Source organism: Lipophrys pholis (genome assembly GCF_963383615.2).
Source record: "Lipophrys pholis genome assembly, chromosome: 16".
Lineage (NCBI taxonomy): Eukaryota > Metazoa > Chordata > Actinopteri > Blenniiformes > Blenniidae > Lipophrys > Lipophrys pholis.
The window spans coordinates 2,652,760-2,724,848 of record NC_137634.1 but is presented as its reverse complement, the minus strand read 5'-3'; the positions used below and the strand labels follow the sequence as shown (position 1 = coordinate 2,724,848).

Here is a 72,089-nt window from a genome sequence, read left to right as displayed (position 1 = left end):
GCTTATCAGTCAATTTAAAATAGAATTAATTGCCGTTTTAATTATCGTTTCACAGGAAAATAGTTTGTTTTGATGAAATCCTAACAAACAATATATTAATTCTTAATTAATGAGTTTTATTAAGTACTAGTAATAATAGATATAAGCCAAATAACATAAACTAATAATATATTGTGGTGCTTACTGCAGCTCAGGGTCACATAAAGCCAGATTTCATTGAGAGTAGAGCTGCATGATATAAAGAATTTAAACGAGAAATAAAAACTGCATTATAATCTGTAAATAACCACTCGGAAAAATTTGTTTTTACAAATCTTGAAAATGTACGAAGCAGAAGGAGTCAAATATCAACAATATGTCTTATTAATTAAATACAGACTCACAGAAAAAGTTTCTCTTATGTAGCTGCTTGTTATATTAACTCATAGTTGATTATACTTCAAAACAGATATTCCTGTGTACATCGTAGTGAAGTGAGTAAATTGTTGGTCCTTTCCGTTTGCTTGTGTTTTGACTTTGGCAAAGCTGCAGGAGACAGAAAAGATTGTAAGACTTAAGAAGAAATGTCTTTATAATAAAACAAAGTCTGCCAATTAGACGCAGTTAAAATGTTTTCACGTGAAAACAGAAAACTTTTCTTGCATTTTGGGGTTTTTACTTGACGAAATCTGAAAAGCGTCTCCGTGGAAATTAAAATGCAACTTTTGTAAAACGCTGCTGCGGCCGTACTCACGAGTTCTTCTGACAATAACAACAATGTTTGCCTGTTGTAACTCCCAGTCCATATCCTCCTGGGACTTTTATTTTGACAGTCACCATAATAACAATCCAACTTCTGTCCACCAGAATGTCACTAGAACCTCCCATTGTGCGTGTGCGTGTGCGTGTGCGTGTGTGTGTGCGTGTGCGCGCGTGCGTGTGTGGTTTCATTACAAAAACAAACAACAGCACCCACTCCTGGCCCAACATGTGAACTGCATCATTTCCAGCGTTTTGGTCGTTTCGGACAACGTAAACACAAATGTTTCCTGAAACGAAAACGTAAAAATGAGGTTTTGTGCGTGTCAGCAATATTTGTGTAACTCCGAACTTTCATGGTTGTTTGGTTAATCAATGAGCTTTAAGAGACTTTAAGAGACTTTAAGAGACTTTCTCCCAGACTAAAGAGTTTTTTACTGTTTCTCAGGTCCGATCAGCTCTGGTCACGTCTGCATGTTTAAAAAAAAGAAAGAAAGAAGTGAAGCGGCGTGTCTTTGAGTCGTCTTATTTCTGGAAACCTGCAGCAGCGCCACATGTTTGCCGTCGTGCCGCCGCCCCGCTGCTCTCATCCCCCCCCCCCCCCCCCCCCCCCCCCCGTCTGATGTTTGCTTGACTTTCTGGAACTTCCTTTGACGTCCTGCTTCGTCTGTTGGACTGAAATCCAAAGCCGTGTGTTGTAACCTCGGCGTAACGCCGGCCGCCGCCGCTTTACTCTGGCCGCCACCCCCACCCCCACGTCGAAACACGAAGGAATGTGGAAGTTATAAGAGGAAATTATGGGCCGATCAGCATCCTTTATTCTATCAGCACATGAATAATTCAGACCCGAGTGTTTCTAAGTCTGTCCCAGTGAAACATTTCATGTTATCTAGGACACCTGGTTTTTTTTTTTTTCTGAAAAAGCAGCTTGTTCTGGGTTTTTCTTTGTGTACGACGCTCCGGCACGGCTTCGCCCACGGGGCCGCGCTGGCAAGTCTTCTCTTACAATCTCCTGTGGAATGGATGCGGGTCACCCGATCGTAATAATTGGCTAAAATTAGTTTGGCCCAGTGTTTTTGCCTGAAAGGGAGTCACATGAGGACGGTAACCCGAGCCGGAGTAGCTGAGGTTTGCGCGTACAAAGGTTACAATCGGGTCTCCAGGTCTGCAGGACGACACGAGGTCCTCCAGGGTGACGAGGCGACGCAGTCAAACCTCCAGACCTGAGCCTTTTTATTAAAGCTCCAGTCAGCAGCGGTTAATCAGTTGCGTCCTACTAGATTAAAATGTCTAATCCTGCTTTGATTCGTCTTGATGTTTCTCAGGTGAACGAAGTGTTGTCATGTGACCTCATCATGGCGATACGAGTAGACCTTCAACGTGTCCAGTCAGCATTCTGCTAATATTCAGACGAGTGTTTCCCAGTGTTTGGGTCAGAAACGAGCCGAAGCTTTTGAGATTTTTTATTTTTAAAACAGACCAGAGAAACTCCACAACGCATGCTGATATAATAATAACTTTAATAATAACTTCATTTATATAGCGCTTTTCTAAAACATGGTTACAGAGTGCTTTGGAAACGGGCGTCGTTTCCAAAATGTTGCCTTGTAAAGACGAAGCGTTTCTTAAAGGACAAAACCAAAAGGATTGTGCTGCGTTAAGCATGTAATGTTGAGTATGGCGATAACTTTCTGATTCATGACAAACACTTTAGTCTGTGTGGAGTCTTTGTGCTTTAGTAGCGTTCTCCTCCACGGCGGTGACTTTGACTTGTTTTCTGTGGTTTCCTGCAGGTTTCCTTGATTCTTGAGTGTTAATCCTTGAACATATTATGAAATCAAGGCAACCTGATGATCGCAGTCGGTCTTACACCAGGTGTATATTACACATGTTGATATTGATCTAATCTTCAGCCCCAGTTTCTTTCTATTTCCACGGTGGCGGACGTCGTGGGGACGTGCAAAATTAGAAAAAACAACTATTAATGCAAGAATCCAACTTTTTGTTAGAGACAGATGTGACGAGGAGTTCATGGCTTCATTTCGAGGCGAGCGGAGGGGGAACCAGAGACGAACCGCCTGTGTTCTGGATTGTAGGACTGAGTCCTAGTGCGGCCTGGACGCCGTGCGAGCGCCGGGTCAGGTACCGGGGCTCAGGTACCGGGGCTCAGGTACCGGGGCTCAGGTACCGGGAATCAGGTGCCGGGGCTCCGGAACCGGGAATCAGGTGCCGGGGCTCAGGAACCGATGCTCAGGAACCGGGGATCAGGTCCCGGGGCTCAGGTGTAGGCCTAATCCTGTTGAAGTCTGCTGTTGGCTGGCCCTGTGCCGGGCCCGGCCCTGCCAGCTGGATCGGAGCTGCTCTAGAGGGCTTTTTTTTTCTCGGAAAAGGTTACGCGTAATTGTTTTACGCTTTATTGGGTTAAACGTGTCCAACTGATTTAGAAGATTCCTTTAATTGTGCGAGCCGGCATCTCTGCAGCGGTAGAAGAGAATAAAAGGAAGAGCAGGAATTGTGTTTTTTTTTTTTTTCTTTTTTTGATGATACTAATGGAATGTGCCTTCACAAGCCATTTTACGCTGTAATATCATTCTCCGAGCTCACTCAGAGCAAGCATTAGGATGATTTAAAAACTAGAAAGTAGGTCAATGGGAGCATTATGAAAGGCAAAATGATAGCAGAGATATGTCCTCCTCTTTTTCTGTCACTTAGACCTCTGTCACATACTATAATACTCCAAACCATCGCAAATTACTCACAGTGGGGGAAAAAAGGAAATAAAAGAGCAGCACTCTTCTTTTTTTTTTTAACCCAATAACGGCGGACATCTTTGCTGACTCACAGCAATAGCCGTCTTAGGGCCGATGCCAAGGATATTATGGAAATGATTCATTAAAGGCCAGGGGTTTTTCAGCTGGTTTTATCCAGCTTTCAGGGCAGCCTGACAGTGGGACATTTGATCTCAACTGCAAAGTGGCCCATTTCCCTCAGACATCACCACCGCGGTCTGTTTCAAGGGCCCGGCTCTGCCTGTCGGCGCGCCGGCTGCGGGGCAATCAGCTGTTCCTATTTCCAGCACCGAGTGTTTACAAATGGAAAATGTGTGTCGTTTCGGGAGGGGAAATGAGCACCATTTTGGACGGGCGCTGTAAGCAGAAGATTACCTCTGAGCCCAATAGAAATGAATCAGGTATAGATTGATGGCAGCCACGGCTCATTAAGGAGGAATGTGTGTTTGTGTGTGTGTTTGTGTGTGTGTGTTTTAATTGATGCACTAATTCTCAGCCACTCAGGAAATGGCCCTTGGGTGGGTCTTCCAAATGGCACACAAATATTTACTGTGGACACAAACATTTTTGCAAGAACGTCAGTTGTGATTCGGGAGAGATGAGCGATTTAAGGATCTTATAGAAAAGCTCCCGGTGGCTTTTATTGAACCAGATTTATTATTCATGATTTTCATTATAGAAATTAAACTAAAATAGGATTTCAAACAATAGTATGGAAGTACTTTCACCAAGATGACTGGACCGATCATACAGCGTTCGCAGAAAATATTTCAAAAATATTCAATACTTTGACGCACCTCTAGTGTGTGTACGTGTACTTTTAAAAAGAAAAGTTGTGCAGCTTAAACAAAAAGTTTTGTCTGAAAACATCAAATACTTTCAAATGGTGTAACTGAATGCGAAATATCAAAAACAACGTCTTTCACCTCGAAAGTTAATTCGATTATTTTGAAATATTTTTGCTATATTTTACAAAATAGCACCTGAAAAAGAAAGTTAACTACAAATATTCAGAAAGTACACATGATTATACTCAAATCTGTTATAGTGACATTTCAAGGGTTTTTTTTTTTACTGCAAGTTCAATCAGATAAAATGAGACAAAAAGGATATTACATGAACGTTGAGTGGAATGAAAGCTTTTGTAAGTCAAAGTCGGTATGAAAGTGCATCGTTTCTACGTTTTCATTTCAGTAAAAGTCCACGTGCAGAAGGACTGTTTACTGGGGACGATGCGTTTCCAGTCGCTCCGAGCAGCGGTGCCGCGAAGTCGGCCGAAGTATGCTTGTTTATTTAAAAAGGAAAGTTTCAGTTTTTTCAAAAAGTGTCACGTTTTATTTGTTTACGTTATTTCACAATAAGAAGCTGTAACCACAAACCAGAAATATCTGATAGTACATTTAATATATTCTGGTCTGTTGTGGGGAGTTTTGCTCGGTTTTAAACCATATATATATATATATATATATATTCAAGTCATAAGCATTAATATTCTTCACCAGAAAAAACTTTAAACACCTACAAATGTGAAATGACAGAACAAACCTGCTGATGTCAGATTGTATAACCATAAAATCTTATTATTAATGCATTTACTCATGTCATTGCACACTTTATCTACAAAGTATGACTGAAAACGGTAATATAACCACTAAGTAATATCAGCTGCTTAATAATAAATGAACCTGGAATACATTCGAGTTAACTCGGGTGTTTACGGATTACATTTCTGCAGCTTTTTACCTGAAAACAAGTCAGAACGTTGAGTTATGTCAGTGCATGGTGCATCACTGAAAACACACGCTTGTGAGGCGACACTTGCAGTTTTCACCAAACGCCTCTAAAGTAACGCAGCCCCACGAGAATATGAAATATTAGATTTTTATTTGATAAATAAGTTTTAAACTTTTAAAGATTGTCAAACCAAATGAACACAAAAGAGCCGGGTCATGTTGAGATATTAAAAAAAAAAAAAAGGTTCAAGTCTGTGATGCAGTGATACCTTCATCATCAGCATCATCATCATCAGCATCATCATCATCATCATCATGACGGCGGATAGTTTGTCCGGGTTCTCCGCCACTCAGCTGTGCTCCAAACACTTCCATGACTCATCAGTGTGCTCGCTCTCTCTCTCTCTCTCTCTCTCTCTCTCTCTTCTCCCCCCCCCCCCCCCCCCCCAGAACTCTTTGTACTGATGAGTACAGACCAAGTTAAAATCCGCCCCCGCCTCCTCATCTCAGGCCAGATGCAGGCAGAGAACTTCAGCACTCCGGCCTCTTTTTGTTTTTGTTTTTTTGTTTTTGTTTTTTTTCCTGAACCGTTAGCATCCAGTCATCACACACACACACACACACACACACACACAACACACACACACACACACACACACACACACACACACACTGCTCCTCACATACGAGCGTTGCACTGAGGAGGATGGAGTCGATTCCCGGTGGATCCTCTGTGCTGCTTAACACGAGAGGTCTGACTTTTACATTGCGTGCGTGCGTGCGTGCGTGCGTGCGTGCGTGCGTGCGTGCGTGCGTGTGTGTCGCGTTTCCTTTCTGTGGGTTACATCCACGGGTTTGGCTGCGTGCACACGGGGGCGTGTGGCGCTGTGCATGACTTGTTTGGTCAATGCATCCTAAGAAGTGGGTCAGAGTGCCCTAGTTCTCATTGTGTGGGCGTGCATGTTTTACCCTGTATTGCATTTCAGTGTTATTTTGTCCTGATTGACTTATCTGCAAAAAAAAACCCAACAACAACAACAACAAAAAAGTATTTTCTTGCCGGGGCTCTCCCGCTGCTCGCTAGCATGTGATTCCCTTGTTTACCTTTAGTCAAGGTGAAAAAGAGCTTTTTAATTCAACTTTCCAACCGGCGCGCTCACTCACTTGTGGGAACAACTGCGTTTGGTCAGGTAGCTTATGTTTTGTCTTATTTAATCATGTCAGGCCATATTGAATTTACAAATAGCGGTCACGCCGCATGTGTAAGCGAGCTCTACCCCGTTGAGTATGTGCAGCAGGGCCGGGGCTGCAGATTACATGATATAATAGTGTTTAGGCATCGCCTCTCCTTTTTAAATTCCTTTAACCTTGACTCCCCTTAAATGCAGGGAGAACACATCTGCCGGCTGGTGTCAGACATTAGTAATACACACCGCTCAGGCTGCATTGTCACTTTTTATTAACGCCCAGAGCTTTGCATGGACACCAGCTGTTGCATCAAGTGGAGGGGGGGGGGGGGGGGAAATGCCTTGGCGGCATGAGTGACCTTGACTTTAACTACCGCTCCTTTTTGCTCTATCCCCCTTTTAATTCTTTTGTTTGGTCTCATACATTTTAAATGGCTTAAATGGATTACCATTCCTGACAATGAAGGTCGTTCAGAAACTCACTTTTTTTTTTTTTTTTTGTCCTTTAAGATAATGGTAGAAAAAGGTGTGATCTGGGGGTCAGCGAGGAGGAGAAGAAAGAAGCTCACGTTTTTTTTATTTTTTCTGATCTAATCCGTGACATCTACATCGGCACGTCTCCGGAAGAGGATCTGACCTTTCCTGTTCCGACGGCGTCTTTTAAGTACCGGAGGAGAGAAAACGGAGAGTCGAGCAGCAGCCGGGGAGGGGGGGATGGGATGGGGGGGGGGGGGGGGGGGGGGGGGGGGGTGATGAAGCCTCCCTCTCACATGTGTGGGGTAAAAATCACTTTAGAACGGTGCCTGCTCTGTCATTGGCCGACATTGTCAAGGATAATGGATAATCACCACAGAAACCGTCGAGCGGCTCGTCGGTGCCGTGGTGTCCCGCACTGGGGGGGGGCGGAGGTCGGGCTTTTTGGGTGCCACCACCAATGAGACGACATGTTAACAGATGTGTAAGGTCATTTTCAATGTATACACGGGGGGGGGGGGGGTAATGTAATAGTAATGCACACATCACACGTTGTGCAGGCGGCGGCTGAGGGATGTGTGCTTTAGGGGCTCGGGATGGAGGACAGCTTTCCTATATTAAGGTCATTTATTTGTTAACAGAGCTCTGTCACTGAGGAGAACATATTTTTTTTTCTTGCCCTTGCTGTTGCGGGGGCTTTTTGACACCGGCTCTGTCATTACACGTCTCTGAAGAGCCCGAAGGTCCTCACTTTGTTTAAAGAGTAATTCGTACTTTGTGTGAGACGGGGGTGGGGGGAGTGTGGCGGCGGCGGCGGTTCTCTTGTATATAAACTAACATAGTGCAGTGTCATAGTGTCCCCGCGCTGCCTCGTCTGCTCGGTATAGAAGTGCCTTTGGGCAAAAACATAGACAAGGTCAACTGTAATTCCAAAGGTTCACTGCCAGCAGCGCAGAGATTAACAGCATTTCCCATGCTGAAACTGTGTCAGGGTTTCTTTCCCATTTGAATTTTCTCTCTCCCTCACAGTAACTGGAGGGTCTTCCATCGCAGCAGATCAGTCATTGTGCCCGGCCCTGCTGAGGGTAAACATGTGTACGTGTTGGCTCGGCGTTACAGACCGCTCCATTATAGCTGCGTTAAGCTGGCAGGCGGGAAAATAGTTCTAATCCCAGCATCTAAGATTAGCATGACAACAGACGTCAGATGGCCCAGTGCGACCAGGTTGGCTTTTGTTGTCGTCAGATTTAGGTCAGCGGCTTACGGACGGCCTTGAACTGTAATTGACGCTGATGGGCCAATCTGAGCGGCGAGAGAGTCTCTTCAACCTGTGGAGCCGGAGGAGGTCATTAAACGGCTCCCGGCTCGGACACCAGGGTCTACACTTAAATTAAAGGTCATTATCCCAGAGTTTAGAGATGGCCGGGGTGACGCTGCCTGACCTTCGTTACCTTCACAAGGTGAGAAGTCTGTTCTGGAGGACTTCGTCTCCTCTTCAGGGTCTCTTCTCTCTTTTCCGCTGCGCAACATTTCCAGTCTGAACTAACTTGGTGGAAAAGCAGCGTTTTTCTGTGTTATTGTTTCGGGGTTTCAGAAAAACTTGCGCAAAAACCCGGCAACGTTTTGAAAACCATGTCCCGCATCCTGAAACTGCAGCAAAGCCGAAAGGAATGTAGTTTTCATGTTGGCCACCAGTTGGTGCTGTTGGTTATTAGCTTTGCCAAGGACTGTACTTATTTATTCATTCATTCATTTATTGGTTTGTGTGTTTTTATGTGTGAATGTATTTTATTTAACTAGCTGTTGCCGTTCAGGGACGATTCGTCATCATCCAAGGAACAATCGATTAGGGCGAATCGTTTCCTAATTAAATCCCCAAAAACTGCAAATCTGCGGGAAAAATAAGTCCCATTCATCTCCTTTCGTCTCATCAGGCTAAATTTCCTTCAAAATGTTCCAGTAATAACAGCACTAATACATCTCCCAAAACAAAACCTTGCAGCCTCTCCGTAACCTGGTAGCTGAGCCGTTTCCATGGCGACGGGTCACAGTGACGTAGCAACCTGCTCGACCAAGTGAGCATCGATATGAGCTAACGGCTAACATGCCAGGGATTCCAACTTTGGTTTTCGCAAACAAATGTGGCGCTCTTCATCTACTGAGCATGTGCAGAACAAGAGTTCACTGCAGCTCTGGTGCGCATGCGAAGAAGCAGCCTCTCAGAAAAGTTGAGATGTCCCACGTTTCCATGGAAACAGATACTGAGCATTTTCAAATAGTTCCACGTTACGTTGTCAGTGGCCCTGATCACCGTTGTCGTGTAAACGCACCTCCAAAATGCAATGGAAGTTTTCCGTTTTCACTTGAAAACCTTGTGGTACATTAATCATACATGTTCAACTCTAATGTCTGAAAACTAAAGAAAACTAGGTCAATCTGTTATATTTGCTCCAATATATGTATATTTTTTTTAAATGAAACATATTTTTTCTTAACTAAAAACACTTTAAAAGGATTATTTTTTATGTGCAGAAGTCTTTTTTTCATAACTAGGTTAATTATGTTGTTTTTTTATAAACATCTTCAGTTGTTTTGTTGATATATTTATATTTCCCAAAACAATGAGGTGTGACACATTTAACGTTTAATAAATCAGACACTGACAGTGTTTTACATCTTATTTTTTCAAGTAGAAATTATTAGCCCTGGTAATGGGGGACTGGGCTGAAAACGATATTTTACAGGCTGTACATAAGTGAGTAAAAGGTTGAGATCCACTGCACTCCACAACAGGCGCGTCAATACCATTACCCTAACATGTAAACTCCACTTCAGATTTCAATACGGACGCCGCTGAGCTCAAGGTAACTCGTAACCCTGTACCAGGACCTTGCATAACAGCAGTCGTGTGTGTGTGTGTGTGTGTGTGTGTGTGTGTGTGTGTGTGTGTGTGTGTGTGTGTGTGTGTGTGTGTGTGTGTGTGTGTGTGTGTGTGTGTGTGTGTGTGTGTGTGTGTGTGTGTGTGTGTGTGTGTGTGTGTGTGTGTGTGTGTGTGTGTGTGTGTGTGTGTGTGTGTGTGTGTGTGTGTGTGTGTGTGTGTGTGTGTGTGTGTGTGTGTGTGTGTGTGTGTGTGTGTGTGTGTGTGTGTGTGTGTGTGTGTGTGTGTGTGTGTGGAGCCCATCTACCATTTATATACTGAGTTCTAAAGGTACGTAATATGTCATGTGAAGGAGGCCAGATTGGATTTACTAAGTTGCGTCTTAATTAGTTTATATTTCCAAGGTGAAATGTGAAGTTGACCCCTGGTTGCCCTCACTGTCATGACGACCGGTGGACCTTGACCCTTTGGTGGTGGGGGGGGGGGGGGGGCTGCTGCCTCGTTGTGTTTCGGCCCTCGCCGGCACTCGGTGTGAGGTATTTAAGGCAGTGTACAGTGTGCGACTTGCCGTGGCCTTTCGTCATGATCAAGGGCTGCTGTCCTGTTGCGTGACCCGCCATGTCGGTCCACTCGGTGGACACCAAAGGTGAGGGCGGCGTCGGGGGTGGGTGGGGGGAGGACACGGGCAGCAGCTTGAGGCGAGGTGGAAGCTCTGTATTAATTAACCTTTATGGGACGCGGCCAGGACTGTCGTAGGTGTCCCGTATCCACGGAAACCACGCTGACAGGGTTCAGAGCCGGAGGTCTCCCAGGGCGGCGGCGCTGACACTGTCATGGCAACTGGCACTACGCTCACCCCCGGTGTCACCCGTTGTGCCCTGCTGACAGTGGTGTGGCGTGACAGGTGCACCTGATCCTTAGGCCACCCCGCTCCCCCACCACACTATAACACACACACACACACACACACTCACACACACACACACACACACACACACACACACACACACACACACACACACACACACACACACAGGCTTGACAGTTTGTCTGTTGGACGAATCCATGCTCTGACTCTCCGCCGCCTTTGTACTGTACCTGTAAACAGCGCTCACGTCACATCGAGTCACTTCACATTTTCTCGCCTTCCGATTTAGAATCGACTCGGGGGTCAGGGGAGCTAAGCTGGGTGAAGGGATTCATCGCCGGCCAGGTGTTAATAAAGATAACACGCCACCGAGACCGTCTGCACTGGATTCTATGGATGTCACCTCACGGATATTCATTCTCGTGTCTCGGCATGGACGCTTTAACGCTTACTTGTACGTGCGTGGGCGAGTGGGTGGGCGGCTCTTGCTTAATGTAGACCGAGGGTTGCATCGTGTGAGATGCTGCTCAAGTGCATAAAGAGCAGGAGGTGGTGAGAGAGGAGCGAGTGTGTGTGTGTGTATGTGTGGGGGGGGGGGATAATCCACTGAAATGACAAGCTGCATAAGGAATTATTCACAGCTCTCACAAGGCCCTTCACTTGTGAAAGACGTCGCTGTGAGGGGCTTACCGCTCAAGACCTGAATGTTTTCAAGGTAGTGGGCTTGAATTTTCAATTTGGATCCAATCAGGCCTAATCTACATTTGTCGTCTGCTCGGCGGCGGCGAGGGGGAGAGTGCAGAGAAGAGAGGGAGCCGTGTGCAGTCAATCTGAAATGTTGCTAAGTAACAGAGATGGCAGACAAGGTGCTGGTGAAATGAATGTGATACAGTGCTCTGCAAATCCAAGCTTCTCACACTGTTTCTTCATTTTTTTTTCTCCTTTTCTCCCCCCGTCCCCTCTCTCTCTCTCGCTCACTCCCATAGGTCGCCCGTATGAGATGTGCGAAGCTGAAAGGCTCCACTGACAGACCTGCAGCCAGCCTTTCAGGACAGACATCCCAAACAGCCGCGGAATGTGTCAACATCTTCGCAGTCAAAACCCGCTGACTCCTCTCTTGCTGCTCACATAAGCCTGGAGCCGGGACTTCTGGGATCCCACGGTGTTTCAAGGCACACAACAATGCCTCGGAGGCCCACCTGCCCTACATCGCCTCCGACCATGGTTGCTGTTCCACCCCAGTGCTGACTGTGCCCACCGCAATCCCTCAGCCCTCCAGGAGACTCACTCGGTGCAACTGCCTGACCTCTTTTTGGTATTTAGGAAGTACATGCCACTGTCATCCAGATGACCTAGTGGACATTTATTTCCCTGTAGCCGTGCTGAGCCATACGAGGGGATCCTAGTATTGAACATGACTCATGGGGAGGAGCCTGGCCCTGAGACACACAAGGATTCAGCTGTTCTAACTTATCTGGAAGGTTTACTGATGCATCCAGTGGTGGCCGGGCCTGGGGCCACGGCGAGCGGGAGGTCCGAGGCCGCCCACAGCAATCAGGAGCAGAGCGACAAAGTGGGCGGGTCCTTCCAGCTGCCCAATCATGGCCCCATGGCTCCCAAGGCCGGGACGAACGGGCCCACGCTGGGTTCTTCACAGCACCTGAAGAAGGCTCGCTTACTACGCTCCGGAGCCTGGAACGATCCAGGAAGCCAGCGAATGAGTTCCCCCCCGATGGAGCTGAACGGGCAAGTGGGGGGTCTGCAAAATGGAGCACTAGAGGGATCTCCTCACGCTGGCGAGAGCACCCTGTTGGCCTCTCTTCTTCAGTCGTTTAGCTCACGGCTTCAGAGTGTCGCGTTGTCCCAGCACTCTAATAAGCCCCCCAGTGAGTGTTCCTCTCCATCCAAGGCACCGCCTGCTGACAAGGAGCCGGTTCCGGTGTATGGAACCGCTTCAAGCCGCTTGAAGGGTCTGATGAGGAAGAATAAACTCCAGAATCACAGCAACACGCCATACAGTCGCCGGTCACACAGTCAGGACAGGCCCCCAGAGTCACCTCGCTCGGTACACTGCGCCACGCCTCCCGCTGCGCCCACCGGCGCTGACTCGGTTTCCTGCGCAGAGCGCCTGAAGGCGGTGGCCAACATGGTGAAGATCCGCTCCAGCCCCGCACCTTCACCCAAACCCAGTGTGGCCTGCAGTCAGCTGGCCCTGCTGCTGTCCAGCGAAGCCCATCTCCAGCAGTATTCCAGAGAGCATGCGCTCAAAGCCCAGCTCTCGGGGAGGTCTGCTAGCGAGAGGCTCGCTGCCATGGCAAGCCAGCAGCACGGCCCAGACAAAAAGCCACCCAGTGTGGGAGGGACTCTGCCCGGAGCTCCGGACACTCTGAGCTCCTTAACCACCCAAAACGGAATGACGACCACAACCACAATAACAACAACACTCCCTCGATCGGCACTGTCCAGTCCACAGAGCCCCTCCCTGCTGCGCGGCCACAGCCAAACCTCCCCGCCCACCCCCCCACGCCCTCCCAGCCACGCCCACAGCCAGCCGCCCAGGGAGAAGCGAAGCTTTGACTCGCGTCCCACCCGGCCCCCCCAGACCTGCAGCAGCTTGCTGCTGTTGCTGCTGAACAACCACAACAACCAGAAGCAACTGACCAAGAATGGCCACCTGGAGGACAGCTGTGGCCTTTTGCCACCGAGCGGCTCCTCCTCAGTCACTTCAGACAGCGAGTGCTCCACCCAGGAACGGAGCCTGACCAAGGACAGCAGTGATGCAGAGAGTTGCTACTCGAGTTGTTCCCCCATCGACCTTTCCATGAGAGGCCGCATTAATATTCAAGATGTGGGGCCCAAAACGAGCACCCCTTCCTCCAGCTGTGCCCCAGTGTTTCCCTCCACCCCTGGTCCATTCTCTCCTCATGCCTCGGGTCAGCATCTATCCTCAACTTTTTCCCCTTCCTGCACTGCCGTCTCCTCTGTTTCCACTGCTATTTCTTCCTCCTCCTCCTCTTCTTTCTCTACCTCTTCCCTGGACAAACTGACAGAATCCTTAATTAACAAGTGGAAGCCAGAGCCGGTAGTATCAAAGGAGTCCAAGAACAAGGAACCTGAAATGAGCCCAGAGCTAAAATCCCACCCAAAGCTAACACTTATGCAGCTTCTTCTTGAGCGCAGAAATAGTGAGATGGTAAATAAGGGTGTATGTAACCAGGATTTGCCCCTTGATATCACCATGGCCACCATGTCTCGAAACCAGCAGAATGGACTGGTACCTTGGGAGGAGGCCAGGACGAAAAGCCCTCTTGAAAGGCCCGTCGCCCCAGCACAGCCCCAGTACCCACAAAGCCGCGATCCAAATGGTGCACTGTCCCCCTTTTCCTACCCCTCCCCAAATGTCCAGTCCAGCCCTCTGGATTTGTGTAAGGCTAAAGCCTTCCCCGCTGAGAAGGCCTCGGAGCCTGCCTTCAGTGCCAGTAAACTGTTACAGAATCTGGCTCAGTGTGGCACAGCTTCCTCCTCCCCACCCGTCCCCACTGGCAAAGCTCTCGGCCCGGAAACCGACGCCAGTCGGCCCCTTGCCCTTTTGGAAAGGCTCAATGCTCCAATCCACAGAACTACCACCACTCCGCTCTCTGACGGGGCCTCAGGCAGTGGAACACCTTTCAGCCGTAAGGGAGCTTCTCCTCCTTCAACGCAAATCGAAAACCTCTTAGAGAGGCGCACTGTGCTGCAGCTCCTCCTCGGGACGGGCTCGGGTTCAGCGGGACCTGGCCGTAAAGACAGGCCCAGTGGGAACGACAGGAGAGGTGCTGAGGTGGCGGGGGGATTCTACGAGAGGAGCCCGAGTGCCTCCGTCACCTGCGACAGCTCCAACGGACCTCCTGTGGATGTAAAGGTCAAATCAGAGCACACAGAGGAGGCTGGACCATCCTCTGCCATGTCTGAGGACTTGAGTGGCAGAAAGAGACTGAGTTACGAGAGGGATAGCCCCCTCCGAGACCCCCAGCAGGACTTCAAAACAGAACCGAGACCTGCAGAGGTCATAGCGAAATACGGCCTCCTCAGCCAGCTGCTCAAACAACAGACTGCTACCTACTATACCAGCGCCGCCATGCAGACGGAGTCTCAGCCCAGGCTGATTAAAGAGGAGCAGAGGGAGTATCCCAGCCCCAGTCCCAAGAAGAGACGCTTCTGCTCCGAGCAGACTGATAGTTTGAGTAACATCAGCTCTCCTCGAGCGCTGGACACTGGCGACTCGCACGTCCTCGCCTGCTCTGCCGGCCAGGCCGAGGCTGACCGGCAGAGGAGCGTGAAGGAGGAGGACGTTCCACCGAGGAGCCCGCCAAGCGAACCGCTCACCAGAGAGAGGCGGGGCTTCAACGTGCTGAAGCAGCTGCTGCTCTCCGACAACTGCCTGAAGAAGCTGTCCCAGCAGCCGCGGGGGGGGCCGCCCAGCCCCTCCGTCCTGCAGGCCAACGGGAAAGCCAACGGCAGCGTCCTCGGGCAGCCCGCCCATAACCACGGCTTCCTCCACGTACCCGGCTGGCACCCTCACGGGTCCCTCAACTCAGGGCTCCCGGGTAATCTCAGACCACTGCCCACGCCCCCCACGGCCGACAGCCCCGCCCGCAGCCCCTGGAACCGCCACCAGGCCCCGTGGCCCGTCGCTCAGAAACGAGAGACCCCTACCCTCGTCAAGCAGGAGCCCGAGAGCATTGTGCGGTGGGGCAGTCGGGGGAATGAGCGGGGGGAGGAGGAGGAGGAGGAGGACGAGGAGGAGGACTCGAACCCAGACTCCCCTCGCCTCTCGCGCTCCAACCCCATCCTGTACTACATGTTGCAGAAAGGCAGCCTCCAGCTGAGGAGGGACCCGGCCGAGGGAGCTCCGCCCGTGGTCAGAGTCAAAGAGGAGCCAATCAGTGACATGCATGCGTACGAACGCAGACTGAGCTCCACCCCTCAATCGCCCGCCCACAATGACAAGCACAGCCGCCACGAGAGCCCGGGGCTGAGCCAGTCGTCCGAGTAGAAGTTGTATCAACTGCAGAAGAATTCAAAGTAAAATCAAATTCATTGACTCTTTTATTGTTGTTATTGTTCTTTCGTTTTGTTTGTTCTTTTGTTTTTTTTATTGACTTGCCAAATTTGTTTGATGAGACAAAAGAGAACGAATGCAAAAATAATTTTTTAGTGGAATTGAGCAAGTTCATATTTGCCTTGCCTTCTCAATTACATATAGTTGAGGTCATGGAATGGTATTTAAAAAATAAATAAATACATTAAAAAAAGGGTCTATCTTAGCAAAATCCCCATTTGATCCAACCCAAACAAGTTTCACCAGTTAATTCTGGACTCTTCACTCGCAGTTTCTTCCCGTTTTACTCAATAGTTGTATCTGAATAGTACACATATCACTATTCCATGTCCTCTTTGTTGCCTGCCATAAAACATTTAGAACCAACATTTCGAGCTACATTTATTATTGACGACTCCAGAAAATGTTAACGCTCAGCTCAGTGGACACTTATTTATTTTCTCCATCGGAACATTTTTTCGGATAGACAGAGTCCCATCAATTTTAGATAAGATTCCAAATAAAGCCGTTGTGTGGGGCGGTCTATTACAACGATGTACATGATAAATTCATTCAGCCGAGGACCTTGAGAACAACATCCACTCTGCAGTCGCTCCAGTGAGGATCCTCCCAATATGAATGCTTGGTCTTGCTTTTTAAATTTTTTTTTTTTTTTTATTTAAACTCAAGATATGCGACGTGTGGTATGAAGATAAATCCGAATGGTCATACCTCATCGCATTTTTAAATTTTTTTTTTTTTTTTTTTAACCAGGCCAACATTCGGCAGTGCAAATTCAGGGTCTGAGCGTGTTTTTGCAGAAAGTGCACATCCAGGCAGATGGGTCAGCTGAGTTCGTGCGGCGCTTTACCGTTGAGCAACTTGTGGGTAAACAGGTTTCTGGAGCAACCGTTTAAAAAAAAAAAAAAAAAAAGGCATGCCGTGGCTCGGAAACTTCTCGTCGGGTTAGAAGAGAAATTCGCGTGCACACAAGAAAAACCTCATGGAGTTGGAAGCACGTGGCTTTTTCTTTTCACTTCATCCAAAAAAAAAAGAAAAAAAAAAAAAAGGGAACGCCCAGAGTTTGCACTATCGAATCCAAGTCCTCTTTGTCCTTTTTCCAGAATAATTTAACGGCATGTAGTTGGAGGGGTAAAAAAAAAAAAAAAGAAAAAAGAGAAAAAAAAAGTCAGTATTGTTATATCTGTTGAAGATTTGACAGTTTGTGATACTTTTATTTCTTTTCGTCATTATTTCTTGTGGTTTTATGTTTTATTTGTTCAGTTTCGTGGCAGTCTCTTAACTCATAAAATGTCAAAAAGAATTGCATGATAATAAAAGAGAAGGCCACGGGTACGTCTTTGTTTTTCTCAAAGCAGCTGGATATGTGTACCTGCCCCCCCCCCCCCCCAAAATAAACCACCAAGACCCGCGGGAGATCTGCTATCTAGCTCCTTACTCTTCTGTTTTTGATTGTACTGTATTCTTTTGGGTTGATTCACACACTGCATCATCCATTTAGTCTTGTGATCTTTTTAATACATATACCTAATGACGTACGTCTATTCGATTAATAATACATTTTCACAACGGTTAAATATATTTGTGTAAATAGTACTTTCAGTATGAAAGATGACTATTTTGTAATGTTTAAGAAAAAGATATTACCCTAGTTTTTAATGCCCTGATATGTAAATATGAATTATATGCGTACAAGTGTACATACAAAGGCAGAGGATGCTATGCCCATCTTTTTTTCGGTTGGTTTGTTCTTTGCATGTGTCTCTATGTGGTAAATGATAATCTATCCTGCGCTGTGTTGTGTAATAATGTCTGACTCTCCTCACTGCTGCCTGTTGCATGCAGACGCATGGGAACTACCTGTGTATCCCTACTGGTGATGGGGGAAAATGTCAAGTCTTAAAATAGGTCTTTCTTTTTTTTTTTTTTTCTTTCTTTTTTTATCAAGGAGAACGGGAGCGAAGCCGGGTTTAAGAATACGAGCAGTCCCTAAATAACCACAGGCTGTTCCAGCAAGTTGATAAAAATGTGTGGAAAAATAAACGTGCATTGAATATTTTTGTGATTTTATTTTTATTTTGCTCTTTTTCGTTTCTGTTACTGGTTAACAAAGCTTCGTGAGAGGAGCTAGGGGGGGGAGGGGGTTGGGGGGGGGGGGGGGGGGTCACTCTAGTGGGGATGTGGGGGATTGACGTACAATCATAGATCTGCATTGTGCATCTAAAGTACATTTGTAGCAGCAAATATTCAGAAAAAAAAAGATGTTTCATTTTTTCATGTGAAGACCTGAAACATTATTTCATTATTTTTTTTTTTTTTTTTTTTTTTATGTTTTCATTTTTGGTGTTCATTTGCACTGATATCTCAAAAATAAAGTACTAAAATGCATGACCTAGTATGGATGTCTTCTTCTTTTTCTCAGAAGTACCGTTTACTACTGCAAAAAGTACAATGGAGGATCAGCAATCCTCCAGGAATCGGCAGATGTTGGAAGATTTCTGTTTTATATATCCGTGATCTACTGACGGTGCTATAGAAAAGAACAGAATAGAACCCCAGAAGCTCATACAGGAAGCTCTTTACAGTTTTACCTTCACTTTGAACCTCATTCCACTAGGTTAGAGATCTTTATTGTCATTCAAAAGTTAAAATATGAAATATTACTTTACAATTAGTTTTGCATGTTTGTAGTTCAAACTTCCACCATAAAGGCACTTTTCCGAGCAAGGTCTTCACGTTCTCCCTGTGGGTCTTTACTTTACCACGAAGTACCTTGTTAAACTGTCACGTCCCAATTCTGGTGTTGGTTGGCGGAGGTCAGGAGTGTCAAACGTAAAGCACACGGCCCAAAACCGGCTTCAAAAGACGCTTCAATCCGGCCAAACCACCAAACAAATGGAAAGAATTTCAGTAAAAATATAGAGATTTTATCAAACGATTTAAAAGTAACGGACACAAGACCACGCTGACATGGAAAATAGCAAACTAGCATTAGCCTCTTCGTTTCATACGAGTTTAGCCATACGCGGTTGTAAAATGAGGAAGATCGAGATGAAAACTGAAGCCGATGCAATAATGTGAAAGTTCGCTATCGTGTGGAAACTTTACGTTTATTGTCACTTATTCACCTTCAGCAGTAACGTAGACCATCAGTCAGTTTACCCATGTAATCATGCATTAATGTGCTCTCACACCATCAGGGGAAACGTCATCGTTTGTCCAAAAGACACTTTGACACAAGCTCATTGTGAGATCAGCTGTTGCACCTCCAACGTTTGGCCTTGGAAGAGAGGAACCCGAGCGTTGGACGCCAAAGTTTAAAATTGCCAAACAAAAGTTTTTGGAAGTTGTTTCGAGAGCCTGCAAGCTCAGAAACTTAATTCTTTCCTCATACTTACCACGATTGGCTTTATTTTTAATAGATATGAAGCAAAACCTCTTCTGATTTCACATGAAATGACCCCAGATATGATCCCATCCCGCTCAGGTTGCTTCCCAGTAATATTCTAAGTGTCACATGTCCACAAAGACAAGCAGCGTCATTCATGAGAGCACATGTAACCCGCCTAAATGGGAGTTAAACAACAGTTTTATGTATTTCTGATCATTTATTATTTTCATCTTATGTTGATATGTACTTTTAATTTGAAAAACCGAAAGTTTATTTTCTGTACAACCGGAAGTAGTTTGCGGGGCTATATGAGGTAGCTTAATGACGCTAATTCACGGATGAAGCAGAGTAAAAGAAAAAGGTATGAAAACCACATCGTTTCGTGTCCAATGAAGAAATGATTTAGTTAATGAGATCCTGGTTGAACATCTTGTTTTAAAGGTTGGAGAACCGAGAAGAAAGAACTTTTATTTGTCTCTACTAAGGTAGCTCCCACACGGTCTCATTGGTGTTAATTAAAAAGGATTTATTTCATTTATTCTTTTTAAATCTAAAAGTCTATGTTAAAAAAGATTAAAAAGAGAGAATATAAGTGCATTCATTGATGATATATAAACACATAACTGCAATTCATTGTGACTGCACTTTGTGAAAATGGAATATTTTCACAACTTCAAATATATTTTGGGGGGGAAATTACTACGGTGATCTACACGTGAACTGTATCATTTTGGTTTGAATGAATGTAATTTGATATCATTGTGTGAGAACATGGATTATACACACGTTTTTCAAATACAGGTCAGGTTTTTTTGAACCGTGGAAAAAAAACCTGAAGATCCATCTTTGTGTCAAACGAGGCTGACAGGAGAACCGGTGATGGCGAGCCTCCCAGGTGACCTCTGACCTTCCAGGTGACCTCTGACCTCCCAGGTGACCTCTGACCTCCCAGTTGACCTCTGATCATCCAGTCAACCCAGGATGATCCACGTGGAACCGCGAGCCACCGTCACATCATTCACCAGATCTTATGGTAGGATTGTGTCGGTCCCTCTGAACGACACCACCGAGAGCCTACGTTGGATACTCCCCTGACCTTTGACTATTTCCCCGACTTGACTTGAACTTTGATTGGCTGCACAACGGACATTTTATTAAATTTTTTTATTTTTCTTAGTTATCGGGCCCATAGGTATTGTAGCGTAGTTGTATGTTGTTCAAACTAAAACATTCAAAATAACCACATATCCCTGTTTCCAGTGGTTATTGCTTTTCCTTCCAGCTCCTACGAACCTAATAAGCGACGTGTACTCTGAAGTGGCTTACTCACATTTTAATAAACCGAGGAAACTGTTAGGCGAATGGGGCGACGCCGTTTCGCTCCAATAACAGAGGAGCCTCATGTGAAAGAGGATTCCCATTAAAAGAATAAAGAGGAGGGTGACATCAGAGCCAAACAGCACTTTCTGTAATCAAAGCTTGAGCTTTATTAAAGAAGAGAGGGAGGATGTCCTGCATTCGCCCCGAATCCTCTGCTTCTGCTTTGGCCGCCGTTCACTTACGGTGTGGCGCTCGACAAAGGCAGGAAGGACAGTGCAAGGAGGACGACGACCGAGGTCACCAGATGTGACTTCCACAAATGGAACGTACATCTTTGATTTGGACTCCACAATGGATGTGTTTGTAGCCGCGGTGCAGAAATCTAATTCTCTGCTTTAAGAATGCCTGATTAGCCAGGATGAGAGAGAGAGAGAGAGAGAGAGAGAGAGAGAGAGAGAGAGAGAGAGAGAGAATCACCGCCCGTATCGTGAGAGCGCCTAAAAGGTGAAGACGAGTTCACGCTAAACTTGGCGTGCACCAGGCCCCAATATGAAGTCCGGCGAGAGCGAACAGACAGCTTTTTGTCTGCAGTGCACTTTTGAAAATTGCAGCACAGTTCCTCAGTCTTGACTTCCCCCTTTTATTTAATCCTCCCCATGACTGACTGACTGCCTGCCTGCGCACTCTTTAAACTCCCGCTAACCTTTCCCCTCGCTGAACTTCTCCATTTCAAGATTCTTATCAAGGCTGAACCGCCGCTAACCTCTTGATTTCCTCTTGATTGCCGAAGCACAAAGGCGGGGAGGCGCGAGTTTAAGCCGAGGTCAAGGTGTAAGACTTGACAATCGGCTGTTTGTCTGCGGCTCCTCTCTTTGATTTCCTGACCTAAAGGATGCGAGCGCCGCACGCTGCGCCGCCGGTGACTCAAACTGCAGACCAAGGACTCCACCGTCCCACGGCGGAACGCCGCCGTCCCACGGCGGAACGCCGCCGAGCCGCGCGGCCTCCAAAAACGACTTCCTGGCATTACAGATGCTTATTCCCTGACAAACAACTTAATGACTGCGTTTAACATGCTGAGGCCACGGCCTCCAGTGTCTACATGGGAAACTGTTTGAAACTAAAGGCTTCTGCCCGTTGAGGAGACGTCATGAGACCATCGGCTGCTTGTTTGTTCACATGGAGGTCAGAGCGAGCCAATGGGTGATGAACTGACTCGCAGATGTTTGATCACCCTCACAGCCGATGACGTCAGTAACGCGTTACTCTCATATGACCGCTTTTTTCAGTAACTAGTAATCTAACGTGTTTCTATTCCTAAACCAGTAACCAGATTAAAGTTACTTGTCCAAGTCCCTGTGCATTACTATTGTAGTGTCACTATTGTAGTGTTACTATTGTAGTGTTACTATTGTAGCGTTACTATTGTAGCGTCACTATTGTAGTGTTACTATTGTAGCGTTACTATTGTAGCGTCACTATTGTAGCGTCACTATTGTAGCGTTACTATTTTAGTATTACTATTGTAGCGTCACTATTGTAGCGTCACTATTGTAGCGTTATTATTGTAGCGTTATTATTGTAGCGTCACTATTGTAGTATTACTATTGTAGCGTCACTATTGTAGTATTACTATTGTAGCGTCACTATTGTAGCGTTACTATTGTAGCGTTACTATTGTAGCGTCACTATTGTAGCGTTACTATTGTAGCGTCACTATTGTAGCGTCACTATTGTAGCGTTACTATTGTAGCGTTACTATTGTAGCATTACTATTGTAGCGTCACTATTGTAGCGTCACTATTGTAGCGTTATTATTGCAGCGTTATTATTGTAGCGTCACTATTGTAGTATTACTATTGTAGCGTCACTATTGTAGCGTCACTATTGTAGCGTTACTATTGTAGCGTCACTATTGTAGCGTCACTATTGTAGCGTTACTATTGTAGCGTCACTATTGTAGCGTCACTATTGTAGCGTTACTATTGTAGCGTCACTATTGTAGCGTTACTATTGTAGTATCACTATTGTAGCGTCACTATTGTAGCGTTATTATTGCAGCGTTATTATTGTAGCGTCACTATTGTAGTATTACTATTGTAGCGTCACTATTGTAGCGTCACTATTGTAGCGTTACTATTGTAGCGTCACTATTGTAGCGTTACTATTGTAGCGTCACTATTGTAGCGTCACTATTGTAGCGTTACTATTGTAGCGTCACTATTGTAGCGTTACTATTGTAGTATTACTATTGTAGCGTCACTATTGTAGCGTTACTATTGTAGTATTACTATTGTAGCGTCACTATTGTAGCGTTACTATTGTAGCGTCACTATTGTAGCGTTACTATTGTAGTATTACTATTGTAGCGTCACTATTGTAGCGTCACTATTGTAGCGTCACTATTGTAGCGTTACTATTGTAGTATTACTATTGTAGCGTCACTATTGTAGCGTCACTATTGTAGCGTTACTATTGTAGGTTTATTATTGTAGCATTACTATTGTAGCGTCACTATTGTAGTATTACTATTGTAGCATTACTATTGTAGCGTTACTATTGTAGTATTACTATTGTAGCGTTACTATTGTAGCTTTATCATTGTAGCATTACTATTGTAGCATTACTATTGTAGCATTACTATTGTAGCGTTACTATTGTAGTATTACTATTGTAGCATTACTATTGTAGCATTACTATTGTAGCGTTACTATTGTAGTTTTTTAAAATTTTCCTGAAATAAAAGATTTATTGGCAGGAAGCCCCGTCCCCTTTTTCCAATCACAGAGGAAATCTTCTGCTCTTTGGAAGTCGTGTTAAAATAAAAAAAGTATAATAGAAAAAAATTATAAAAATAGAATTAAAAGAAGAAAACTCTACAAGAGTGATACAGAAATAAAATAAAATACAATATCGGATATAATCTGTCAAAACACAAGAAATTCAGCGAAGCTTGACACACGTCGGGTAAGAAGGGATAGAAAGAGAAAGTCTTTCAACTTCTGTTTTCAAACAGATAAAATCATTTTAGACATTGTGAATCGCTGAGCACATCAATAATCAATCATTTATCAGCAGAAACTCTTCCAATTCCTTTAAATAAAACCAACTGAAAACCAAACGCCCTAAATGGAATGTGTGTTTTGCAGGTCTTTTTTTTTTTCAGGTCGTCTGTTCACTATCATGTTTGTGCCTCTTTTTCTATCAAGTCCAGATTCTGACCTTCAACTTCACTTCTCACCGCGTGTTTTCTTGACTTAGATTAATTTCCTGCCGCTTCGCTGTAAAATCAACCATAATACTCGTTTAACTCTCACGTTCACCTCAAGTCTGACCTTCACAACTGAATGATTTATTCTTTCTGAAGACTCTTATTTTGAAGACCATTCGTTAAACCCTCATTGCCCTTAATGTAACATGTTTGTGCCTTCAGGGATCTTTACATTGACTTTTTCTTTACCGCAGACAAACACAATTCTTCTATAACTAATAACTAAAGCTGCATCTTTTTCAACCTGGTCGTCTTCAAATTAAGCTTGATTTAAACTACAAGCAGTAAATATTGGACACGCCAGTCCAAAAAAGATGTTCGGGGCGTATTGAAGTAAAATGTGTGAATGCTGAAGCACCAGACTGTCGGAAGCCTCCTGCTCTCTGGTAAACGAGCTGCAGCCAGTCAACAATGGAGGTTAAAGCAAACACCTGGGGAAACTCCTGCGCTGAGAAAAGAGGTCAGATCGGTTTATTTTCCTACGCCCCCCCCCCCCCCCCCCCCCCCTCCCCCCCGAAGTCGTTTGAAGATGTACCTCTTTGTGAAGTCTCTTCCTTCACCCCCCCTTCCCTTCCCTGAGGTCGTAACCTTTCTGTCCAACCTCCTTTTGCCCTGACCTGGATGATCCTGTTTCCCGGGACAGGATCAACTGTTCGCCTGCAGCTGTGGCAGCCCCCCCCCCCCCCCCCCCCCCCCCCCCACCACCACCACCTTCCCCTCCTCTTCCTCCTCGCTGCACATGCTCCTCCTTCATCTCCGCTCATTCTTCTCCTGTTTCATGGAAATATGACAAGTGGCAACGTGGCTTCAGTCCTTTTCTCTCCTTCCAGGTCTGATAGCCTCTTGACCCCCCCCCCCCTCCCCCCCAACCTCTGTTTCCCATAGCATCAGTCCACACACACACACACACACACACACACACACACACACACACACACGCACGCACACACACACACACACACACACACACGCGATGTGTTGATAATTCACCGGAGACGGTGGGAGTTGGTATCAGACGTCCACATGTAAACACGAGCCGATGTAATATTCATGAGGAGCGGGAGTCGGAGTCCCAGCAGGCCGTCGGCTCCGGGGATCTTTGGCTTGACGCTGAAACAACATGGACGACATTCGCCGTGTCACATCAGCACTTGGGTGGATGTTTTACAAAGTGGCCGGGGAGGCCGAGCCGAGCCGAGCCGAGCCCAGCTGAGCGATGTCAGTCTCCTGATCTGCTCTGAAGCTTCTCACACAAATCCAGGATGACACATCCCCCCCGTCCTCCGTCTCTCTGAGGACAATGAGGTTTTTTAGAGGTGATTAAGTCGACTCTTGACCCGACTGACTCTAATCTCCGCTTCTCCTCCATTCAGACTCGTATTGAACGCCGGATTCACCGCCGCCTGAGAAACGCCGTCACCTCCAGGAAGCGTGTTCACCGCTAATTTCCCGCGCGCTCCGCGGCCGGCCGCGACTCCGCGGTTGATCCGTCGGGTCGTGAACTTTTGGAGTAAACATTTCTCAAAGTCCCCGTCAGAATGAGAAAGGGCAGATGAGTGTCAGCCAGTCTGGATGAGGCCAGCCTGGGATGTGAACTTTGTGCCGGGGGCCATTCGGGGACCCACCGCCGCAAAATTTAACTCTGACGAGTCGGCGCTCTGATGTCTGAAGTGGGAAATAATAAAAGGCTGCATCTGGCGTTCAGGCGGGATTTGGTTAAGTCGAGATGTTTGAAGTGAACTTTGCCGTTTTGAAAAGCCGCCGCAGCGTCGGAGTTTAAGATCGAGATTTTTCTCACACAACAACCTGTAACGCGTCGAGAGAATCGTAACGGTGCGACACAATGTTCAACCTTGTAGCGCCGCTTTATGTAATAACAGTGCAATATGTAATAACGTAATACATTTTCAACCCAATATGTAACAACGTTGCATTTTGTAATAAACTTAATAATAACTTGTTACATTTTGCAACAGTTTTTACAAAATGTGGGTGTGTTGAACCGTATTATGTAATAATGGTGCAAAATGTAATAATATAATATATTTTCAACTCGTGATCGGGCTGCATTTTGTACTAATCTGCTGCATTTTTAGGTAAACGTTGCATTTTGTAAAAACTTGTTATATATTTCAACAGTTATTACAGATTGTGCGTGCTCTACTTTTTAAGAAAATGGAATAAATCATCAAAATTGATGCCTTGATTAGAAAAGCCATCATACCATCAGAATAACATAAAGCTTTCCAGCTTAATTAGGATTTATTTTAATTTTTTTAACTAGTAACTTGTTTTATGTCTAAAGCCTAAATCAGATGTTTCATTCATTATAATGAAGAATTTGTTCACAAGCTAGAAACCAAAGCTACACTAATTAATTATTACTGACACAAACAGTACGGGTGCACCGACATTTTGCAAGACAAACACGCTGCATTATGTTACGTAATTATTTTATATGATGCAAAGCAGAAAAACACAAAAACAAACATTTATTACATTATTTTTTATAAAAAAAAAATTTATATATATGAATGGAAGATTTATTACATTATCGCATATTGCACCGTTATTACATAATTTATCACCGCTCTACAAACCCATATATGTCAAAAATTAACATCTTCTATATAATCATACAGGACAGTGAAATAGTTTCGATGTTTTCTACTTTAATTTAGCTGAAACTGCTTGAACATCGTCAAAATCCACAGAATTTGCCGTAAATCGATTTTTAAACGTGTCCTCAATACTTGCAGTGAAATCCAGGATAGTTTTCTTACAGGTAAATACATTTCATAGCCGAATAGTGACAGAAAGTCTCGTATATATGAGTGACTTCGGTTGGTTTATTGCTGTTTTTTCACGTTTAACTCAAAACCCTCAGACCCTCGTATTCTCATATCTTAATGCTTCAATGGAAGAATCCAGCTGAGTCAGCCATGTGTAAACGAGCATATATGAGTGAGTCTCTTCTTCCAGCCACAGTTTTATTTTCTGCTTGAACGTGACCTGGAGCAGTGAAGTTAAACTTGGGGTTCTGCGCGCCCCGTTGGGCGGCCCGGAGCTGCGCCTCCTCACGGGTTGTCAGAATTAGACGCCAACGTGTCAAAAAAAAAGAAAAAAATAGAATAAAACACTTTGCTGTTTGGTGTTACTGTCATTACCGTCAAACACAAACTGTATTTTAAACAAACTGAAAAAAAAAAGCTTTTTATTGGACATCAGCAGTGGTGCCACAGTTTTTACTCCTTTAAAAAGTAACTCAGTTACTTTACTGATGACTTGTATTTAAAAGTAAGTTAGATTTAGAGTTAAATTACAAGTAATTTTTTGTTGTTAATTTCAGAAGCTAGCAACCCCCACACCAGCACCCCCACCCCCACCCCCACCCCAACCGCAACCCCAACCCCAACCCCCACCCTCACCCCAACTCTGCCTATCACCGCCTGGCCTCCTGCACCATGTTTATACATATTCTAACCTTTGACCTTCATTCTTTGTTGTATTTATATCTGACTCACGCTTTTATTGTCACATTTTTACTGTCACTGGTATTTATTCACCCGGTGATGTAGTTGCAGTCTGTTGTAGCACCAGTTATTTATTTATTTGCACTTCCTGGTCTATGCAGCCTTTTAATTGCCCTCCGCTACAACAGTAACGCACAGTGACTTGGAGAAGTAACTTTAATCTGATTACTGGTTTGGAAGTAGTAATGCTGTTACCAAGTATATATATATATATATATATATATATATATATATAAAGGTATTGTTCCTTTGAAAGATGTGGGTTTGACTTAGCGTTGTAAGCCTGACTAAAGTTGACGTGTGGTTTATTACTGAAGAGATCCGAGCGCCGGTGATTGGTGAGCGCTCAGCATTATACGTCTTGTTGGAAAAGACACCTTGAAAATGGCTGAAAGCCTTAAAAAAAACAATGATCTTGTCAGGATGCCCTACATCGAGTCACGGCAGGGTTTAACTACTTCATTCTTTACCCTGTCATAAAATCAATGCTCATATTGCTGCCCGCGCTACGAAAACACAGCAAATCCAGGCAGAGCACCATCAGCGTTGCTTAGAACGAAATGAACCTTGCGCCATCGCGACTCTATGATGTGTGGCGTTTAGATTTCTATCGCGTGTCAGCATCTACAACAGAGCTGCACGTGTGCATTTGATATTAAATATTACAATCGGCTCCCGGGATCTCTATGTGGGGCTGTAATTTCCCCTCAAAAGGCCTTATCTCGCTCATCTGCAGACCGCCACCTCGTCCCTGGCCTCACGTCTGAGCCTGAAGGAAAGCGCTTTCACATAACCCTTCACCTCGTAAGGTCTCATATTAAAATAAAGATAAATATCCTGTTGGGAGGGCAGGGAAATAAGGCAGATTTTTAACAATAAGAACAACACCTGCGAGAACTGTGGCTTCTAAAATGTCAGCACAGTGTATTTTTCATTTCCTGCTCAAGTGTTGACATCAAGTGAAGCTTTTAGCTCGACCCGAGGAGTCGCGGGTCCCAAACAGCGAAGTCGTTTCATATTCATCCCCCAGAGGCGTTTCCACACCGAGTAAATAACAACAAGTGACGTGTGTCATATTGCTTCAACATTGTGACTTTATGTAAAAGAGGCTGATAAAATAACATCATTTGCACCCTTTTATTCTATATTGACACTTTAGTGACTGTGACAGTTGTGAAACTGTATTATAAATAATCAAATGTGAGTGACTGAATTTTTTTTTTTTTAATAGATGAATCTGAAGTCCTGTTTACGCCACAGCGTTTCCACGGCAACGGTGCTCGGTGTCACTGAAAATGCAACTTTTTGAAGGGAGTTCCCAAAGAGGAAAATCTCACCCATAATGCAACAGCTGGAGGAAAAGTCTTTTAGTTTAAAGTTTTTTAACATTTCACTGCATTTCAGTTCCCCTTATATATCTTATCAGGAAACGATCATGTTAAACTATATAAAGATGAAAACCAAAAATCACTACCTGATTGATAGATAGATAGATAGATAGACAGACAGACAGACAGACAGACAGACAGACAGACAGACAGACAGACAGACAGACAGATAGATAGATAGATAGATAGATAGATAGATAGATAGATAGGATGGTTATATTTAATGTTATTTCCGCCTAATCAGAAACTTTTTAATGCTTCTTTCCTGTTTTCATCCTGTATTTGTTTTAATCATCTATCAGATGTAGTTTCTATATCTTTGAATAAATAAGCAGAGATTTGCATATATGTGGTACTTCTTTGGTAAGTTAATCAAAACTACAGTTCAAACTAAACTTAGACTTAAATAAAACTGCACTTTCCATTACGTTCAGTCATCACATGCCATCACAACGCCACGGAATCCGCCTGCAGCCTGGGAGTCCAGCTTGTGGACGACCCCCCCCCCCCCCCCCAGACGAGGAAAAGCCCAGCAAAGTGAGGGGAACCTGGCAGGAGCTCAAACAGACTCAAGAGGGCAGCACGCTGGGGGGGAACCCCTATGGACCCGTTTCCAGACTTGGTGTCCAAAAACGCTGTTACGTTAAACTGCGTACACTCAGAGTGGCGGGGGCCAGCTCGCCCCAGGAGGAGGTTTTAATTTAGCCACACGGCTGGGAAAAGGGCCTCCTCTCACTTTTAGTCTCTTTGTTGTGCCGGATGCTGAGGAGCTGGTCGCTCTCCAAAGCGAGCACCGGATGAACAAAAAAAAAACCCAAAAAAAAACAAAAAACCCTGTTTAAAATAGACAAGAAAGACACGCTGCTCCTCTGATACACTGTGTAATGCATTATTTCTCAGTTTTATTCAGTGTGGCTTCACATGTGACAGTGTTGCCCACGGGGTAGGAACATATCCCGGGGCTCTGGATCATCAAGCAGGTACAGCCGGAGATGGATGTGAATTTTAACAAGTGCATGTCTCAACAGGAAGTGGCGTGAAAAATCATGAGTTTTGGAGTCACGGCTCACCGTGGGGCAGGGTGGGGCTTGCGGGGGCATTTGGGGGCCACGGCCTCCTTGTAGTGGGCCGGTGGGGGCGCTTAGGCAACATGGCACTGAGGGAGCTTGTACGGAGAAATATAAATGCGATGGCTGTACCCAGTTTTCTGATGTGAAAAAAAACAGTAGATTAGATTAAAATGCCGAGCATGAGTAGCAGTCGTCGTAGTTTTAAGCTCCTTTTCATCGTGATTGTGTGTTTAAACGTCCGGGACCATGATGTCATAACAGGCTTTCTTATTATGTTTTTCACATTCGCTTTACTTGTAGAGTCATTGCAGTTGATGTGTTGTTCAAATATGGTTAAAATGAGCTTTCACCATAAACCACAAGCTGCTCGCTGGCCCAGTTAGATAGAGATCAATCAGTTTCAGTCCGTTCTCAATTCATTTTAACCTCCTGTAATAGTTGTGTTTTATGTGTTTTCACTCTCCGGTGCAGTACTGATGTACACACGCCGTCCTCATGTTGCAGTACCGGATCAGACAATGTGGAGGGGGGGGGGGGGGGGGGGGGGGGGGTTGAAATGTCCAATTACCAATTACCACACAGCCCCCGGGCTCACTTTCAGGATCCGTTTTGATCTCCAACAAACAAGTGTGAGCTCTTTACGTCAGCCCGTCGGACCAACAGCCGGGCTTCATTCATCAAGTCACTTTCTGATTCCCGACGGCCTCCGGGTCAAACTGTGTCCTGCCCAGGACTTCTTTTTTTGTCCTAAGAGACACTGTTTGTGTGGACCTTTTTGCATGCTCCACCGGTCAGTCAATATTTCAACGTGCTGCACACAGAAGTATGAAATATTAATTTAAGGCACGGGGCTGGAAATTGAAAACAGGCCCCGTGATTTATAATGCTACTTGATTTACCAAGTGGAATCGTTTTCATGATTCATTTCCTGGTTGCACACCGCTCGTTGGTGTGCGGGGCTCCGGCTCTGGCCTTATGCAAGCTGACTGCAAGCTGCAAAAGGAGGATGTTGCCATCTGCTGGAGGACAGCCTGAACAATGTCTGCAGATCTCAGCTCTCCATCCACCAGAACAAACATCAAATCACACAGAGCAGGATTTCATTACTAGCTGGTTTCTCTTCACGTGAAGCATACTCTTCACAGCGTCTCGTCCTCAAAATCCTCCTCCCAGCCCCGCCACAAACTTCCTGCTATTAATATTTATATGTACCAGTTAGATGACACAGTTCACGTTAACAAAGCGCGCCGGATGCGTCCGTTCTAACTGCTACAACAATGCTATTCCTGAACATCTGAAGGATCTGAAGGATGACCCACTTCTCCGTCTCTTCCATCTTGTGCTGAATTAATAACAGCTGACAGATTTTGAGTGCCCGGTGTTTTTGGGTGCGCGCTGATATTTTCTCTGTCGGAATAATTAGGACGGAAACATGGACAACTTGAATTCACGGCGATGCCGGGGGGGGGGGCAGACACAGTGTGCAGCAGGTTGAGGTCAGGAGGGGTGGAAAGTTGTTCTCATGCAGGGGCGGCGCTGGAAACGGTGGAAACGGGGGCCACGTCATGTAATCTGACTGAATCTGACTGAGTGGTGTCAGTGGAGGGCTGAATGAGTGGAATTCATTTATTCTGAATAGAAAACAGCATTTAGTTTGACCATCATTGTGCATAAAACAAACATTTGAGGAGTCAAAAGAAGCACAAACTTATCAAGTCGCCCTCCTTCTGCTTCAGTTATCGCAAAATAATACTTCACTGCCGTGTTTGACAAGATAAAACTCCTACATTTTGAAACACAATTTATATGAGACATCTATGTGGGACACTTTTTGGGGGGGGGGGGGGTTTGACAGAAAAAGTGTAGAAGATAGAAGAGAAAATAGATCTATGATTTGTGCAACTTAATCTGAAAATCTCTGTAAACACCAAATTACAGTTAATTAGATCCATGGTAAGGATCTAATAACAGGGAATAGGAACTTTTCAAACATGATAATTTATGTATATTTCACCCATAATATGTCTTTATTATTAATAAATTATTATTATTGATTTCTTTGCAAAATATAAATAAATAGATAAATAAAACTGCTGCTGAGGCTAATACTACTATGCCTAATAATAATATTAATAATAATAACATTAATAATAATAAAAAAAAATAAAAATAATAATAATAATAATAATAATAATAATAATAATAATAATAATAATAATAATAGTAATAATAGTAATAATAATAGAAGTAATAATAATAGAAGTAAATAATTATTTCATAAGTACAATACATTGAATTTACAGCTCACACAACCTGTACTACTGGTGCATGACTTCAATGGTCCGAGGGAGCAGATGTTGTAGAAAATAATATAACCAAGAAGAAATGAACCAAATCAATATCGGCATTGACAGTGAAAATAAAAAAAAGTCCTCCTCACAAACAGGCAGAATTAAATGAGTAAATAAAACAACACTTCTCCTCCTGATTGAGAATCTTTCAGCCATATTTAACTGTCCGTTCTCATTCACCCTTAATTTTATGAAAAACTCGTCTTCAGTCGTTTTCACAAACCACCAAATCATTTAAATCTCTGTCATGAGAAATAAGGAAATATCACAGTTTTGTATATAATTACTCAGGTTTCATGTTCCTTCTAAAAGCCCCAGCAGAGGCCACATGCTTGACTCACCTTGATGGAGGTGAGGCTTCCCCGAATCAACAGGGAAATATCATTTATTCATCACAACTCAGTGTCCAAGCGGGTGAAATAAAGTGCGCTGTAAATCAATAATTAAAAAGAATATATATATATATTTTAAATTCCCTTAAACAAAAAAGGTCATGAAGCTTTAAAGATGTGTTTCCGTTTACTTCCATACAAGAGGAGCAGCGGCGGGTTGAATCACAGAGTTACACTGAATAAGAACATATGAGCCTTTTGTTTGACGTAACAACTGAATGAAACACTAAATAAAATCCATGAAGCACAAATTCATCTTCACATTCCTCCACTTTATACCAGACATACAAACTGTAGAGGCTGATAATCCAGAGTATCAGACTATCAGTGTGTATAATCTAGAGTTTCTCTTATAGTTTAATGTCATTTTATCACAAATCCATGAACGGCGTCAAAATTATTGCATCAAAACATAAAAAAAAATAGCGTCTACAGGCCTTATTTATTATGAATTTTCTAAAAGTCAACATGTTCATGAGATGATTATGCACTAAATATCTGTTGAAAGTAATAACAAAGAGTTGATATAGCAAACTGATGTTGCCGTGTAGCTTTATTAGTCCGTTACATACGACTGGAGGGACGGAACACTGGTGCAATTTACTGCAAAGATGAAAAACTTTCCAGACAGTTCCTTGTATTGTGAGTATTGTGAGTATTGTGAGTATTGTGAGTATTGTGAGTATTGTAATCTATTGCTGAGCTTCCTCAGTGTTACTGTCGCCACACAGCTTGAACTTTCAGGTTTAAAAATGTGTGTCTGGGTAGTTTTTTCTATCTGCGTTGATCCTGTGACGACCAATCAACCTATTCGGAGTTTACTGAGTTTTTTATTCAGCATCAGCTGAGGTGTCCTCCAGACTGTATCGACCTCCTCAGTGTGTAGAAGTTCATACAGATGATGGATAAATGAATGAATGTCCTGCTTTCATTATGGGTTTTTTTTCTTCATTTATTTACATTTATGACCCACCGCACTGCCGGTTCCCAACCTTTGGTCCCTGGAGGCCTCCGGATCTGAGAAAAGACGAGAGCCCATCTCACTCTGAGCCGACACACACCAAACAAACACAACTTCCCTGCTAAAATGAAACCTCTGAGTTGATGAAGATGATTTTCTGCAAAAGAAATGAGCAGTTTTATGTTATAATTGATTAATTCTTGATTCACTGACTGCAGCAGAAACAAGGAAGAGAAGGTCAGACCGAGTCACCGCGGGTCAAAGGTCAGAGTGGTGCAGCAAGAATCATTCATTTAATGTATTTCTTTGATTTCAATTTGATATGCCTCAGTTTAACATGTATTTGTATATGTATGTAGTTTCTCTCAGTTTTGTTCTATTAGAAATGCATTAATTCAGATAGTAATGAGCTGATTTTGTTATTGGATTATTCAATCTGGTTGTTGAAGATCAAATTGTTCATGATGCAGCGTCTGGAGCTTAATCACTTCAACAATGAAGCGTGAATTTATTTATTTATTTTATTCATTCATTCATGTATTTATTCATTTATTTCCAAACATGTAAAAAAATAAACAAACAGAGTAGATAAAAAGAGACAATCAGCCATATGAGTCGTCCAGAGTTCACGTGACATACACTCCAATTTTACAATGTGTGCATTTACACGTTTGAAAAGGGCGTAGGAATAAGTTTTACTTTTTTATTCCTACCCCTTTACATCGTTATTGTTAAAATCAAACAAAATATGTATTTATTTGTATTCATTTTTATCAAGAAAAAATATTTTTGTCGATGTTGTTAGAGCCTAAGATTCTTAAGGTTATCATACGATGATTAAGGTTATATCTAAGATTACATTCTCATATGGACATGAGATAAACACATTAAAGCCACATTATTTATGGGTAAAATCCACAAAATTTAATGTCTTCACGTGAGGTTAATTGGCGTTTTCTCCATTTATGAAGTACAGTGTTTTCAGGGGCGTGCGCCGTGACGTCAGCACGCGGACAGACACGAGCCATCGATCCCAGCTGCGTGGAGCAATGTTTTCATGCGTACGCAGGGCTCGCGCTCGTCACAGTGCCATGGCGCCCGCGATGTCTGTGGACAAGGAGGGCTCGTCGTAGCTGCAACCCGCCCCGGTGTGAAGAGCATCCTGCCGCGGTCCGCTCCCCACTCCCGCTCTGAATCGGAACCCCCTCCGGACCGGCCATGACCGTGGAGCAGAATGTCCTCCAGCAGCACTCGCAGAAGGTACGGGCGCAACTTGCAGGCTCGCGTTAGCGTTAGCGTTAGCATTAGCGTAGCCTAGCAGTTGTTTTAATGGCTCGGGGAAGTAGCGGAGTTTGACCAAAAAATAAACAAATTGCTGCTTGTGGTTGAATAAATTAACACCAACCCTGTTTCCCGGAGCGGCCGCCCCGCTCCCTGCAGGCAGCAGATGGTAAACTCCACGTTCGGGGTGTGAAAGCGAGGCCTAGCGTCACCTCGGCTTATTATTGTGCTCGCTGGTAGCTACATGGAGCTAACGGCGGCGCGTGAGGTTCGGAGCTTCTTTACGTCGGTTAACGTTAACGAGTCGACTTGTTAACCGGTTAACAGGTCGTCCTGGTCAGTGGCGGGTGTGCTACGCGGCGCTAACGTTAGCAGCCGTTGCTAACTGTGTCGTCAGTGGAAATGAACGAGGCCAAACTGACAGCGCGATGTCAACTTGGTGCAAAGTGAATGTTTTCACACTGCGCAAAGAGCTTTTCTGTTTAATCTGAAATGTCCCTGGAGGACGCAGATCTTCGGTTTGAAGGAGTGGTCGGTGCCTGTTTTTTTTTTTTCTGAGGTTACTCATCACATAACCGAGCTGTTTGTTTACAAAGCGTGGCCAGAGGCGGAGGTGGGAACACACAACAAGCTGCCTCCCCGGGGAGGGGGAGGGGGAGGGGGCGGTGGGGGTTCACATTAACCGCCCTGGATCACGCTCCGGCTTCAGTACTCCGTTACTCCTGAGGACTGGATTACCACCACTCTGGCCAGCGTCGACTCTCCCGTCAGTTATGTAACCAGCTGACCGATATTACATATCTGCTTGGCTAGTTAAACTGAAAACAAGTAAATGATATACACGGGTGTTATGCAATCTCAGCTTCTTTTGCAGAGGAGGACAGATCTGCTTAAGACTAAAAAACAAAAAACATGAGCCAAAAGAACCATTCCTCCAGGTAATGACAGAAGACACATGCTTCTAGAGATGAGTCAAACTTTAAAATAGCAGTGTAACACTAACCTTATTACAGAGTCTCACCTTCAGGAAGGCTGAGATCACGACCAGAACTGGCCACAATAACAGCTGGACAGGAACATTTTGTATTTCCCAATACATATACTCAATATGAGAGTTCTTCAAATTGTCATCCATCTAACAACATCCCAATTTAGATGAACTGTTGTCAAGTTCAGTTTAACCAGTATTTTCAGTCAATGTCACCCTTAAGATGAAGCGTAGTTGCTCACATCTTTTCTCTTAAGTTTACATCGACTGTTATAAATTGAGTAATATTGGCTGTTATAAATTGAGTAATACTGGAAGAAAAACCAACAACTTAACAATTGTCAGCTCTTCAATTCATAAATAGACATGACAAGGTTCCAGATTTATCGTGAATGGGATTGCAACTTTCACAAGATCAGGATATACATGAATCCAAAGACTGGACTGTGATGATTTCTTTATTAGAGTCACTGTATTTCATTCCCTGTTAACTTGTGTGGCTCAACAGAACAAAAGGTGAGCTGTGTAATGACCTCTCCTCTTACGTGCTCTCAATAATGATATAATGTTAATTTCAATAGACAATACAATAATCTGTAAAAAGCAAAAATCTTCTTTAATGTGAAATCTGCTCGGTTGTTCGGGATTAAATAGTTTTTAATGACTTCAATTATTCTCAATTACACTTGAAACTAAATCATATGTTTTATTATATTGATTTACTCTCAAACGTTGAGAAAGAAAAGCCGTGGCAGAGGCTTCCCCCCTGAACCCCGGGCTCCTTTACACTGGATTAGTGTGTTATGGGAAGCTGTGTGTTCTGGGTGTGGTGCTGGGTTTTCATGTGTTGGCCTGCCAGGGGAGGTCATGTGAGGTGAATTCATAGTGCGCTATTATTTTTCCCGTTGATGTTCTTCCAAACTATTTGACACGGTAGACCCAGTGGGAGTGTCCCTCTCTGTGTAACCGTCCACAGAGCCTCCAACCGACCGGGCGCTTGCTGTTATTCACAAGCTGCCACTTAAAGGCCCGGCAGCCGCTGTGATGAACAGCTCTTCCAGACATGTCACATGGAGATGAGCCTTGTGTTTGTCTACATGTCTGAGTAAGCGCTGCTGCGCTTGACTCGGCCCAAATCTGTCAAGAGTGGAACTTCCCTTGCTCCTCATCAGATCTGGAACTCAGTCTGTCTGATTCCCACCACCAAGATCACATATTAAGAGTAAGGAGAAGTTTCCTCTGACATCACTTAACTGTTTATTCATGAAAACATGAAGGTAAAACGAGCCGAGCGGTGAAACGAAAGTAAAATCCAGGAAAGATTTCATGTTGAGTTATAAAAAAAAGAAGTTTACTGTTTGGTTTGTGTTCCAGACTGAGCTCTCCGGGTCGTCATTCTCCAGAAATCTAATGTTTCTTATGAATGGGTTCGTGTTGGAGATGTTTCTAATTTACCATCTCTGCCGATCTGATACTTACTTTTCTGGTTTAAAGGCATAACTTGAACACTTCAACTGTAGAAAATCTCAATCTAAAATATTGATTCACATGAGCTAATGGCTGATATTACTTTAAAACACTAATATGAATCTACATGTCACAGACTGATTTAACACTCTCTGAATACACTTTTAAAAATGATTTCTAAAAATTTGGAATCTTGAATCTGAATTAAAGAGAAAAAAAACTGGCCAAGACTACACTAAATCAAATTGCACTTTTAGAGGTTCTACCTGATTTTGTGTCTCCGTCCGTCTCCAATAATCTGAATGTTTGAAGAACTGAAAAGTGAGAAGAAGAACACATTCTGACTCGGGTTGATCTGCAGAACTCGCCTCTTCTGGGAAATGATTGTGTATTAATGTAGGGAGTTCAGAGCTTTGACGTGAAAACACAGAGGCCAGAACTTCTGCAGGAAAAAGACAATAGTCCGACACGCAACGCTCGATAGAACAACACATTGTAGAACTGCTGCTTTAATTTGTTGCTCATAAACAGAGTTCAACTACTGTTTTTACAGTGTCGCTTCCCGTGTTCACACTGACGGTGATTTTATAGCGGCTCTAGATAGTGGACCAAACGACTCACGTATGCCACAAGTTTGAGCTAAGAAGGCTCCCGTAGTCCGATGTGTGACGCAGACGACGTGAGGCGTGCACAGTTACTACAACACCAGCTTTTAGACCTGCGGTATTTCCAGATGTCTCCACATTAGAGCTTGCAGGAGCTGTACAGCATGAAAACGTCGAAAAGAACAAGTTCATGCCACTTTCTACACCGACAAACTCTTTTGAAGTCAATATACAAAGAAAACGGGAAAGTATTGGTATTGGCTAACATTTCATTTAAAATAAAGAATAATAACTAACTCGAAATTTCTTACATTCCTTGCAGTAATATAATTTTTTTTTGGTAAGTTTGAGTTTTCCTGCCTCACACACAGTCATGAAATCGACAGGTCCTGCTCTCACTTCCTCCAAAGCAGAGGTTTGTGCCTGACGTTCCCATAAGCTGCTGTTTCCTCTGTGAACGATGACGCTTTGAGGGGAAGTACAGTGAAAACTGTGCAGCCAGCAGCTGGAAAGCAATGAGGCGCTTCCCCAAGGCTGGAGGAGAGAAATGTTTCGCCTTGAGGACGACGGGAGTGAGAGCTGCCGTGTTTCAGCCTCTTCAGTTACCGTTTTCTGCTTCGTCTCAGTCGAGATCGGCTGGTTTTAATTTCTTTGTTCCCACTGAGCCGGTGTTCTCCTCGTCTTGCTTTAGGTACAGCCGGAGTGGGCGTCAGTGTTCCCGTGCTTGTGATATTTCACGTTATGAAACCACACCGGCTTCTGCTCTACTTTCCTCAAAAGCAGGGGTGTTAAACACAAGGCATGTGGGCCACGTCTGACCCGCCAGAGGATCAAATAAGGCCGTGGGACGTTTTTCTGAAGTGCAAAAATTACAGAGACGACTCCTGATTGGCCCATTTATTCCCTGAACTCATCGGATTGTGCGTCATGAGTTAAATAAGAAAAATTAATTTCAAAAATAGCTTTTATCATGATTCACAGTCGTCATTTGGACGCCGCTCTTCTTCATATCTGACTCTTAGTGATGAATTTGATCTGTTCAGTAAAAAACCCACAGCTGAAAGACAAAATGAAAGAAGTAGGGTATTTTAACAACAGTTAACACGTACAGAAATCAAATATCTTCAAGAAGAGAGGAAACCATTGTTGCAAGAGTTTAAAATCTAACGTATGAAACAAACAGAATAATGCAGTCATTAAGAGGAATACCTCAATAAAGATTAAATGCGCATGTCTTTTATTCATTTAAATACAAACTGAAAAGGAGAGTTTTAACGTTCAAGATCACTAAAGATCTTTTTTATTTATTTATTTATTTTTTAATCTGTAAACGCCATAATTACTCCACACTATTTTATTATTTACAGTTCTGGAACTGTATCTTTCATACTGACATTTAATCTTCCAATTCACGAAGGTTCACATGAGGCCACAGCATGTTGGAATAGAGCATCTCCGCATCACAATCCCAAAATACTTCATGGTTTTGAAGCTTCGCTCATGTAATGGAATGTCATCCAGTTAATCCAGACTGTGATGCAGAGCATGTTGTTTCAGGCGTGGCTGCGAAAAAAAAAGCTCACGTCAACTGTTTGTTTTACAGGATGATCCCACTTAATGAGACATAGGAGTCTGTCCGATGTTACAGTGCTTCAGATGTTGCGGCTTTCAAACCTGCTGCTCGTTTTACACCAAATGTGAATTATGGTCAGAATTAGTTTGTTCCGGGGTTCTTCAACCTGCGGCTCTGGAGCCACACTGGGCTCTTTAGCTGCTCCATCAACAGCTCCCCGAAGCTTCTGGAAAAGCTTTGTGAAGAAACATGTCGTTTTTATTCCACACTGATTTGCAAAAATGGTTCAGTCTCCAGGATAAAAACAAATAAGGTCAAACAGCAGAGACAGCCAGGAGAGATGGGATCGCTAAAAAAGAAAATGGGGGTAAAATGCTTAAAATTGCCTTACAAAAAAATATAAACTGACTAAAAGCAGTTTAAAGAAATAATATGGGGGAAATGTCAAACAAAGAATATTGAAATTGCTAGTCCAGCTTTTATTTCAGTAAAGGAAAAATGGGAAAAGTAAAAAAAAGAATACAAGAAGAAAAATGTAAGGAAAATAAAAACAAACGGGGAAAAAAGAGAAACGGGAATAAAAAAGAATTGAAGAAAAAAGGAAGATGGGCTAAAAGTGAAAAATAAGAAAAAAAAACAGAAAATAGGGTTAAAAATATAATAAAATCTAAACTGGAGCCGTCGACCCGTGCTGAATGCAGCTTCAGGCTTTGTTTGTTTAGCAGTGTTCTTTAGATGCTTTTTGTTAATAGTTCTCATGTTTTGCGGCTCCACATAAATTCTATTTGGTGTTTTTGCGTTGCGAGCTGAAGCAGCACCGTTCCAAGTGTTTTATATTGGTATCGGTTCCATTCAGTGGTGCAGTAAACCAGGAGGACCCGTGACGGCTCCGGGCCGCGTCGCTCTCTCTCCAGACTTAAGACCTCTGCCTCAGACGCTGACACTAAGTGCACTCCCACATTATTTATAGAGCATTTATTCCAGCACCTCCAGTTCAGGTTAAGTGTGTGTTTTAAGGACACACAGTCCAGCTGGGTTTGACATCAGTTGTCCATCAAACCCCGCGGTGAGAATCCACAGAGGCCTTCCATCTCCATTTCTGGGTGTTTATATGTTGATCTGCATGGGATCCTTCACCAGCAGACCAGACATGTCTTACAGCTTCGTCATATTGAAAGTGAAAATCCTTCTGTTTTCTTTTAGATGAGCCATGGCACGTAGAATGTTGATTTAGGTTGACAAGTTGACATATTGTGTTGCTGCCAGTCGTTAGGCTCTTATCAGAATCATGCTGGTTACAGACTTTCACGTTATAGAGCAGGTTGAGTAGCGAGTTTCTTTGCGATTGTATTTTACTCGCTGTATTTAATTTTATACCATCTTAACCTTATCTGTTTGATATTTCCTCCGTGTCGGGAACTGAAAGGAAGTTTGAGGAAAAACAAAGCACATTTAAATGTATACATTTTTTAACACTTTATTTTTCTAGCAATAATCGCAAGTTTTTTTTTAAATCCCAACCCTGCATTTAAACTAAACATATTACATTTCTATGGTATTTCTTTGTTCAAATAAACCAAGGTCAGAATCACAGACGAGTTTAACCAAACATTCAGTTTGTTTTCATCGTGCAATCTGCACACAGCAAACTTCACGTCGTGGCCAAGATTGTTAAAATCTCATAGTGCGTAGCTCACATTAAGCAATCTGGTTTTTTGGTTTTAAACAGTGAAGAATGCACATCTTTCCTTTCTTTAGAGAAGTCTTACTTTACTTTGGATTCTGCTGTAAAAGAAGGTTTATTATTGATTCAGTGAGTTCTGTGCCGTTGTTTTCCTCCTCCTCTCTCATCGGGCAGCTCTCCGAATTGCTCTTCAAATGTGTTTTTTCTTCCTCCCGTCTTCAGCATCAGCAGACTCTACTAAACCAGTTGAGGGAAGTCACCGGCACCACAGACGTTCAGCTGCTCCAGCAGGCCCTGCAGGTACCCCCTCAAACCCACTCCTCAAAAACTCATCTAAAGCCAAACAGCTCGTCTCTCCGAGGCGACCATCTGTTCGTCGCCTCACTCTGATTACAATCAGTACCAACACATATCCACTGTAAACCATGCAGATTAAACGGCAGCCGTTTGCACAATCGCATGCAATCTGTGTCCGTGTTACTCTCTGACCATTGCTGATTGTCGTGTGTTGTCAAATCAACAGGTGAGCAATGGGGACCTGGCCGAGGCTGTGGCCTTTCTGACCGAGAAGAACGCCAAGGTTCCCCAGCAGGATGAGACGACGTACTACCAGACGTCGCAGGTGGCCAACGACAGATATATCAGCGTGGGCAGCCAGGCAGACACGAGTGAGCAGCTTCTCTCCTGCGCTTCTTACTTGTGATCCACGGAGGTGAGGCGCGTGTTCATCCATTCCTGGGTTTGTTTTCTCGATGCAGACGTGATCGATCTGACTGGAGACGATAAGGATGACCTGCAGAGGGCCATCGCCCTCAGCCTGGAGGAGTCCAACCGGGCCTTCAGGGAGACGGGCATCACCGACGAGGAGCAGGCCATCAGCAGGTGGGACCAGGAGGCCATACTGACACACTACGCCTTAGAAATACAGTTTCACAAGAAAATACACAAACATTGTGTTGCGCAATTCAGCAAATATTCGATCCCCATCGTCATGAGTGAAACTGGACATGGATTGGCATGAAAAGGGCCGGCTGGGGTTCACTTGGTAGAGTGGGTCGTCTTCCAGTTCTAAAGTTGGCGCTTCGATCGTCCATCTCCGTTGTTGTGGGATAAAATGTTTTCAAGTGAAAATGGGAATGTTTTGTTGCGTTTGGAGTGTGTGTTTATACGACCACGGTGCCCGGAGCCTCTGATTAAAACAACTTTTCTGAATCTCTGCTACTGCACACGTGCATCATGGAAGTTGTAATTAGTTCTTCTGCACATGCTCAGTAGATGAACAATAACAGTGTTTGCCTCCAGATTGTCATGACTCCTCGTCCATAATTCTTTATGCTCTGACGTAAGCCAATACACAATATCATCCTGCAGCTTCTTCACGTACGTTTCCTTCAAGGAGGAGAAGGAATGAAGCTCATTGAAAATGGAGCCGATGTTCTTGTGGTCTTGTTTTCCCTCCATCGCTGGGCGTAGCGTTCACGTCTGGCTGTGTCATTCTCTGCAGCCGTTCTGTTGCCTGGTCTTAAACGGAAGCAGCAGTTTCACAGTGAGATCTTAACTTGCCCACATGTTCAACAGTTTCTGTCTATTGTTTCTTTCAAAGCCAGTTTCACATCTGGATGATATTATATCTCAGAAAGGGATTGTTGTTTTGGAGTTTTTTCAAGTTACTATGTGTTAGTATGACTTTCACCAGCCCCTTCCTGACTAAAATTCTTAATAACTTTTATTGGGTGAAGTCCGAGAGGAAACTGCTTCACCATAATGAATGAAGGGAAGAAGAGACAAACAACATGAGACAAAATGAGAAAGGAATGGAAGAACTGAGTAGATGAAGTGTCTGTTGATCTTAACGTGACCACAGTCCGATGGATGTAGTTCTCCATCTTTGGTCTGTACTGCCATGTGGAGTTCACTTCAATTGTTCAAAATGTGAACACACTCCATGTTATTCCCTTCATCCACCGTTCAAAGCTTCAGTGATGGGATTCACACATCGTGTTCTTCACAGGGCAGGATAAAACACGGCTGTGCTTTCTTCAGAAGTAAAAGCTGTTTGAACCCAGCATGTAATCCTTCCTCCTCTATCTCTCTCTTCACCGGATCCTAGAGTTCTGGAGGCCAGCATCGCGGAGAACAAGGCGAGTCTGAAGCGGACGCACACGGAAGTGTGGAGCGATTCGCCCAACCCGCACGACAGGAAGAGAGTAGACAACTGCCCCGTGGGGCTGAAAAATGTGGGCAACACCTGCTGGTTCAGCGCCGTCATACAGGTTGAAATGCAGACCTTTTCTCCTTATCTTCTTTCGTGAGATTGCTTTTGTTTTTCCTCATTTAATCTGCTTATTGGGAAAATTATCAAGGTCTTTAATGGTGGATATTCTCTAATATTTTCAGTAAACTACACCAATATATACAAAGCAATATATATCTGCTTGTAATGCCGCTCTGTACCACTAGGTGGTACAGCAAATCTGAGCACTGAAGCTCTTGGCTCCTATGTAACTGTGACGTTTCTGAGGCTTCAGTCTGTATTTTCTAGGCTGTAAAATCGTGAAAAAATGCCTGGATATTTCACCCTAACCACCACAAAGACTCGGTTGTATGCTGCTGCAGTAGTCAGTGGTAGAATGTGACCTCGGCTGAAATATGCCAGATGAACACTGGATACATCATCACATGGTGCCGGGGCTCTTGTGTGTCATGTTACCCCCCTAACGCCACCTTTGAACCTGATCTAGCAGCACTCAGACCAACACAAGTAAACAACCTTCTCCTTTCCACAGAAAATGGCTCAAACCATGATTGAAAGTAGTAAATAAACATTGGGGCTAACACTTGTAGTGCGCGTGCTGCTCATTGCTTTCCCTGCAGTTACAAATTCTCCACGCCAAGATGTGCAGCTTTCACTGCACGGCACAAACAACACTCACTTCAAAATTGGGTCAATTAATTGTGGTCTTCCTTGTGAAATACATTAGAACAAATTGCTTGTTTTTGTATTTCCTTCACGGCCTCGCGTTGTTTGCCTCAGCATCCCTTTGTCTATAATTTAACTTCAATTTCACTTTTCTGAAGCAGCGCTGGCAGGAGGATGTGACACGCTGACTTGAGTGGGCTGTGATTAATGCAACTGCACATAACCAGTCCTTTTGATGAAAACATTTGGTTTCATTTGAAAAAATATAGAAAACAAATGGCCGAGAAGCCCGCGTTTTACATTTGCAGAGCTTTTACGTTATTACAGCCATCACAGCACGGCTTCATGGTATTGATATTCGTTGTGATTTACAGTGAAAAGCTGGCAGCTGGAAGAGCCACACATTTACCATCAAACATGTAATTGTTATGTTTGTGATATAATTTCATTCATTTAACTGTCAGATTTAGTTCTACAGAGCTTTGTTCAGTAAATAATTTTAGAAAATGAGATAAATGACTCAGTGTTTACATTTTATTTACTTTTCATCGCAGAGATGAGGAAATACTGAGCATTTATTAGATACTGAGTCACTGATCCATTTAAATCTGAAAGCTCCTTAGGAGCAGAGCTGTAATATAATTAAATTATGTTTTAAGGATGGGTTGTATAACTAACTTTTCTTTTGGGAATAAAGAGAACTGTTCACTGCATGTTTAAAGGGTTCATTGGGTTCATTTACCAGTACAAATCATTTAACAGAAATGACATGCCTGTACCAGATTAGTATTTTGATGTAAATTTTACATCCAAATAATCTTTCTTACACTGAAATTATGCAAAAAGAAATAAAAAGATCAATGTGGGATTCTAATTAGCTGAATGTAATGTGACATTAGATGTGATCGTATGAGACCATGTGTTAATATGCTTCTATTACTCAATTGTTTTTTGTTTTTTTACTGTATAATATTCAAGCTATTGTAATCACGCTGTATTTGTAATGTGAAACCTTTCCAGTGTCATCTAGAAAACATTATGATGCGTTATAGTTTAAATGATTTAAACCAGGAATGTTAAACATGAAGCCTGAAACCGACCCAAGAGGCCCGTGTAGGCCCACCAGCCTCTGTGCAGATGTGCCTTTTCTTATGTGATTCTTTCTGTTGTAATGGAGATTTCATCACATATACTGTGTATACTGGCTCGGTTGGTAGAGCAGTCGTCTCCCAATCGGACGGTTGCTGGTTCAATTCACATCTCCCCATGTACACATGTTGAAGTGTCCTTGAGCAATACATTGACTCCCAAACTGCTCCCAGTGGGTGGCCTTGCATCATAGCCCTCTCACACTGGTGTGTAAATGTGATTTAACAGTGTAAAACTATTGGGGACTGCTTATGTGTTGGAAAAAGCGCTATATAAGTGAAATCCATTTACCAAAACAAAAGTAAAAAATTTTAATGTTAAAGGTTCTTATGTCACTATTTTACCAGTCTGGCCCACTAAAGATGAAATTGGTTGGTATTTGGCCCCTGGATTAAAACGATATAATGATCATAGAGGGAAGGTTTTAAAGTTTATAACATGGTAACTAAGAGATATTAGCAAGAAAGAAAGCAGGAAAGAACTTCATGTACTTAATGTAATAGTTTTTGACACTATTCCTGTTTTATAATACTGAATGATACTATTTTAACACATTTGTAATTAATTGTAATGGTTGTAATATGATACAGATCCTATTGGTTTGTTCTTCGATACATCCATATTCATGTATAATGGCCATCAAAGTTATTTTTAGACGCTTGTATTTTGACTGATGATAGAAACGCATAAGACCGGCTCTCGTAATTTTACTTTTGGTTTCTCTCTGCTGTGAAATGAAACCTTGTAGGGCCCGTGCTGTCTTCTCATTGGCTGTAATTGTTGTGATTTCAGTCTCTGTTCAACTTGCTGGAGTTCCAGAGGCTGGTGCTCAACTACTCCCCGCCAGCCAGAGTCCATGACCTGCCCCGCAACCAGAAGGTGAGACACTGGCGCCTCGATCCGGCCAACAAGAAGCTGCAATAACCGTGTCTGCGTGTGGCATCTTCTAAAGGTCCTCCCCTCCACCTCTCCTTGGCCTTGTTTACGTCTCCTCTTCATATCATCGCAGCCTCCATCACGGCGCACAGAGCTGTAACTCCGAGGGTTTGACCTTCCTCGAGACCTGTGCCACCATTCAGCTCTAAGGTCACCACAGCTTATCATTCCAGTCCTGCTACTTCACTTACTTCTCCACTCGTAAGCTCCGCGGAGGGCCGACCGGTGCGAAATGTCTGATAAAGGCTTGGCACCCCGCCACCTGGAGATTGAGCATCCGGTGATTGTGGATTTGGTTCCAAACTGAGATGCGTTTAACGTGTCCGTCCACACCGGGTCCAACACAGCAGCATGTTTTTTTTTTTTTTGTTTTGTTTTGGCATCTTCTCCCTGCAGACAAGCTCACCATAGGGTTAACAGCCTGCTGCTAATCTGCTCTAAGCCTCAGCAGTGGTTCAGGGGCAGCCATCTCTTCATCTCAATTCCTTTGCTTCTAATCGCTGACTTTTTGCCCCAGCAGCTCGGGAGTCTAATCTGTTCAGCCCTGACTCACTCGCACAGAAAAACAAGTGAGATGTTGTATCTGTGCCTCGGTATGTCACTGTGATGACACGGTGCACTTTAAAGATTACAGCTCACAGCGACATGCCTCGCTAATTGAAATGTATGTGTGGGTCTGTTTACATTGACGGCGGAGATAATTTGAAAACACCAACTGTGTCGTATCGACTTCCACAGTGAGACCGTTTAACATCTCTTCTGGTTTTGATGCGTCTGAAACAAAGACGGCCGTTTGCTTTAAAACCCGGAACTCAACAAATTCCTGGTGATTCACTATTTAAACCCTCTAAGTTTGTAAACCCCCTTTTCCAATCTCGGATCAATTTGGCCCGCAGGCCTTATGTTTGACAGCCCTTATCACTTCACACCAGCTAGTTGTACTGATGTCAAACAGGACTGAGGTTTATGGACGAGCAGATGTGCCTTTCTCCTTCCATCCCAACATAATTTACTCTATGTTCTAATTGTAGCTTCTTAGTTTAAGACATTTATTTGAACGCTGCACTTCAGCGGACCCTCGGAGAAGAGAGGGGAGCTGATAAAATCCTGACTTTAACCTTCTTTGTTTGAAGCTGGGATTTGACGGCTCTGTGTCGTGACTGACTGACTCCCCACTGTTTGTGTCTTTCTGACAGGAGCACAGGAACCTGCCCTTCATGCAGGAGCTGAGGAACCTCTTCTCCCTCATGGTTGGCTCCAAGAGGAAATACGTGGATCCATCTCGAGCTGTGGAAATCCTCAAAGACGCCTTCAAGTCCAGCGAGTCGCAACAGGTAAACTCACTTCCTCCAACAACTTCCTGGACACTGACTCATCCCCACAGAGCTCCAGGAAACAACATGTGTAGTCGAGTTTAGAGCTGCTAGTATTAATTTTAAAAATCCACTGATTGTTATTTAGATTAAGACAATAATCACATATTCATTTACCACCACTTCATTAGAAAAATTGATTATTTGGATTGACAGCAAATAAATGCACAAACAGGTTGCTTCTTTATATTAATATTCAGGTAAAATGGTGAAAAAAAGAACAATTGTGTTGATGCTGTTTGTAAAGGCAGCTGCTTGTGGTTGTGTTGTGTTTCCCATCATGCATCTTGTCATTGTTGTTTAGTTTGGAATGACAGACATTATTGTAGTATGAGTATGTATCCTGGCATCAACTACATTTTAACTTAATTTAACTTAATTTTGGTGAACGCAATAAATCATTTTAATCGTAGGGTAGCTGCACTACGTCCTGCCTTGCTTCCCGTTCCCGGCTCCACCAGATGGCGCTCTGCTTCAATGTCTATAAAAGTGCCAGTGATGTTGATAATTTGTCCATTTTTTTATTTTTTGTTTATCTAAGACAAAACCTCAGTGCTCTGTAAACAACTTTCCAAATTTATCTTCAACAAATAATCTGGATTAGTTTGTCAGAATATTTTTGTTGAACCCGCTCCATACAGATGGAACAAAGTGCCGCTGTACACGTGTGTACGATGGTTTTATCTTGTCTTATAAAACGACACAAAGTCGTCTTTACAACAATTCTTCTCGAGCTCATCGGCTGACAACCGCCCTCACGTGACCTCGCAGCAAAACTCCACATTTCACGGACAACTTTTCAAAACTCCACAGAATCCTGCAGCAACGGAATCAAAAAGCAACTAACTCCAAATCGAGTCACCAGGTTATACAAATACTTTTTGGCTTTGTGCACAAACGAAGCGGTATGCTTTGTTTGCGTACTCGATCCTTTGTCTCCACTCACTGGACCTTTTGGAGGAACTTCAATTAAAAACAGACGAGATGTTTTGTTTTACTTATCACAAGTTTTCCATTGATATAAGATGCGTTGATGTGATTGAATCCTTTGTGAGGTAATAATCCAAATGCTTCATTAAGGTAAACACAAACCTTAACTGAGGATGCAAATCTGACGATTCCTGACGCCTTTCCTTCCCAATGAGACCAAATTTACATACAAACCTGCTGAATGTGGAGTTATTGATGATTAGATATCTACTTAGGCTGAAATTACCCTGAGGTTTAATGGGTTGAATATCCCATGTCAATATCCACTTCCAGGGATTTACCTCACTGCAAGAACTTTTTAATCCTGCTTAGGTGTGATTGAGTTGAAAGCCAAGCCTCTTGTGTTAGTCGTTGTTACTAAAGGTTTGGGATTCTCCTTGAGACTTAAAATATCCGGAGGTTCCTTGTTTCTGTGCTTCATGCTGGTTTTCCTATCAAACCCGAGGAATCTGAGTCATTTCTGTGCAAATATGCGTTTCCTGATGTGATTCATTCTGTTGTTGAACATGAATAACAGTGTTTGCACATAATGGGAACATTTAATCCCCCTCCATGCCTCTCTTTGTGCCCAGTCACCAATAAGCTCCATTTCTCAGTTGTTCTACTGACTCAGCTACATTGACTCTCTGACAGTTAACCTCTCTAAGCTATTGACAATCAATCATCAAACCCACATCATTCCCTCAGCAGCACGCCAGCAGAAAAATTATATTGACCATCAATTAGCCGCGCTGTGCTCTTGTCCTCTATTTTGGCTCAAGCATGTCAATTATACCAAACAGCTCGGCTCTTCGGCTCATGTAAGCCGTCTGCACTGAGCCGTTTCGCCACAGAGGTTAACAGAGGGCGGCCTCCAGACCTCCGGGCTCATCCGTCATGTCTCCCCTCTGTGAATTAGTCAGGTTGTGGAGGCCTTGACCTGAATTACTGGGCACGTTGATGCGTATGACAGAGCGGCCTGAGGGCGAGCAGGTCCTCTTTGAAGTTCAGTCTGTGAGCCGTTTCACCAACCCGAAGTCTGGATCGGCGGCTGACAACCATTTGACTGATTGGATGCCTTTTGTGTGTTAAGTTATGTGGTTGAGTGTGTAAATGTGTGTGTGTTTTGTCCAACAGCAGGACGTGAGCGAGTTCACCCACAAGCTGCTGGACTGGCTGGAAGATGCCTTCCAGATGAAGGCCGAAGAAGAGAGGTGAGCTGAACCTCAGAGTACAAATCATATAGACACAGTCGGGAATCAGATGTGCTTACTCCACGCCCCCTCTTTCCCCAGGGAGGGCGAAAAGCCAAAAAACCCCATGGTGGAGCTCTTCTACGGTCGCTTCCTCGCCGTCGGCGTCCTGGAAGGTGAGGCCAAGTTTTTAATTCCAACCAATAAAGAGAGTTAAGCGGGGAAGTGGCCAGAAAATCAGAGAGAAATCAAGCGTTAGCGCGGTCTGATTGCAGCTGCCAGAACGCGAGCGAGCCCTTGCCCCTAGTAATGAAAGGTGACCTTGTCTTAATGAGATGTGGTCTATGCAAAAAGAAAAAGAGGAGAGAGCGGTTTGCATTGATCGTGCGAGACCTTGACGGCTGATTGACATTGCGCTTATTATGCATGACAATACTGGCCCAAAGCCACCGAAAGCTGGGCCAGTGGACTCTGCTGCTCATAAAATGACCTTAATGCCTCATCTGCATGTCCGCTGGCTGCCCCCCCCCTCCCCCCTCCTCTTCCCAGTTTTTGGGTGGTGGCGGGGTTCTCCTCAGCAGTTGGTGCACGGAGCTCGGTGCAGCTTTTAAAGTAGCTCTGATGAGTGAGTGACTGCTGAACAAGTGAAAATCAGCTCGGATGCACACGAGTGTGAAATGTCTCCTGCTGCGGCTTCTTTGGCTGAACTCCCTCTGCTTTCACTGCACCAATCCGAGGCAGAAACCACATCCAAATGTCATTATCACAGCGATTGTAGCCAGTATAGATAAAATAAGTGCTCGAAATGGTGAGAACATACAGATCAAGGCTGCATGATATTGTAACTGGTGTTGAGGATATAAATTGTGATAAATTATAAGTGTATAATCCTATTACTGAGGTACTTCAACCATTATTCTTTTGATTAATCTTAATTATCTTTAATCAGCATCCTCAGCAAGGATTTTAGGGTTCATTTCTAATGCATCTTATCAGAAATACACATTGACTTATCTACTAATATGACAAAAGTTTAACTTTCATGTAACTGTGCCTGATTGTAACTAATGGAATTATTAGTACTGTGTCTTATGTTCACCTGTTAAAAAGCAGTATATTTTCAATATTTGGACTGCACTGTTAGACAAATAAATCCACTCTTGGATAAAATGGAAATGTTTGGGTAAATGAGAAGTTTGAGAATAACAACAAACTACATTGTTAAACCATAATATTTTCAACATTGTCTTTATTTATCTGACATAATTTATAGTTCTCTCTCCTATATCATGGTGTATTTAGAGATTTCCTGGCATAAAATGTCCTTTATGAGTTATGTTGTACCTTCATAAGTCTAAAGAGGGTAAAATACAAACTGATGCAACAAACTGATAAAATCTGTCTCTCTCTTTTTTTTTTTTTTTTTTAAATCTGTTTGAAGGAAGTTTAAAATCTCCTGATCAGAACACTGAAAACAAAGAGCTTGATTTGATGTGAAGAAGCAGGATTTTACTAACGCCATGTTGTGTGCATTTGACTCTGTAGGGAAGAAGTTTGAGAACACGGAGATGTTCGGACAGTACCCGCTGCAGGTGAACGGCTTCAAGGACCTCCACGAGTGTCTGGAGGCGGCCATGATCGAGGGCGAGATCGAGTCGCTGCACTCGGCCGAGAACTCGGCCAGATCCGGACAAGAGGTCAGAGCCGCGCTGCGGACGTTTCCACGGAAACCAAGCGATTAGATTGTGGGAAATTGGAAAATGTCCATTAGTTTTTATTCCATAGTTCACCTCCTGCATGATCCGACAGGCATGATGGCACGAGAGAAAACACCAAATCTATTAGAATTCTACTCAGTGCTTTGCAAACAATAGGTTTAGTAAAAAAATCAATAAAAAAAATCATAGAAACCAGTCAAAACACCCTGATGGGCCAACATAATCTAGCCATAACTTCACAACATTGCCCATATATACACATTCAGATGTGGTATAAAAATGCGCCAATAATGCCTCCGCCCCCCCTCACCTTAAATCTGGGGAGTCATAAGCCTAAAGACATGAACTGAGGACATAGAAACAGTACAACCAGACCCCTCATGACTCATAACAAGTCTACTTAAAACCGAGACAGTCGTAAGAGAGATCACGTGCTCTTTTATAAGGTGACAGTCGGACTGGATCCACTTGAAGGAAAAAAAAACAGGCAGCATGTTTTCAACATGTTCAACAGATAATCTGTGGATTAAATATGGACTCAGAACAGCAGATTCTCTTTACCTAAAATAAAATACTGTTCTATGTAGATGCCTTGTTTCTTTGCCACACTGTAAAGAATGTGCATTTGTGTGATGAGCAGCGCCTCTATACCTTGTTTGGTGCTGCTCGGTGGATTGGATTATTAAAGTCTGAAGAAACGAGATTCACTCTGAGGTGAAGCCCTCGAATACTCCATACTCTTGAGGTAACAGCAGAAACAAAGGTGTAGAATATTTGTAATTTATTCAAGTCTGTTGCTCATCCCACAAATGCATGTTTTCTCACTACACATGTGGTACTTTTTAAAGTTTTTCAAGTACCCGATCTGTTAAGAATCATTATTACAATAAAGCACTGTCAAGTTATCTCCAATACACTTAAAATACATTTAGTTTTAAATGTGTGTGATATAATAAAACCGGTAATAGTTTTACCGTCCGCATTGTTCTCACTATGGTCCTTGTCTGCGATTTGCTGAAAGCGTCGTGGCGAGACGAGACAATCAGGCTGTCATGGATCCTCTCCAAAGAGCCGACCTCTTGGCCCCGATGTGACACCGCTGCTATTTCAGGTGTGGCCTCGGCTGTGAGCGCCGCCCCGACTGCAGCGTCCTGCTGCAGCTGCAGCTGCTAATTGCCCCGGTCAGCGTGCAGACGGCCATGGCGTCCAGCCCTCTGGAAAAGAACAAAATAACGCATCAGATCTGATTACAGGGTTTCCCCAGTGTTTTAATCAGCCATGTGTCGGAGAAGTCATTGTCTCCACTGGTTCAACACGCAAATAACATAATGCTCTGATAGCTCTACATTAAAGTAAGAATATCACGTCCTGAGGGGTATTCTTTCCTCTTTTATCTTCTTCCTCTTCACAAAACATTTTAAAAATTAACTTTTTAACTGTTAATGTGATGATTTAGAGTTTGCAGCTGTGGCAATTGTCAAAACATGCAATGAGCCAGTGTTTCTGCATTTCTCCAGTATATCTCACAGTTTTTCAATAATACTGTGTTTCTATATGGCGACGAGAAGCTCATATCAGAAATGTGGTTGTTCTGCAATAGTACTGAGGACCGTCGTCTTACCATACCGTCTTTATTTATAAACCTCTTTCACACAACCGAGGTTGAAACAAAGCGCTGTGCACCAGGAGTTCGATTTCACACACTAACGACTCGTACATGTGCACAAAGCTCTGGTTTTCCGCTTAGTCGTAGTTTTTGCGGATTTCATAAACCGTTTTAGTTGAGTACACACGTCAACCAGCAACGAGTAAGAAGTAAAAGATTTAAACTGCATTAAAGGAGAAGTGGCACAGATCCATTCATTTATAGAATCAAACCATTTTAGTTCATTCAGTAAAATGTTCAAGAATATAATTGAAGGTTTTTTGCTTGATTGTCATAAAACTTAAGCAACATGCACAAGCATTTCCAAACAGCTATAAAATTGTCCGTTATCGATGTATTACAACCAAACTCCTTCAAGTATTGTGAGATAACCTCTCTAAATGCTTGCGTGTCTTCCAGCACTGGTTCACAGAGCTCCCCCCCGTGCTGACCTTCGAACTCTCCAGGTTCGAGTTCAACCAGGCGCTGGGCCGACCTGAGAAGATCCACAACAAGCTGGAGTTCCCCTCCATGCTCTACATGGACAGGTGATGGACGCCTCATCTCGGGGGAGCCGTTTAGCATCACAGTGAATCAGGAGCTCACCGAGGCCTTTGCTGTTTGTTGTCAGATACATGGACAGGAACAGAGAAATCACCCGGATCAAGAGGGAGGAGATCCGGCGGCTGAAGGAGCACCTGACGCTGCTCCAGCAGCGACTAGAGAGGTACGCCCGTCCTGGTATAATCCCAAGGTCAACACGGCTCTGAATGGCTGCAGAGAGTCGTTTCTCACTCTGCCCGCGTCTTTTCTTCCTCTCTTATTTATCTCCTGGTGACACTCGCTCTCTCTCCTCTGTTCTCTCGCAGGTATCTGAGTTATGGCTCCGGCCCCAAGAGGTTTCCTCTGGCAGATGTCCTCCAGTACGCCATGGAGTTTGCCTCCAGTAAGCCCGTGTGCACCTCGCCGGTGGATGACATCGACACATCAGCGCCCCCTGGTGGCACAACAGGACAACAGTTGCCCCCGCCAAGGCAAGCCCAGCAGCAGATCGGATACAGTATTTAAACAATAGATTCATCGTTTTTAATCCACTTGATGGTTTCTTCCCATTTTCCCGCTGCAGCACAGCTGAGCAGGACTCCTCGCCCCCGCTGGAGAGCTCCAGCCTCGCCTCAGGTCCCACCGCGGCTCCCGCTGCAGCCCAGCAGCAGAGAGTACCCATCCACAAGCCCTTCACCCAGTCCCGGCTGCCCCCCGACCTCCCCATGCACCCCGCCCCGCGCCACATCACCGAAGAGGAGCTGAGAGTCCTGGAGAGCTGCCTGCATCGCTGGCGGAGCGAGGTGGAGAACGACACCCGCGGTACTGCCTGCCCTACACTCCTCTGTGAGCACGCTCAAAGAAACGGAGTAATAAATTACGTGTGGCTCTTGTTTCTCTAGATCTGCAGGGCAGCATAACCAGAATCCACAGAACCATCGAGCTGATGTACTCCGACAAGTCTATGATGCAGGTGAGCCGCTCGATCTTTGTTCTCATGATGAAACTGTCAACGTGCTTTCTAATCTGTGTGTGTTCACAGGTTCCGTACCGGCTCCACGCCGTGCTGGTCCACGAGGGCCAGGCCAACGCCGGCCACTACTGGGCCTACATCTACGACCCACATCAGCGGTGCTGGATGAAGTACAACGACATCTCGGTCACCAAGTCGTCCTGGGAGGAGCTGGTCAGGGACTCGTTCGGAGGCTACCGCAACGCCAGCGCCTACTGTCTCATGTACATCAACGACAAGAAGCCATTTCTCATTGAAGGTACAAAATAAGAGAAGAAATGTCCAGTCTGATGGTTGTTTTTACACAAAACAAACTCCATAAACCGGTTCAGTTTGGTCTCGGTAAGTATGGCTGTGAAAATGTTTCAAATAATTATCTGACTCACATTAGCACAGTTAGTGCTGTAAAACTTCTAATTCCTCTTCCAGCTTAAACTGTTTAATCTTAATTACAATAACAATTGTAAATCTTTCATACGTCACACAACTGGAAGATTTACAAGTGATGATAGTTACAAGTAATTTGTCATATTTCATCATTGTCGGCCTTTTTAATTGTTAATGAACACAATATTGTGATATGATTCATATCACAGTACAGAACTTACAATTAAATACAACAAATTATATCAACGCTGACTTTGGTGATTATTTTTAAATGTACTTAGAAAAAAGTAGATATATAAAATCTTCATAGTAAGAGTAAAATCTGCCTCTTTTTTTTTGCCACACTCAAACATTAACATCGAACTTCAAACTGTTGTCAGCAGCTGATTCTGGACTGATGGAACAAAAGAAAGCAGAATAATGGAAAATACCAGTCCATCCTGTTTGTCCAGCAGGAGGCGGTGTTGCAGTCTGTTCAGGATATTAGCTAATGATGGGGGGGGTGCAACATTTCCATACATTTTTTTATACCTCTTCACACTACAGACAGCTTGCTGAGTTCTCAAACTTAATTATTGAAAGACAGGAATTCTATTATGTAGATGCAGATGGAGCCGCCGGTCATTCCCACTCAGTCATCCACTGCGCATGGTACAGTAATGTTTAATCACTGAGTAGCTCATCACACATTAGCGGTGGTTTTAACTGGAGCTCGACCCTCGAACCTTCAGTAGCTCTCCTCTCAGGTGTGAAGCAGATTAAAAGTGATGGACTGGATGTTGTTGTGTTTCAGATGCAGTGAAACCACATGATTTGATAAGTTTCAGTGACTCCCTCTATGTTGTCTGAATGTTTCTCCGTATGTTCCGCCTGAAGTTGTTTGCTCACTTCTTTAAATGTATTTTGTGCTTGTGTGATGTTTCTTATCTCACAATCGAAGAGGAATTGATTATCTTGTTGCGTCTCTGTCGCAGAGGAGTTTGACAAAGAAACGGGCCAAATCCTCAGCGGCATGGACAAGCTCCCCCCAGACCTGAAGCACTACGTGAAGGAGGACAACGAGCAGTTCGACAAGGAGATGGAGGAGTGGGACATGCTGCAGGCCCGCAAGGCCCAGCAGGAGAAGCTGGCTCTGGCTGCCGCCGCCGCAGCTGCCGCCGCCGCCGCCTCGGCAGCATCCAGCACCTCCACTTCTTCTTCCTCCCCTCAGCCCATGAGCATCGAGTCCAGCCCTCCAGACAACGCAGGTCAGGGTCATGACGCGCACAATACAGGCGAGAACACTTAATTTACAATCAATACATGGTCGGAAGATAAACACAGAAAAGCTTCTGTTCCTTCGGGAGCCAGCAGGCGGGAAACGTCCTTGATGTATCGGCCTTATAGCTGCCTGTGAACATGTGACGGTTTATAATATCTCCAGTAGATCATGAGCTTCATCTTCCTGGTTTAGCCCACAGCACCGAGTGTGTTTCTGCTCTCTCACACACACACACACACACACACACACACACACACACACACACACACAGAAATGTAGCCATTATTGAGCTGTAATTCAGCCACACACATAAAGCCTGTTCAGTAAACTATAATAAAAATGGGATGTTTGAGTATTTGATGCTTCGTGTCACATGTGTGTAACTGCGAGACCAGCGGTGTCCAACCTGCGGCTCCGCAGCCACATGATGTGGCTCTTCAGCTGCTCTGGGGCGGCTCCGCGAAGTTTTCACAACACGTCATGTGAATAAACATTTTTGTTTTAATTTTTTTGTTACATTTGCATTATACAATGATTTTCAAAAGTAATGCAGCTTAAACTGAATAAATGTATTTAATAAAAATGGAAGAAAAAAAAAAGGTCAAACTATTAAAAAATCAATTATACCGGAAGCAAACGGTCCAAGTAAAGTTAATAAAATTGCTAGTAAAGCTTTTTTTATTTCAGGTAAAGAGAAAGGAAAAGAATAAAACATTTGGAACAAAAGAAGAAAAAAGGAAACAAACACAAAAATTGTGGGAGAAACAACAATTGGTCGTCTGCTTCAAACTGCTCTGACGTTTGGAAACACAGTTAAACAGCTAAAAGCCTAAAGCGGTAAAATCCATGAAGGAAAAGAGGGAAAAAAAACAAAAAAATTAATTCTTCTTAATTTCAGATAATTTGCATGTTTTGTGTCTCAGACAAATTATATTTAGTAGAAAAAAACCGTCTCTTTAGATCATAAATGTTGCAGATGTAGACATAAGAGTCTGAATTGATTCACACTGTGAAGTGACCATGTTTCACTGGAGAAGAGAGAAACTGACGCAGAAGGAACTAATTCAAAAGCCAGAAGGATTAAACATTCAACTTGATGGAGAGTCGCAGTCTATGTGAGCATTACGACACCAAACTCCACGAAATCCTCTTCTGTAATCACACCACGATAGATTTACCGGATATCAGTTATTCACTTGATGTCTGTTCCTGTTTGCACTGATCTCTCAACCCTGAATCGAAACACTTTGTCATAATAACAGAGAAAATAACTTAACTTATTAACTCCCATAAGAATGCATGAGGAGGACATTTTAAAATAAAGCATCTCTGTTCCTCTTCACCTCTGTTGGGAAGAGTTAAACATGACAGAAGGGTAAAGTTCCAGCCGGGCCTGCGCAGTATCCTGCAGATTTATCGTCGACGCCATGATGTGTGATAAATATATCAGTGGTGAGGGAACTCGGTCCAGAAGTCCAACATCAGTGTCGTCTAACAGTGAAAAGTTCAGCTTCTGCTCCCGTCCTGTTCCGATCGTTAAAAGTTTTGTGTGAAGAAAAACGTCCACCACACAAACCACCCGAGGAGTTGATTATTGGTCTTCATATTGAGGCAGCAGTTAGGTTCATTTCCAGTCCTCCACTTTGAAAGTGATGTGACGGAGTGGAGTGTGTGTGTGTGTGTGTGTGTGTCTCTGCAGCCTCCCAGCAGGACCCGGAATACATGGAGCAGCCGTCGCCCACCAACGACTCCAAACACCTTCAGGAGGAGACAGAGAGAGCCATCTGCAGAGCTGCAGCCGAGCAGGAGGAGAGGAGCCCCGAGGCCCTGCTCAGCGCTGTGCGTAACACACACACACACACACACACACACACACACACACACACACACACACACACACACACACACACACACAGTGTGATCTTCAGCATCCACCTAAGCTGATTTCATTCACAAAAACTTTGACGTGTTTCTTTAGTCGATATAAAGGGAATCTGTGCTCCTGCCGACTATCACGTCTGGATTTATCGGACCTCTTCCAAAGAGCTGATTTACTCCTGAATGGTTCAAATGAGTGAGTTAGTAGAAGCTGCTGCAATGAAACGTTTCCTGGTCTGTCCAGTCTTCTCTCAGACACACAGATGGTAACCAGACCTGCTGGATTCAGTCTGCCGTGATCCACAACTCACTTCTTCACTGAACGGTTTTATTTTTGGTCCTTTTTGTTAATCTAATAGAAAATCATTGTTGTGTATCTTGTTGAATTTTTTCATGAGGCCTGATAATATCTCCTCTGTAAATGAACGACTGATGATTTTAGCGAATTTGTCCATGAGAGAATAATATAACCCCTGACAGGAGAACCTCTCCTCTGGTGACTCTCTTACAGGAGGTTTCACCTTGAACTATTATTTTCTTCTTTCTTCTTGTTCATGTTTTTTTTTCTCCTGGTTCTTCTACTTCTTGTACTTCGTCATCTTCTTCTACTTCTACTACACCTGAGCAGCATTCACAGTATTTTTTATTTTTCGACAGTAAAAATCTTTGTTTTTCCTTTTTAACTTTCTGTGGAGTTATCAGCAGTATATATATATATTTTTTGGGGTGTACAGTTCATTCTCAACTTTGTCTTTATGGTAAAACAAGTTTTGTTCATAGACTCAACTTGTTGGAGAGTTAAAGGGACTTTAGTTTAATATGTTTTACCTCCAGTGGGGTTCTCTCAGGAGCCATTGCATCACGGCATGGCTCGGTTGGGAGAGCGGTCGTCTCCAAATCGGAAAGTTGCAGGGTCGATTCCCATCTCGCCTTCATGCCGTAGTGTCCTTGGGCAAGTCACAGAACTTCCAAACTGCCCCCATTGGAGTGATGGCGCCTTGCATGGCTGCAGCCTCCAATGGTGTGTGAATGTGATGAGCTATGTAAAGCGCTGTGGGGCAGTTGGCGCCTAAAAGGTGTTATAAGTTAGTCCATTTACCAAATTACTGGACTGTAGAGTTTTTGAACCATTTATTTAAAAACACAAAAGAAATGAGTGAATAACGTGACTCTGAGCCTTTAATCGGTTTCATTCATTCTAATGTTTCCTCCTGTTTTAACACGTCTTCCCATCAGTCCTCCATCATCCTGCCTCACCTGTCCTGTTGTCTCTGCAGTCCCCTCCACCTCCCGCCCCCCCCACACTCGAGGCCCGGGCAGGCGTCCTCCCCTCCTCCACCACCCCTCCCCCCTCTGACCCCGCCCCCGAGGACGAGCCCCCCGGCCAGCGCACCGTGGAGGTGGCCATCCCTCACGTGGGCACCTTTGTGATCGAGTCAGAGGAGGGGGGGTACGATGACGAGGTAGCTCCGCCCCCAGAGCCTCACACTGGAGAAAGCGTGACTCCGGCCTCCTTGTTGGGCTTGTCTGTGTTTCTCAGCTGTGAAAAGTCTCTTCTGTCTGCAGCTTGACCTTCAGTAGAAGGTCAAGCTGCAGACCTTCAGGGAGCCGCTCCAGCCAGAGCTGGAGCTGCACTAATCCACCGTGTGTGTCAGAATATCTCTGTCCTCACCTCAGACTAAAACTCTGCTCACACAACAACGTTTCAAGTGAAAATGTGCTGTTTTTAATCTTTGTTTCTGCAATATTTTGCAACCAATGTCAGTTTACATGGAAATGGCAGAAACACTGAAGGGTTTAGTGAGCGTGCCAGGCCACACCTTGAGAAAACAATATGCGATAAACAAAAACAATGAGAGACCACGGACATTCTGCTGGACAGACGACCAGGTTGGATTGTTATCACGGTGACTGTCAAAATAAATCTACCACGTCCCAGGAGAATATCGACGGGGAGTCATGACACTCAGGAGGCAAACGTAGTTGTTATTGTCCATCTACTGAGCATGTGCAGAACAACTGTTTACTACAATCACGGTGCACACGGCGCGGCAGAGTTTCAGAACAGTTTCAATTCCCCCGTTTTCACAGAGAAGGACTGATAGTGTTTCAAAATGTTGTGTTTTCGGTGGCTCCGAGCACCGTTGTCATGGAAACCGACCCCCACAACACAACAAAAGTTTTACATTTTCACCTGAAAACGTTGGGTAAACAGGATCAATGTGAATCAGTGTGTGGAGTTTTCTTTGCCCTCAGGTTAAACTGGCAGGCTCCTGTGACGTGTGAGATCACTGAGCACTGCGACAGGTCAGTTTGACAATGTGGAGGCTCCATAGTGAACAAAACTTGTTCTAAACTCGGGGTTGGAAAATAAAAAAGACCCCTAAGTAGAGACGAATTCCTAAAATCCACATTTAAAAATCCACATCGGTCTGAGAGATCGTCTGAGGTGCACGTGGAGATATTTACAGTCCTTGAAGTCACAGACCCACAATCTAATCACATACTCACCAATCCTGTTCTGCACAAATCAACATCCAGACACAAGTCTGCAGTTCATTCTGCTCTGGTGTCGCCTGCCTCTGTCGCTGCTGTTCAGTTTGCACCGAGTGCAGAGCTGCTGGCTGCTCTTGTTGTCTCACGTCTATAAACTGACCCGTCGTGTTCTAACAATGCACGGACCTGCCGAGTGGCGTGCAGCATGCCGCTCCCAGCACGGTGGTGGTTTCATGACCTGTTGTGCCATTTTATTTATTTATTATTTAATAACGTGGTTCCTGCTTCCCGGGCAGACAATGATGACCCCCAGTATGCAGGGTATTATTATGGCCATTGGCAAAACCAGCAGCGTGTATGAAAAGAACGGGCCCGAGGCGGCGTTCTTCAAGGTACTTCCTCTCTCCCTCCCTCTCTCTTCACCTCCTCTGTGTGCCGTTTCCTGTCTCATCCCTCTGTTCTACATTGTTTATACACAACTCGATCTACTAAACAACTCCACATCTTTAATTCATCAGTCCAGAACTCAAATGAGCCGGTTCAGGGTTCAAATACCTTTTATTTCCCAATATGTATAATTTTTTTTTTGTATAATCACACAAAACTGCAAACTGTTTAGTGCAGCTCTTCCTCATCAAGTCTGTAAATAAACTAACAAATCGCTGATTCTTCTTTCATATTTGTAACAAAATAGTTTTCGATACTTGACACCGTTTATCTTAAATTCATGCTATTTCTTTTAGGTGGAAATTGTTTTTTTATCATTTAAAATACACAACAAATGGATATTTTAAGGGTTAGCGACTTTTAAAATCTTCCTTAAAAAATATCAGCTGGAACGTTGCCAAAAGTCCACAGGCGTTAAAAAAATATAAAAATGTAAATTGTTGAACTGTAATGTAGAATTTTCCTTTTCATTCAGGTCGGAGGAGAAAAATCTTATATCTTATTTCCTAAATAAGTGAAAATAATGTGATTTTGTTAAATATCTTACAATGAATAGATGAGAGAAAAAGGTTTAAGGAAGTAATGGTTAAAAAATAATAATAAACTATTATTGAAATTGTAGAGAAAATCTGTTAAGCTTCAAAGTTAAATTACTTTGAAACAAAACGCAACGGATCAAAACAAAGAAAGTAATTAATAAGAATAAAAATGTTTTCGAGGATTAAATTAGTGAGAATAACTCAGAAACCAGAAAAGCTTCTTGTTGTTAAAGCAGATTATTCTCAGTTCATCTCGTCTTTTTTCCTCTGATTATTCTTTTTTCCTTTTTCAAGGGTTTTAGGTTTTGTCCAGTTTTGATCCAACATGCAGCTCGTTTGTTTTGTTTGCAAAATGACTTTACTCTTAATCATAAACGGAGCTTTTGTTGTGTTTGTGTCAAACTAACCAATGACCACAGGTTAGGATTCATGTGGAGCTGAATAACAGCCCCCACCACCACCCGCCCCTGAAGTATCCGAGTATTAATGGGTCTTTCTCTGTTCAGGCCATCAAACTGGAGTACGCTCGGCTCCTCCGGTTCGCCCAGGAAGACACGTCGCCTGAGAACGACTACCGCCTGCAGCACGTGGTGGTGTACTTCATCCAGAACCAGGCGCCCAAGAGGATCCTGGAGAGGACGCTGCTCACACAGTTTGCAGACAGAAACCTGGCCTTCGACGAGAGGTACCGTCACCTCTCACGCTTCAGAGAGCAAAGCTTGAGTCGGGGAGCAGAACTAAATGCCAGTACTATTTTAATACGATAATCGACATTAAATATGGAACAACTCTTCAGCCCAAAGCTTCAAAGATGGAACAGAAGAGTCATTTCTTTTTGCCCCAATTCAATTTCTAGTGTCTAAAATTCTGCAGTAATTGGATGAAACACAGTAAGTTTAGTTTCCTCGTTGCCCTAATCCCACAAATGCTTTCATCCCGGCTCACTGAGGGACAATTTCTATGAAGGCTGTAGAAACGAGGATCCTCATTTTCCTACTTTAACTCTGCAGCAGATACCATTTTAGATCTTTTCTGCAGTTTTGCTGTCAATCACTTATATTTGACATGATTTACAGACATTTCTCTGTGGAAACACGGTGGAAGTACTTTCACTTTTTCCCCAGACGCCCTAACTCGTTCAGGATTTGTAAACGCGTTCGACCCTCCTGCTGCGAACACGACGAGCTTCACAAGCTCCGATTCTCTCCATAGAGCAGGACTGACGTGAACATCCTGTACTTCACACGTTTAACAAGCGTTTGAAAGAGATCCAACCTGCATTTTATGTCCCGGGATAAGATGTGAAGAGCTTTAATTCTCCTGTTCTAGATACAAACAACAAAACGAGCAGCGCTAACAAAAAAGAATTGAGTCTGCGCAATATTTTGAAAAAGAACAAAGTAAAACTTAGTCCGTCTTTTCAAGTGAAAACTTGAAAGTTTCCTCTCGTTTTGGTGTCTGTTTACACGACAACAGCGCTTTTTGAAAACGGCTCCCAAAGTGGAGCTTTTTCAAAACCCTCTGATTGGAAACACAACTTTTCTGAAACGCTGCTACTGCGCATCACAGCTGTAGTAAGTAGTTCTTCTGCACATGCTCAGTAGATGGAAGCCGCCATCGTTGTTATTGTCCAGAGTGTCACGGCTCCCAGCCCATATACTTGCGTGTACTCACCATTTTTAATGTTTATAGAGTATTGTCTCGTGTGTGTGTGGCTTCAATACAAAACAGCACTCGCACCCTTTTCTGTGTTTCTGATGTTTCCTTGGAGCTGGACATCGTTTTAAAAAAATTGCCGTCCAATTGTGAAACTTTTTTCAAATGAACCGTTGTCATGTCAGCGGGTCTTCGGAAAAATTTGGCAAGAGAAAGAACAAGTTTCAAAGCACAAAGACTTTAATGCCCTTTAGTTTATACATTTAGTTTATTTTGGTTTGTATTTATTGCAAATCATATCCAAAATCACAGATGCACGAGCACCCCCCCCCCCCCCCCCCCCCCCCCTCCAAAAAAAGAGTTAAATTACAAAAGTAGAATAAATTGCAGGCGTTTCTATTCATGTGGACGAGTATGCTGTCCCTGCTGTTCTCTGTGGTGTCCAGCAGAGGGCAGCAGAGCCTCTCACCTCACTGAGACCTGCTTCACTTCCTCATCTTCCTTTTGAAGAGACTCATGTCCACTAATTACTTTTTTTTTTTAATACCGTCAACCCCCCCCAGTGCACTCTGTGCTGGGGGTGTCGTCGGTGCGTGCGATGCCTTTTTACTATCGCTTAAAACTTTTCAACTGTGCTTGTTGGCCTCAATCCATATTCATGAGTGAAGAATTGATTTCTCCCTTCCCCTCTATTTTGAGCGAGATAATTAGATTTATGTGTGCATGTGGCCTGGATAGGAGCCTCCGGAGGAGCGTTTCACTTCTCCTCTCAGCACTAAAGAGTGATTCATTAGGCCGCGGTGAGGCCTCAGGGCAGGGCGGACCGTTTCATCTCCTGGAGAACCTCACCGTGACTCACCGCCGGCCCCTCTCTCTCCGTCTCCCCGCAGATGTAAGAGCATTATGAACGTGGCGCGTGCCAAACTGGACCAAATTAAGCCCGAGGAGGTCAACATGGACGAGTACGAGGTGAGAGGAAGTGCCGCTCCAACAGTCGAACAGAGAGCAGCCGTTGCGGCTGTGATTGGTTGGACTCTCACCGGTGTTTGTCTCCCGTCAGATGTGGCATCAGGACTACAGGAACTTCCGGGAGACGACCGTCTTCATGATGACGGGGCTGGAGCTCTTTCAGAAAACAAAGTACGACCACAGCTTCATACTACTTCCTGTAAAACTCATTTTACTGCAGGGGTGTCAAACCTAAGGCCGTGGGCCAAAGCCGACCCGCGAGAGGCTCGAGTCCGGCCGAACCAACAAGAAAGTGGTCAACATTTCAAAGAAAACATTGATTTTTAAACAAATTCCTCAAGTTCAGATATCAGTGATGCTGCCATGAAAGCTATCAAACTAGCATTAGCCTACTAGCATTAGCCTCAAAGTCCTGCTGTCAGGGTGAGTTTGTAAAAACACCCATAATGCAACAGCTGGAGAAGGTTGTTTTGGGGACATTTCCCTGTATTTTGCTTCAGGTTTCATTAAAATTGGCTTTATGTTGAGGCTGTAGTGAATGTTTGGTCTCAGCAGATATTTATAGTTTTTGGTTTTATCACTGAGTCATGCAAAATATTAATTTAGTTCCAGCTGGAAAAAAACCTCTGAATATTTAAAGCTTTGAGGATAACTTCTCTTTTCGTTGATGTTTGATTCTCTTATTCACCCCCCCTTGTGATTAAAACTTGCTCCTTCAGTGTCGTATTGGAGGTTTTCACCAGGTTATTTCAGTCAGTCCTGTTCAGTCGTCTCCTCCCGGCCTGCAGAGGCCGCGAGCGAGACGTCCAGCAGGGGGCAGCAGCCCCCCGCCTGCTGGTTGTTGAGCAGAGGGGGTCACCGAGTTTATTCCCTCTTGAGAGCCGCTTCACTCCCGAACTTCTCCGGTGTCGTTTAATGTGACAGTGATGTGTGTTGCTGTGCTGCAGCTACGTGGAGGCTCTGATGTACCTGATCTACGCCTACCAGTACAACAAGGAGCTGCTGCTGAAGGGTCTGTACCGGGGCCACGACGACCAGCTGCTGGGACACTACAGGAGAGAGTGTCTGCTGGTGAGACTCACCCCGTCACTCCCCAGGCTTCCTCCGGTGACTCGGCACAAAGTTAACGCAGCGAGACGTTTCCCCCTCCGTCGCTATAATCAAATTGCCTCTGCTGAGATATTACTCTGGCTCGCTCGCAGCCCACAAAAGATTCCACTGAAGTTTTTTTTTTTTTTTTTTTTTTATCTGATAGCGGCAGATGAGAATCTTTTTAACGGAGCCCCGTTTCATTTCTCTCTCTCTCTCTCTCTCTCTCTCTCTCTCTCTCTCTCTCTCTCTCTCTCTCTCTCTCTGTATTATTGGTTAAAGCTTCATTTCTGGCCTCGTGTGCGCTGCACTCAGTAACCTCACTCCAGCATTGTACTCATAATGTAATCATCAGAGTGGGAATAGGAAGCAGGAGGCCGGCGAGTGTAAACACATTAGCATGAGACACAAGCCGTGTCCCGGACTCACCTCGCCGCCGCCTGACGGGTCAGCTCAGATCTCCAGCCAGGTCCTCTGGCTCCGGCCGCTCAGCTGTGGACCTCCAGCTCTTGTTTTAATTGAAAACACGGCGAACGTTGACACAGTTAATGCACTTGGACGTGGAAGAGCCTCGCAGGACGGCTGGCAGAGAGGCAGGCGGTTTCCTCTCGGGGAGAGGTCAGAGAGTTTGTCGGTGACAGCGAGGCGCTTTCAGCCAAGAAAATCTCCGATCCGCTCGGTGTCGGCGCAGAGCGTCCGGGCCTCGCTCCTTCTGTTTATGCGAATGACGTCTGAGCCGCCCGCTGCTTGTTTAACTGAAGGAACGGGAAAGTTCTCCGCCATGACACTCCACAGGCAGAGGGATGAGAAAAATAATCAGGTCAGCGGGGCTGTTGTTGGGGAGCATTACGTAAATAACTGCAGTCTGCCGTAGAGGAGACGAGAAGCGTGATCATCCACTCGAGGCGGCGTTTCAGAAGCCCCAAGTCTTTTTATTATTTTTAAAACCCGGGTCCCAGAGTGGGGACATTCTAAAACCCCAGTTTGGCTGCGAGGTGTGGACGGCAAGGACGATCATCTGTGGAAAAAAGATGACGTAATCGCCGCCCTGCTTCTCCACCCCCCCACCGCGGTCTGCAATGTCATCTAATAACCACAACAATGGCGGACTACATGCTCCAGGTGGCGCTGCAGAAGCTAGACAGAGTGTGGACAGAATGTTTTTTTTGAGAACCCCGGAGAGAAAGATAGTTTTGGTTCCTGTGGGCGGGGCCTCAGTAGTTTTCTGTCCACTAGAATGTCCGTGTTCTCCCATAGTTTATGTTTAGAACCTATTGATGTGTGTTTGTGTACAAAAACAAGGAACGGCACCAACTTGTGGCCCTGCATGCTCACTACAGTCGTCCATAAATACAAACAAATAGTGAAATAAACCTGAAAAGTTTCACCAGAAATCACAACGTCTGAAGGATGAGTGTGTGTAGATCAGACTGACCCCCCCCCCCCCCCCCCCCCCCCCCCCCCCCCCCAACAGAAACTGAACGAACAAGCGGCCGTCATGTTTGAGTCGGCCGAGGAGCCTGAGGTGTCGACGGGTCTGGGCATCATGAACGAGCTGGTAGTTCCCTGCATCCCGCTGCTGCTGGTCCACGACACCGAGCGGGACCTGCTGGCCGTGGAGGACATGAGGAACCGCTGGTGCTCCTACCTGGGCCAGGAGATGGAGGGTGAGTCTCCCCAGGGGTCAGAGGTCACCAGCTCATCAGCCACACATCAGCCCCACCAGGTTCTCTTGTCACAGAAGATTTTTACTTTCACATCAAACAGTATGTTTGATTACGGCCTCCAGTGAGGAACAAAAGAGGAAAAACATCCTTCCTGAATTTGAGTCATTTTAGTTTTCAGAAGTAAAGTTCACGGTTTGAATTTATTCAAGTTGTAATATTACCTGACGGATCCAGGATGAACTTCATGTTTACGTCCAGATTAGTATTTGACTGTTTGTTGAAGCTGTTGCAGCAAAATCACGCCTTTGTAATTTGACACCAGCCTCATCAACCTGCCACAGACTATGTACTGAAGTCTAACAAGCTGCCGTCATTCAAGCTGCGGACAAATGGACCTCAACTTGCCATTTGATGCAGGTGTCAAATTACAAACGTGACGCTACAAGTTTTGGAAGCTTTCTTAGAGTTTGTCATGAAAACAGTCAAAACAAACAGCTGTTGGAAGTTGGTGATGAAATCTGCCTCCAGCTTGAAATTAAGTTTTCAAATGAACATTTGAAATAATATTGATCAAGTCTGACAGCAGGAGATTAAATTAATCCTCATTGACACGTGTGATTACAGTACAATTTAAAAAAAAAAAAAAAAAAAAAAAAAAAAAACTCTGGTAAATCTGCAGGATTATTTCCCCCCTCCCCCAAAAAAGAAATACTTTAGGTAGTTTTTGTTCAGTGATGTCTCCTCCTCTTTCTCATTATGCCCCTCCTCCTTATGCCTTTCCTCTTTCTCCTCGTCATGCCCCCCCCCCCCCCCCCACAGCGAACCTCCAGGAGAAGCTGACCGACTTCCTCCCAAAGTTACTGGACTGCTCCACTGAGATCAAGAGTTTCCACGACCCGCCCAAGCTGCCCTCCTACTCCACCCTGGAGCTGTGCGAGCGCTTCGGCCGCGTGGTGGTGGCGCTGGGCCGCACGCCCACCGAGGGGAGATGAGCTCTGACGGGTGGCAGAGGGCGCCGTCCCCCTGGTCGACACGCCCAACCCCCCCCTCCCCCTCCCCCTACGGGCGCCGATCCATGGACCTTCTTAACCCATGCCTTCCTGATCAATCCAAGGGTCGCTCGCTTCTAGCTCCTATTCCTCTGTTACTCTTTTGCTGCTATAGGTTTTATCATTCTCAATATTCTTTCACTTTATTTGAAGCAGAACTCACAGAAGGAGGAGGAGGAGGAGGAGGAAGAACCCTGAGAGGAGCACATGTTGGACAAACGATCCGACAGGAAGCCGGGAGCTCGTTCTGCTTCAGCTTCGCTTCAAAATAAGCAACAAAAAAAAAAGGAAAAGTTTCGAGGGTTTTTCATAGTTTGTTCTCGTCGTTGCTGTTCGATTCGAGCTTCCTGCCCAGGCCACGCCCCCTTCTGAAGCCCCTCCCCTCCCACGCTGCTCTGCCTCCAGTTTGGTACAGTATTACCACCATTTGTTTTATTTTTCTAAGGAAGGAAGAGAACGGGTCTCCTGTCTGCGACTCACCGACATGTTTTAAGTGCTGTGGTAGACGGCCGCGGCCTTCCTGTGGCTTGTTAATAAACTGAGAGAATAAAATTTTATTTATGGCCCTTTTAGGCCAAATAAACAAAACGCTTCGCCTCGTGCTTCTACTTCTTTTCCTACACATGAACGAATATCAGGAATCCCGTCAGTATTTATTCAATACTGAATTTATTCATTATGGATCAAATCTCAATGAAAATCCGTTGACGGCGTCTTTCAGTTTTAAAATGTTGTGAAACTTCATGATTATCTGAACGTGACACTATTTTAAAAGTCTCTGATTTTATTTTCACACATTATTAATTTAATTTAATGTTTATTTCTCTGTGAGAAGAGAGTTCTAACCACGACATCAACGGCGTAATTCAATTCAATTTTATTTGTAAAGCGCAAACAATTACGGCAAATCTTCATTTTTAATCTCGTTTTTAAAGTGGCTTAACTAATTTAACTTTCTGATTTATTTGAACTGGTCCAGCAGCTCATATCTTAAGTTCTATGTAAAAATAAATTCAAAAAATAACTGTAGATTGTCACGATTCAACCAAACTTTACTTTTTCGTTTTTCTTTATTGGTCAATTTCTCTTTATCCCGACGCAGCACTTTTTTTGTTCTACTTTTCAATCTTCTCCTGGTGTTTTTCTATAAGAGACATGATATTCATGTCCAACCTGCTCATGGCCTCATAGTTCTTAAAACTTTATTCAACATTTTGTGTGAACAATTGCGGAGCACAAAATAAATAACATAAGTATAATGTAGCTACTCGGCACAAATGAACAAACCAATCGACGGATGAAATCTGCAGTGAAACATCACAACGACGTGAAGCTTCTGTGAAAAAGGAGTCTTCAGACTTCTTTTTGATTCAGGATTTTCAGTAAACGGTGAAATCCGGCGTTTTGTTTACTCGCTAGTTTAGTGTTTGATATTCGATCCAGCAGGGGGCGCCACTCTGAATCAACGTGCTGCTTGGATACCAAGAAGAACAATCCCAGTTTTTATTTTCATTTTCTTTTAACAGTTTTTGTTGCTCGATCTCGGAGGCAGCGTCGGTCTGTCGGCTTCTTTAACACCTCGAGGTGTCTCACACAGCCGCTCTTTGAAAATGTGCCCGTTTTCTTTTTTCACTTCTAACCTCCATATTGCCCCCTGTGGTGACTGCTGGTACTGCGCCCTTGGTCCATATCCAGGAGATGCGCGAATACATGCAGGAGATAAACAGATTTTTGTCTGTTTCCATGTGGATATGTGATGTAGAGCATAAATTAATCTTTAGAAAATCATTTATTCATTTATGTTTTTACAAAATCTGAGATTTCAAATGTGCCGCCTTTATTTGAAAATTCTAATTTCCCTTGTGTATTTTACTAGTTTGTAACGTTGGAACGCTGATCTGTTCTGCCCTCAGTCTGGTAAGAAAAAAACCTTCAGATTTACAATAAAGAGAAAAAGAAGCTGCAGCTTTTGGTTTTTACAAACTACAAAGCCTAATTTTACCTGTAAGGTTTCCTGAAACGCTTCCACATCTAAAGAAAAGAAAAAAAGGATCTTTAACTTTGGCTTCTCGTGGCAGGAGACAGAAGGTGGGATCACCAAGCTGAGACGTGAGGCTGTGAAGCCTTCATCAATCTTCCACACCAGAGAAGCTCCTCCTCCTCCTCCAAGTCGCCGCAGCAGGAGGAGGAGCGAAAAGCAGAAAAACAAACTCACGTTTAGCTGCTTCCACTTTTATTGCTGCGATTTCTCCTTCATTTCCAGGAGCGGCGCTCTAATTTCCAGGAACACGGAAACAAACGAGTCAGATGATGTCAGGAAGGAGCTGCTACCGGCGGTCTGCATTCCTTCACATGAAAGTCATCAGAGAAAACGTTTTCAAATGGTCTTTGTTTTCAGTTTCACTCTGAGCAACGAGGAGCGTTCAACATGAGGACGAAATCAGCCCCAAGAATGTTTCCTTACTAGTTTCCTGTTTCTCCTGCAGATTCACCTTCCTTCTTCAGTCCTGCGTTTTGTTAGAAGATATTGATCACATCAGGGAGGGTAGACTTTAAATATATATATAAAATATCATTGCTTTTCAGCTTCATTATGTAACTGCTTTCTATAGGATACACCGATACTGATGCCAGTATCGGCCCGATACTGCATGAAGTACTTGCACTCGAAAAAAGCTCCATGATATATATGTATATATGTATATATGTGACAATCATCCAAAACAGTGCGGTTACATGAAACGGCGTTGTCGTGTGGGCGGGGCCTCAAACAACACATTTGAATCCAGTGTCTAGACTCGTCCGCCTGCCGCCTGATACCCATCGCCCCCTGGTGGTGGTCGGCTTCTATCTGATCAGTAAAAGCATTTCCCTGATATTAAACGACCTCCGGCGTCCCGGTTCCACCTCGGTCTGGACACCACCAGGGCAGGATTTCCCATCAGCCCCTCTGGGTTCGCGGTGTGTGTGGAACCAGCTTTGCCTTTTGATGGACCTTGTTGGGTTGCAAATGTTTATGGGGGCATTAATTATCATTATTGGCCGTGGCATCCCCTCATTTTGCTCATTATTTGTATTGACTGGCGGAGGGGCGCGGAGCCAGGCCCCGCCATGATTACAGGGTAGGAGCGGTGGCAGTTTATGCGCCGCATGATGCTGATGGACGGGCTTAATTAGCGGTTTGAACTGGTTTTTCCAGCTGCATTCAAATTCAAACCCCCACAGACCCGATTCGTGACCTGCTGTTCAGAGCAGAAACAGCTGAGACGATGTGGACACCGCGGCCAAGTCCGGCTGATTATATATTCAGCGAGAACAGTGCTGATGTCAGGAAGTCGTCAGACACGTTGTCACAGCAAGTTTACTGGACGGTTAGAAAAATGACTTCGCTCAAGAAAAACACACAACCTTTGTTCAGACTGGCTTTTTTCCCCCCGAGCAAAGAGCTTCACAAGATTCCCAACCACCTGAGGGGAGAGCAGGTCGAGCTTTGTTTTTTTAACCCAAGTTCACTTTCATACTGTTTGGAAGTAGAAGTTGAATTACTGAGTTCGAGTAGAACAAAACGTCGTTTTTGTAACGTGAATCTACAACTTGAAGAAGCAGGAAGTGAAACTTCGAGCCGCAAATGACTGAATGAAGCGTCGACTGAGTCTGAAGTTCTTCAGTCGTTTCTGCCTCGCAGCACCGAGGGATGGATGGATGGATGGACGGATGTATCAATGGACAGGTGGATGGATGAACCCATGGACGAATAGACAGATGGATGGAGTACACCAGTGGCTGACAACAAAGTTGAGGTTATATCCATTGAACGTAAACAAACAAACAAACAAACAAAGAGGTGATCAGTGTTCCTCCACTCGGTGGTTCTGCGGGAGCGACTGGGAGCAGCAGCTCCACTCAGGAGAGCCTGGTGGTAAAAAGTCTGCCGCTGCAGCGACAGTCAGTAAAGCAGCGGGAGTCTGCCAACGCCGCCAACTTTCACAGCTAATAAAGTGTTACGCAATCATTCCTGAACACCAGTCGAAAGCGTCCAGCTGAGTCAGCGCTTTGTGCTTAAAGAGAACTTGTCCTTTTAGAGAGAAAAAAAAAAGTGCCAAGAAATAAATCAACAAATATTTGTGTGCAGCTGCAGATCCAGACTCTC

General features: G+C 44.2%; 2 protein-coding genes across 3 annotated transcripts; both read left to right on the top strand.

Annotated features, from left to right (window-relative positions):
- Positions 1 to 12,081: 12,081 nt before the first annotated feature.
- Positions 12,082 to 16,827, top strand: nrip1b (nuclear receptor interacting protein 1b; the record flags this gene model as incomplete). The annotated part of the gene is made up of 1 exon (XM_080482851.1): positions 12,082 to 16,827. The coding sequence occupies one exon, from the start codon at positions 12,082 to 12,084 to the stop codon at positions 15,700 to 15,702; it is 3,621 nt and encodes a 1,206-aa protein (XP_080338977.1). The 3' UTR covers positions 15,703 to 16,827.
- Positions 16,828 to 34,434: 17,607 nt separating this feature from the next.
- On the top strand, positions 34,435 to 68,541 carry usp25 (ubiquitin specific peptidase 25). Of its 2 annotated transcripts, XM_080482826.1 has the most exons (26): positions 34,435 to 34,705; positions 41,266 to 41,343; positions 41,567 to 41,711; positions 41,802 to 41,925; positions 43,154 to 43,316; positions 45,905 to 45,991; positions 47,245 to 47,382; positions 49,528 to 49,604; positions 49,686 to 49,759; positions 51,129 to 51,280; positions 53,367 to 53,494; positions 53,578 to 53,673; positions 53,816 to 53,980; positions 54,073 to 54,311; positions 54,392 to 54,462; positions 54,532 to 54,760; positions 55,863 to 56,135; positions 57,849 to 57,988; positions 59,305 to 59,490; positions 60,820 to 60,915; positions 62,016 to 62,194; positions 64,056 to 64,134; positions 64,226 to 64,305; positions 65,082 to 65,205; positions 66,698 to 66,890; positions 67,710 to 68,541. In XM_080482826.1, exons 1-26 carry the CDS (start codon positions 34,664 to 34,666, stop codon positions 67,880 to 67,882), a joined length of 3,531 nt encoding a protein of 1,176 aa, XP_080338952.1. In that variant the 5' UTR covers positions 34,435 to 34,663; the 3' UTR covers positions 67,883 to 68,541. The 2 variants fall into 2 exon arrangements, with proteins under 2 accessions (XP_080338952.1, XP_080338953.1); XM_080482827.1 differs by lacking the exons at positions 59,305 to 59,490; positions 60,820 to 60,915.
- The last annotated feature ends 3,548 nt before the right edge of the window (positions 68,542 to 72,089 follow it).

Excerpts from the sequence above, each read along its gene's own strand:
- usp25 (XM_080482826.1), top strand. The coding sequence starts at position 34,664 with ATGACCGTGGAGCAGAATGTCCTCCAGCAGCACTCGCAGAAG. Across the intron at positions 41,926-43,153 it reads GAGGAGCAGGCCATCAGCAG|AGTTCTGGAGGCCAGCATCG; the intron begins GTGGGACCAGGA and ends ACCGGATCCTAG. Across the intron at positions 65,206-66,697 it reads ACAGGAGAGAGTGTCTGCTG|AAACTGAACGAACAAGCGGC; the intron begins GTGAGACTCACC and ends CCCCCCCAACAG.